Source organism: Bufo gargarizans, chromosome 11 (assembly GCF_014858855.1).
Source record: "Bufo gargarizans isolate SCDJY-AF-19 chromosome 11, ASM1485885v1, whole genome shotgun sequence".
NCBI classification, from domain to species: domain Eukaryota; kingdom Metazoa; phylum Chordata; class Amphibia; order Anura; family Bufonidae; genus Bufo; species Bufo gargarizans.
The window spans coordinates 20,366,648-20,438,736 of record NC_058090.1 but is presented as its reverse complement, the minus strand read 5'-3'; positions in this window follow the sequence as shown (position 1 = coordinate 20,438,736).

Genomic DNA, 72,089 nt, shown 5'->3' with positions numbered 1-72,089 from the left:
CATAATACATTTAAATCCACTGATATTGAGAAAACAATTTTTGAGTCTGTTTATAAATCGCTATTGTAATTATGTAACACAAAACAAACAGAAGAAAAGACAATACATGGCGGGAGTCTGGGGCTGAACGTCACGAAACACAAGATACATTGTATCCGTAGTGACTGAAAACTGTGCGTTCTTACACTTAAAGGGGTTGTTTCTACAGACCCCCCAATGTGGCCGGAACTGTGGTGGTGGTCAGGGGCGTAGCTAAAAGCTCATGGGCCCTGGGCAAGAGTTCAGCTTGGGCCCCCGTCCCTCAGTGCTTGTTGGCAAGGGGCAGGGGAGCACGTAGCCTTCCTGCTGCCTGAGGCAAACATTGAAAAGGCGCCCCCTCATGCCAAATTCTTGACCTAATCCCTTCCCTCCAGCCAGAGGTGTAAATTGACCCGCATGCACTTTCTATAATACTGGTGTCTTCTTATGTGGCACAAGGGTCTTTGGGCCCCCTCAGGCTCCTGGGCCCGGTAGCGACTGCTACCTCTGCACCCCCTATAGCTATGCCCCTGGTGGTGGTCATACCTACCTGATCCCTGCCGCTGGGTTTCGGCTCCATCACTGCCCCACCAGCTCTGTAGGTCCTGGGTCACCCTGCATTGGGGACGTGTCACCCATGCATCACGTGACCCACGTTAATATGGATGTTGTTGCATGGAGACCCAGGACCTGAGGAGTCAACGGGCGACGGGACACAGATGGAGTCAGAACCCTGCAGCAGGGATCAGTAAGTATGGTGAACACAGAGCGTCCAGCCACACCCGGGGAGGGGGTGGGGGGTCTGTAGAAAAGGTCGCCAGGGGTGAACATCCTCTTTAAAGGGGCCAAATATTGGGCAGAGCGAGTCCCTAGGACTGGTGATGTCATCACAGCAGAAGGTTGATGACATCACAGTTTGGTGAGCGCAGGTCCAGTAGCAATAAGAACCAAGAAACGTCTGCTACTGACCAAGTTATATTCTTGGTTACATTGGTCTGCAGTGCATTGTGGGATCTCAAGGTTGCCTCTAACTGCAGCTTTGGATGTGACTGGAGCATAACGGAGCATGATGTAAGTCAGGATCCGTACAAGGTAAGCAAAGCGACATTTCTCGCAGCTCGGCTTCTACGACAATGTCAATGGGCCACGGAGAGCAGCGCTATGACTGCACCATATAATAATTCCCCCGAGGGGCAGGGAATATTCGTCGGGGTAGATTTAGAAGGGAATCTGCATAACCCATCATCCAGCCTGTGGGCGAAGCTCATCAAATAGCGTTGAGAAGCGGCCCAGTCGTGTAAAGCGAGGCTTACGAGGTGAGATGTGGAGCATCTGTGCAGTTAGGCGGCATTAGTTAATCAGAACAATAATCCCGGGACGCGCGGCTGCTTATTACATCTGGCAATACCGCCATCGCTGCCTCCATCTTCTCGCTCCGCAGAGACTTAGACGCTATTAATTTCCAATAAATGCTGCTCCAAAAGGTTGAATCCGTCATCTCCTTTATTAGCGTCGCCATCAACAAGAAAATATGTAGAACAGCTGCAAAAATGCCGGCCGCAAAACAGACCAGGTCGCCATGAAAACAAGAGCGAAGCAGCCACGGAAAAGAGGGGGAATGGAGGCAATGACGTGGAGCTCATTACAACTGCTTACCAAGTTCTAGAAATGAAAAACCTCCGCTTATTTATTTCTTCTTTTGCGATGAGAAGAGAAGGAGCCGATGCCGCGCTGAGTCCTGACAACTGTCCTCTGCTGACGCGATATTGAGGGACACCGTAAGTGTCGGACATATAAAGTGCGCAGGGACGGAATCTTTGGATGGCGTGGAAACAAGGCAGAGATAGGTACAGAAATTCTTAGCAGAAAACAAAATCTACCGTACACTATATACTGTATATACACTATACCCTCCACAAGGGGGCGCTCACCGTTACATAGCAGATGATCATAGGGGGCGCAGTCTAATGGTTGCTGATCACTCAACATGGATGGCGGCATATAAATCGTCACGGTTACAGGGCACAGTATGCTTGTAGGTTGCAGTCACTCACACTTAGTGGTTTCACATCTGTAGTCCAGAGGCACAAGAAGCTTATTGATTCTCCACTGTTCGCAGTCCACATTTACAGTAGGACTAGTCCCAAGCAGGAACTGCCTGATCCAGGGGTGATGTTCAACTTCTCCAGGTCCCAAGCACCTTAGCTTTCACTTTGCACTGAGTTCCCTGTGCCATTAACCCTGCGGCCCCTTGTCTCAGCGACCCAGCTTCTCTCCAGGCTCTATGTCAGTGGCGTCAGAGCTACGGCAAACGTTTTCCAGCTGATATACTTTCTGCCTGCTCTACTATGGTTAGAGCAGCTGCTGCAGCAGGTCTGTCCTAGTCTGCATCCCCTAGCGGGAGATGAAAGCTCGCCATGTGGCTTGTGCCACGCTCTGCCATAACGTGGCACTTTTACAGTCCTCCAGTGAAACCCTACATGCCTAATCATATCATTTTAAAGAGAATACTAAATAAAACCCGATGCTGATAAATATTTTTGTTTATCTGTCTTTATTTTAATGATTACAGATTTTTAAAAATTCTATATCCTGAATAAGATTATTGGGCGGCCATCTTGCCTGAGCTGTTAATTAATAGCCTTCAAAGATATGTTTTACAACAATCCTTCAAAGGACAGAGGGGCTTCTGCTTAAACCTCTTTCTATGACCCGTGGGCCATTTCTTCCACGGCCTCATTTGCTAAAAGTTGTTCCTTTAGACTAGGGAAGAGTCCTGACCAAGTGTTCACCTCCAGTAGAAGAGGAGATGATCCCAACTAAGACTGGGCCCCTCTTGTCCTGGGTCCCATAGCAGTCGCCTGGTCTGCCGCTGTGGTAGTTCCGCCCTTGCTGTTACATCTGCAGAGGTCATTGTGCAGGCAGGGGAGGAGGCGAGTTGTGACATCATCTACTGATTACTATAGGACAGTTTTGGGGTGTGCTCTGTCCTGTGCAGCGGCCATTGTGCAAGCAGTGGAGGAGGTGAGTTGTGACATCACCTATTGATTTCTGCAGTAGAGTTTTTGGGTGTGCTCTGTTACAGAGGTCATTGTGCAGGGGAGGAGGTGAGTTATGACATCAACTAATTCCTATAGGAGAGTCTTGGGGTGTGCTCTGTTACTTCTACACAAGTCATTGTGCGGGGAGGAGGTGGGTTGTGACATCAACTGATTACTTTAGGACAGTTTTGTGCTCTGTTGGGTGTGCTCTGTTACATTTACAATGGTCATTTTGCAGGGGGGGGGGGGGGGTCGAGCTGTGATATTACCAAGTGACTAACTTCTTGTCATGATAGGTAGGAAAGCGGGGAAATAACCAAGCATGGGAAAACAAACACAACAAACGACTAGGCCCAAAAGCTAGGGAGAAAAGGGTCACCTCCTAGCGATCCCTAAAAGCTTTCCCTAAACTGCTGTACACATGTGCATACCCTAAGGGGGGATATGCACATGCCCTCGTGTCTAAAACCTAAATACCCTGGGCAAGCCCTAAGCAGCAGGGAAAAGGGAAGAGGCAACCTGCTTCTTCAAACCAGGAGGAAGCAAGTGTCTCCCTAGAGGCCTAGATAAAACACACAAAGGGAAAGGAAGGAGAGGACTTATCTGGAGCAGAGTTGGAGCAGACAATCCACCACAAATCAAGAGCTCCCAGGAAAGAACTATAACCCGCACAGGCCACTGGGGGAAGGAGGGATAAATAGCCTCACAAACAATGAAACCCAGTACACCTGAGGAAAGGTGGTTCCAGCTCAAACCCAAATCAAAACAAACAGAGAAGTCAGACGTGTGCCGCCAGTCTGACAGACCTCCGCACATTCACAGGGCAAGGCGTGACACTTCTATGGGAGAGCGGTGCGGTCACGCTCTGTGCATTGTGCAGAGAAGGGGAGTAAAAAAAGCAGTGGTATCACTTGTGGATGGCAGATCTGGTGTTATCTATACATAGGTGTTACCTGTCATTGTAATCCTGCCTGTGATGATAATGAGATGACTGCTGAGAAGTGATATTTACAGAATAGGACAAACAGATCTGTTTATTATGAGGTTCACCGGTCAGAGTGAAAAATAGAAGAAATTAGTATTAACCCCAAAAAATTTAAATCTCCCAAAAATTCGTAAAAATGCACTGAACATGATTTGGACTGAACCAGTAGGTCATTTCCTGAAGACACTGTCTCTTTAAGCTCATCTATGCGAGTCTGACAGGATCTCCATATATAGGGCTCTCGGGAGACGTGTGATCTTCGTTACAGCTCAGTTCATCTTCTTAGAATTAAATACATTGTTACTAATTCTAAGATCTGGAAGGCGATGATGTCATCCCCAGTCACATGACCTCCCCCGCTCGCTGCAGATGTTCCGCCCTCTGCATTGATTCAATCAGTGGTCTAATAATAAGTAACACCAGGTGCGTTATTACTATCCCCATCAGTAACGTATTAGCGTCTGCGCAGCGAGGGGGCCGCGGACGATCGGACCTCATATCTCTTACCATTGGCCTAATCCCTAGAAATGGAGCTCGTCTCTGGACATTTAATTAGGTGCAGTCATGGAAATGCCGCTCGACGTTAGACTTTCGAGATCATTAGTGATATAAATGAGAAGTCGTAAAGTTAAACACGAGTCAATTGCTTTCCACGTACATTAATGATGCTTCCTGGTGCCGATGGGGCCCAGAGCGCGGCGCAGATCTGTAAGAGGAGGAAGGTGGGCTCACGGGCAGGCGATTGCCCCTTATTTAGACTCCACCAAAGTCATCCTTCCATCAGCCTCGTAGACCTGTGGGCGCGGGCTCGTCCGACTGTGGCATAGCCAAACAGGGGCAGCTGCTCTGGGAACCACACCTAGATACTGCCCTGCTCTATACTTGCCCCCTGGTGGCTCAGGCCCCATACAAAGGTACTGAGTACTACTGTATCTAGTATAGGGCGCTATTATGTAGACCACGGTCATTTCGGCACAGTAGGGTAGCATTATACAGAGCAGCACCTCTCAGGGTGCGAGGCACCGGCTATTGTCTGGCGAGGCACGAGTCTCCACCGGGATCATGGGCAGAGGGCTGCTTATAGTGGGCATGCTTAGATCCAGGGTCTGTGTCCCAAATTGCCCTTCATTTGTTTAAAAAAGAGGAGAAAATGTATTTCTTTAAATGATATTTCTTAATTTATTCCATTTCCTGTGACGACCTTTATAATACGTGTTATTCTTGACATGTGCTTGAGAAAGAGGGATGTCTGCCCTCGAAACGCGTCGCACTTTATTCTCTCTTTGGATACGGTTACATTGCTTTTAAGAAATATTATCCTTTTGGCAGCACTTAGTTTTACCTCTAATTATTTTTACCTCATTATTACTGTTTCTGGACACCAATGAGGGCAATATACCCGTGGGGAACACAACGGAGGGCTGCTGGACGTTTGATGCTTCATGAGAGGTATTTTGTGCTGTGGTATTTGGCACCGCTAGGGGGTATTTGGTTGGCACTGTTGGGGGTAATATGCTGTGGCTCCGGTATCACCGTGGATTGGCTGGTGAGTCTGGAGTACAAGGAGTGTGAGAAGTTCTGATACAGATCAAGGCAGCTCTCCTGAAATATCCAGAAAAAGGGGAGATCCTACGGGGACCCCCACACTGAGTATCCGAGGGTCTGTCTTGACTAAATGCAACCCATACCTAAAAGAGAAGGAAAGGGTGAAGCAGTGTGAGATCTGGGGACATACATTGTGAGGGACACGTTGGCGTTCTCCTCGGTCTGATGGTTTGTAGCTCTTAGTGCTGCTAAATGCTGTAACATCAGACAATACCGTCATAAAAGACTCCACATAGGAAGAATCTATGAAAACGGCTGCAGACAAAAGCGAGAGCTTCTTCTGGCAAACAGCAATCTCTTTCATTTGCTTTTCCATTTTCCTGCTCTGGAAACATAAAAGTGCAGATCTGAAGGCAGGCGAGCGCTCCAGGAATTGTATGTGCTATACATGTCATAATGGTGCACTATATACCGGGGGAGGGGGGTCTGCACACAGCGGGCACTGGAACGGGTCTGTAGACCAGGGGGAAGGGTCTGTAAACTGTAGGGAGTCTGGGGTGTGCTCTCATAGTTCAGGGAGTCATGGAGAATCAGTATTTATTATTGGGTCTGTATTTTTAGTGGGTCTGGCCAGAGTTGTGTATAAGGCTCCATTCACACGTCCGCAATGTGTTTTGCGGATACACGGAGCCACGTATCCGCAAAACACGGAAATCGGCAATGTGCGTTCCGCATTTTGCAGACCGCACATTGCCGGCACTAATAGAATATGCCTGTTCTTGTCCGCAATTGCGGACAAGAATAGGACATGTTCTATTTTTTTCCGGAAACGGAAGCAGGGATGCGGAAGTGCGGATCCGCAAATGTGGATGCGGACAGCACATTCCGGACCCATTGAAAATGAATGGGTCTGCACCCGTTCTGTAAAATTGCGGAACGGATGCGGATCCATTTTGCGGACGTGTGAATGGACCCTAAAGGGCATCTGTGGCTGGGAAGCTGCAGCATCTTATTCATGTGTCAGACTCCTGGTCAGCTAAGGAGATTTGGTCTGGACGGAAAGTGAGTGTGCAGAGATGTTCCAGTTAGTGCACATGGGAGCAGAACTGTTCCTGATGGAGCACATATGATCAGAGTGCAAAGAGGCAGAGTGCAGAGAGGAAGAAAGGTAGAGAGGCAGAGAAGCAGAGAGGCAGAAAGGCAGAGAGGCAGAAAGGCAGAGAGCGAGGGGCCATGTACAGAGCAGCAGAGAGGCAGAGTGCAGAGAGGCAGAAAGGTAGAGAGACAGAGAGGCAGAAAGGCAGAGAGCGAGGGGCCATGTGCAGAGCAGCAGAGAGGCAGAGTGCAGAGAGGCATTGAGGCAGAGAGCAGAGAGGCAGAGAGCGGAGAGACCATGTGCAGAGCAGCATAGAGGCAGAGTGCAGAGGCAGAGGGCAGGGAAGCAGAAGGGCAGAGAGGCAGAAAGGCAGAGTGCAGAGAGGCAGAGAGTGGAGAGGCCATGTGGAGAGCAGCAGAGAGGCAGAGAGGCAGAAAGGCAGAGAGACAGAGAGGCAGAGAGCAGAGAGGCCATGTGCAGAGCAGCAGAGAGGCAGAGTGCAAAGAGGCAGAGAGGCAGTGAGGCAGAGTGCAGAGAAGCAGAAAGGAAGATGGCAGAGAGGCAGAGTGCAGAGAGGCAGAGAGCAGAGAGGCAGAGTGCAGAGAGCGGAGAGACCATGTGCAGAGCAGCATAGAGGCAGAGAGTAGAGAGGCCATGTGCAGAGCAGCAGAGAGGCAGAGTGCAGAGAGGCAGAGTGCAGAGAGGCAGAGTGCAGAGAGGCCATGTGCAGAGCAGCAGAGAGGCAGAGTGCAGAGAGGCCATGTGCAGAGAGGCAGAGAGGCAGAGTGCAGACAGGCAGAGTGCAGAGAGGCCATGTGCAGAGCAGCAGAGAGGCAGAGTGCAGAGAGGCCATGTGCAGAGAGGCAGAGTGCAGAGAGGCAGAGTGCAGACAGGCAGAGTGCAAAGAGGCCATGTGCAGAGAGGCAGAGGGCAGGGAGGCAGAGTGCAGGGAGGCAGAGGGCAGAGAGGCCATGTGCAGAGAGGCAGAGTGCAGAGAGGCAGAGGGCAGGGAGACACATGCAGAGAAGCCTCTAAATGCGAAGTCTGATTAGCCTTACTACATCAACACACGCCTCTGCTAAAATACACTGTACTGCTGGCATTCCTGCTTCTCTACGTTGCAATTCTTAGACTATGACCTCCCACAGGATAAGCACACCCCTCTCCTAAAACACTCTGTGCTGCTGAGGGCTCTGGTCCATCCACTATGTAACCCTGGACTTGGCATCTTCCACAAGATCAGCACACTCCTTTCTTGAAATACTCTGTGCTGTGGGGGTTCCTGCTATGTGACTGTCTGTCTGTAAACTCCCAAAAAGTCAGCACATTCCTCTCCTGAAATACTTTGTGCTGCTGGTATGAGCTGATATGTGATTTTGAAATCTGCAAGCTATACATAGAAAAGTGCTGTGTGGAGTCACGTCTGGGTAGCTGGACCTGGAGACGAGCGCTCGCTGGTTAGTTATGAGTCTCAGAGGATAAAACACTTTGCAGAAAAAGATTTAACGCAAATGGAAAAGACAGGAAATTTGGGCCCAGCTCTTATCTGAGGTCATTTAACTGTCCAGATAGAGGCTGGGGCTCCGAAATGCGTCGTTCCGGCCAGGACTGCAAATTTTATCATTATAAGAAAATGGCTTTGCTGAAATAGTGGAAAGGGGAGCAGAAGGAAGAGTTCTGAGCATTAATGGATCGGCCATTGTATGCATTGTGCAGGTGAGGGCGGGCGCGGGGGCAGGGCTCGTCATTAGGTTCTAACGTTTGACTTGTGTTATAATAAGATGTTCTGCCGGGGAGCTACAAAAACGAGCATTTCTGCAAAGCTTCATTTAATCAGCTCATACACACATTAAGGCTCATAGACTTGGACGGCGTCCTCATGAATAAAAGGCACACAGGCCAAATGGGAGAGTTTAGAATATACCAGATAGAGAGATGATGGCTGGAAAACATAACCCGAATTAGAAAGTGCTGGAAGGGACCTGAGGGGGAAGGAGGAATAATAAATGTATTAAACTGGAGGAGGAAGAATTAGCACACAGCCAAATCTGTAAAAACTGCCTGGCCAGAAGCAACGAAGATCCAGGAACCGCAGGATGGGTTAGTCAAAAACTAAACAGAAGGTTCTAGATCTTGGTCCAAAGTAGATTTACTTCACTAGGTCCCCTCTTAGACTTCTGCTCAGGTCACCAGCCATCTGCAGCTGCAGGCCATTGCACTAGTTGGTTTTACCCTGAGAACATGTCATCAATATCTAGAAGACGGAAAACCCCTTTAAGTTGCCCAAGTCTAGTGAGACTGACCAGGTATCTATAATGGGCTTGAGGGTGAGCTGAAGGTCCTGGGGGTAAAAATGATTTAGGCATGCCTGATCCTTTGATAAGCCACTGCCAGAGGTGCCTGGGGAGGTTAAAGGAGCCTTGTGGGGGAAGGGAAGTCTTGAGGGGATAGAGCAGTCTCGAGGGGGACAGAGGAGGCTGGAGAGGGTAAAGGAGTCTGGAGAAGGACAGGGGAGCCTGAAGGGGCACAAGAGAGCTTGGAGTGGGACATGGGAGCCTGGAGGGAGATGGGACCCTGGAGGGGGACAGAGAAGTCTTATGGGGGACAGGGAAGCCTGGAGAGGGACATGGGAGCCTGGAGGGGGATAGAGAAGTCTCGAGGGGGACAAGAGAGCTTGGAGAGGGACATGGAAGCCTAGAGGGGGACAGGAGAGCCTGGAGGGGGACAGAGGAATCTCAAGGGGGACAAGAGAGCTTGGAGTGGGACAGGAGCCTGGAGGGAGATGGGACCCTGGAGGGGGACAGAGAAGTCTTATTGGAGACAGGGAAGCCTGAAGAGGGGCATGGGAGCCTGTAGGGGTACAGGGGAGCCTAGAGGGGGATAGAGAAGTCTTGAGGGGGACAAGAGAGCTTTGAGTGGGACAGGGGACCCTAGAGAGGGACAGGGAAGCTTGGAGAGGGACAGGGAAGCCTAAAGAGGGACAGTCAAGCCTGGGGAGTGACAGGAGAACCTAGAGGGGGATAGAGCACTCTTGAGGGGGACAGGAGAGCTTTGAGTGGAACAGGGGAGACTGGAGAGGGACATGGGAGCCTGGAGAGAGACAGGGGAGACTGGAGAGGGACATGGGAGCCTGGAGAGGGACTGGGGAGCCTGGAGAGGGACTGGGGAGCCTGGAGAGGGACAGGGGAGCCTGGAGAGGGACAGGGGAGCCTGGAGAGGGACTATGGAGCCCGGAGAGGGACAGGGGAGCCCGGAGAGGGACAGGGGAGCCTGGAGAGGGACAGGGGAGACTGGAGAGGGACAGGGGAGCCTGGAGAGGGACTGGGGAGCCTGGAGAGGGACTGGGGAGCCTGGAGAGGGACTGGGGAGCCTGGAGAGGGACTGGGGAGCCTGGAGAGGGACAGGGGAGCCTGGAGAGGGACAGGGGAGCCTGGAGAGGGACTGTGGAGCCCGGAGAGGGACTGTGGAGCCTGGAGAGGGACTGTGGAGCCTGGAGAGGGACAGGGGAGCCTGGAGAGGGACAGGGGAGCCTGGAGAGGGACAGGGGAGCCTGGAGAGGGACTCAGGAGCTTGGAGGGGGGCAGGGGAGCCTGGAGAGGGACAGGGGAGCCTGGAGAGGGACTCGGGAGCCTGGAGAGGGACTCGAAGCCTGGAGAGGGACAGAGGAGCATGGAGAGGAACAGGGGAGCCTGGAGAGGGACTGTGGAACCTGGAGAGGAACTGGGGAGCCTGGAGGGAGCACAGGAGTCCAAAAACAAAGGGGAATATCCAAAATAGACAATTTTTACAGAATTTTTGAAAAATTCCACAAACTATAACAAGATCCTTACTTTTTCCTGAGTGAATATGAAATCTGTGGTATATTCAAGTTGAATGACACAATGCTCCTGGCCACAACCTTAAGGAGTTAAGCACTCTGAAAATTCAAGAATGACTCCATCAATTAGAAATTCTGAAGGTCTGAGGGTCCTTTCATTGTCCGGGCCTGGCAGCCGCTCCCTCTATTCTTCTCCAGGAGAGATGCACCGCACTCTGGTCTTATTATCAGTGCGGCAGCAACATGGCGACGGCGGATATTTTATTCATAGCGCATAATAAATAATTCTAGTAATAACATTTGCTCATTTTCTATTCATTTACAGCAACAAATAAAAAGCGGCCGGTTATGAATGGATGAGATCCTGCCGGAGGGAGGTCACGGAAAGTCCACGGAAAGTTTCCCTGAAGAACTTTACATGTAACACGGGAACAAAAGGACGGCGCTGCTACATTGTAACGCGTGGTGCGCAAATAATAAGATGTCAGGAAGAAAAATCCTAGCGCCCTAGATGGTTCTGGAGCCCCAAAATCATACAATATAAGGGCTCATGCACAGGAGCGTAAATCGCTCAGTGCCCGGGCTGCGGATCATAAATGGCGGGCCCACAATATGCAGGCACTGGCCGTGTGCACTCTGCTTGCGGATGCGGACTCATTGACTTGAATGGCTCTGCAATCTGCAACATACGGCCAAAAATAGAACATGTTCTATCTTTTTGTGGTGCAGAGGCACAGACCCAAAAACCCATTGAAGCGCTTGGTGGTGCTTCCGTGGACTTCCGATCTGTGCTTCCGCTCCACAAAAGATAGATGAAGTCCTATCTTCGCTCATATTTTGCGGATTGCGGACCCATTCAGGTCAATGAGTCCACAGCACGGAGTGCCGTTTATGATCCGCGGGCACTGAGCCATTACAGTGAAATTCTGGTTACTGATCATCTATGAAGGTAACGGGGAGGGGCGGCTCTGGGGGCACAAAGAGCGCAATCATTACATAAGGAAAAGTTCAGCAAATTCCTAATACACTTGGAATTTCAATTCCTCCCTATTTACATGATCTCTGCTTGCTGACAGTGAATGAGAGCTTGTTTGTTTTTCCTGACAGAGATGAAAAATCCATAAAGAGATAATATTTCTCACAGCTGAACAGTTGTTACAATGTAACTGAGTGCAGAAACCATGCAAATAATTGGGGGAGTAGTGCATTATGGGGGGAGTGGCACTGATTTTTTCTTGGTGAGCCCATCGAGTTGTAGGCTTGTTTCATACATTCTTTTTAGTGTTTTTTTTTTTTTAAGATTTATTTTAATAAATAAAGTCTATAGTGAATTGTGTAATTTTTGCATGCCAATGTTTACAATTCTGACCTAATGCAGCATCTGTATGCGCTGTGCGAGGTGCAAAAGACCTGAACAAAAGTTTAGACAAAACAACAAAGATACAAAAAATTTATCAAAAACACTACAAGGAAAAAAACTGTAAAACTCATGGTGTTTTTTTACCACCAAAAACAACTTCATGTGTGAAGGAAGGCTCATGCTGCACCTCTGATACAACTAGAGAAAATGGCGCATCTGGCCGCCATGTTTTCATGATTTCCTCTTCCCTCCTGACACATCATTACACGTGTTGTAGATTATCCGGAGGTAGTGAGTTTAATAGCAATGGCAGCTACTGACCCCTCTAGGGCCTCTTTCACACGGGCGAGAATTCCATGCGGGTGCAATGCGTTCACCTCACTGATGAATCCGGACCCATTCACTTCAATGGGGCTGTGCAGATGAGCGGTGATTTTCACGCATCACTTGCGTTGCGTGAAAATCGCAGCACGTTCTATATTCTGAGTTTTTCACGCATAGAAATGAATGGGTCTGCGTGAAAATCGCAAACATCCACAAGCAAGCAAGTTCGGATGCATCGCGATTTTCACGCATGGTTGCTAGGAGATGATGTAAGCAAATTGATTAAAGTCAATTTACTGTATTATTTTCCCTTCTAACCTGGTTATAAAAGGAAAATAATAGCATTCCTACTACAGAACGCTAAAATGTCCATTGAGGGGTTAAAAATAAATAAACAAATAAACTCACCTCATCCACTTGTTCGCGCAGTCGGCATCGTCTTCTTTCAGGACCTGCAAAAGGACCTTTGATGACGTCATCGCGCTCACCACGTGGTGACGTCAGCGCAGGTCCTGCTGAATGGAGATAGAAGGACCACGCGGTGAGCGCGATGACGTCATCAAAGGTCCTTTTGCAGGTCCTGAAAGAAGAAGAAAGAAGACAAGTCAGGCTTCGCGAACAAGTGGATGAAGTGAGTTCATTCTTTTTTTTTTTAACCCCTCCATCACTAATTTACTTTGCATTCTGTATTAAGAATGTTATTATTTTCCTTTATAATCAGGTTAGAAGGGAAATTAATAAAATCTACACAACACCGAACCAAAACTTCAGTGAAGAAGTCCGGGTTCAGGTCTGGGTACCACATTCAGTTTTTTCTCACGCGCGTGCAAAACGCATTGCACCCGCGCGGAAAAAACTGAAGCAATCGCAGACAAAACTGACTGAACTTGGTGCGAGTTTCACTGAACGCATCCGGACCTAATCCGTGTTGTTTGTGGGAACGGGGCCCAACTGCGGCTGGCGCTGATATGGGGGCACTCTAGCTGCTCCCTACATCACATCTGATGTTTTTTAGGTCAATGCTTCTTCCCCGTGGCTGTTAGAAGTCAGTGCCCCCTCCTCGCGGCGGTGATGCTGACACTCCACAGCACACAACGCAGCCACAACCGCACGGATCCTGCGTCCGCGCCGCTGTTTGCTGGGAGATGCCTGCTAGAACCATTAACCCCAGTCTAAAGGCTCAGCTCCCGTCTGTTCATTAAACCTTCTGCACATTTCTGGAATGTCAGAGCTCAGGACCCCGCATTAGGATTTAGAAGGTGGGTGCAGCAGAGCCGAGGCGCTCAGACGTTTATATCCGTATTAAATTCCACAATGTAACTGAAATCTGGTGATTATTTCCTGGTTAGCCCCGCAGGAAGGATGACCTGTCTATGGCACCCGGGGGTCGCTCTCCAGGATAAAGGGTCCAAACCCCAGGATCTGTGTGTATGAAGCAGATGAGCGAGGGGGATCCAGAGCAGATATAAATACTCTGATGTCAGGGGTACCCCACCCTCAACGCGTTTAGACCTCTGGACCCCACTAGGCCCCAACTATCTAATGCCTTAAAGCCCACCTGCCAGCAGGTTTGTCCCTATGACACCGGCTGACCTGTTGCATGTGCACTTGGCACCTGGAGGCATCTGCGTTGGTCCCATGTCCATATGTGCCCGCACTGCTGAGAAAATGAATATATGCAAATGAGCCTCTAGGAGCAACGGGGGCGTTACCATTACACCTAGAGGCTCCGCCCTTTCTGCAACTGCTGTGGAGGTGGCGGAAGTATAGGACGCCTTCACACGCGATTGCTAAAATCTGCAGCGTGTGAAGCGGACTGGTGAATGCAGCTCTGGATGTGACCGGTGTATAGGAATGGTAAGGGACGGTCACTCAGTATTTTGTAGAGATTTATCCTGCAAAATATTGTTCAGAAGTGAAGCCGGGCATTAACTTTTCATTGATTTCACATCAGACATGTCTGGCTTGTGTTTTGTTGCAGCCTCTAGAGGCTTCGCCATGGATTTATAATGAGAAGCTTGCAGCCTAGATCTCCTACAAAACGCAGGCAACCTAGAAATTAAGTCAATTAACCTACTAATGAAGCTGCACACAAAGCAGGGAGAATGTTTGGATTAACATTTGCATTTGTTTTGCATAAATTGCTGGAAAAATTGCAAATTTATAATTGGGATCTTCCTGGAAAAAAAATAAAAATTGGCAATTAAAAAATGATACAAAAGCTTCTAAAACAAAATGAGCAACATCTTCCTGAAATGTATCTGAATGTATCCGTCCTGCCCTGACGGCAGCGCCCCCTCCTCACGGACCACCCCAATTCCTGCAGCCGTCAATCCCGTCTCCTCGAACGCGCGGCCTCCTTCTCTCTGTTCTTGCTTCAGGTCTCTAATTTATTGATGCATGAATGCATTAAACACACAGACGTCCTTCGGTGGGACGGCAAATGTCCCAGGCCAAGGGCGACCGAGCTTTCCGTGACATTCGTGATGGGGTGGCTCATCCAGCACTGTGAATCTTGGCGATTCAGGAGCCTGGGAAAGCTGGGTACAGTCTTCTGATGGGTACGCCCAGTCCTTCATCGGTGTCCAGGACGAGCGCCCGGAACGCCAGCTGAGGGCGACATTTTAAGAGTTTCTTTGTGTCGCACTTCCTCCCACACAGAGATGGCGGTGAGGGATACGACGGAGGTGGCAGAGAGTGCGCTGCCGATGCAAGGACGTATGTGCGTTCTCAACAATAATGGGGAATAAAGTACCGGCAAATGCATTAGGGCGAGAGCCAGCTGCGCTGAGAACACGGAGAAAGGACAAATGATAGTAGCGCAATTCTGACTTGTCACATCCAATATTTTTAGACTTCCCAGCGGCGGCGCTTGACGCTCTTTTATTCCTGTAAGTGTGTTATTTCTCTACATTTTTCCACGTTTAAGGGCTTGCATTGTTATCACTGACGCATGTCGTCTCCTAACGAGAGCCGAGCGCGCGGAAAAGAATGAAAGGTCAAATGACACAAATCCTGCTAAAACGTAAACTATGCAGCAAATTCCTGTTCTGTAGATACTAAGGGGCTCAATTATCACTTAAAGGGGTTGACTCATCACAGACAATGGGGGCATATCACTAGGATATGCCCCCATTGTCTTATATTAAGAAAAGAGCCCCAAAAGTGTTGGAGAGTGCACTGTGCATGCGCACCACCCTCCATTCATTTTCTATGGGGCTGCCGAAAATAGCCAAGCACTGGCTTCACTGTTTCTATTGGGCCCATAGCAGTGAGTCGGAGCGGTGGCCGGTCATATGCAGTGTGCTATGGGGAGAGCGCTACGTGGTGGCCGGACTGGAGTCCTCTAGCCACCAATTTTCGGGGCTCCCTTCCCGATATACAGTACAGACCAAAAGTTTGGCCGCACCTTCTCATTCAAAGAGTTTTCTTTATTTTCATGACTATGACAATTGTAGATTCGCACTGAAGGCATCAAAACTATGAATTATCACATGTGGAATTATATACATAACAAAAAAGTGTGAAACTACTGAAAATCTGTCATATTCTAGGTTCTTCAAAGTAGCCACCTTTTGCTTTGATTACTGCTTTGCACACTCTTGGCATTCTCTTGATGAGCTTCAAGAGGTAGTCACCTGAAATGGTCTTCCAACAGTCTTGAAGGAGTTCCCAGAGATGCTCAGCACTTGTTGGCACTTTTGCCTTCACTCTGCGGTCCAGCTCACCCCAAACCATCTCGATTGGGTTCAGGTCCGGTGACTGTGGAGGCCAGGTCATCTGGCGCAGCACCCCATCACTCTCCTTCATGGTCAAATAGCCCTTACGCAGCCTGGAGGTGTTTGGGGTCATTGTCCTGTTGAAAAATAAATGATGGTCCAACTAAACGCAAACCGGATGGAATAGCATGCCGCTGCAAGATGCTGTGGTAGCCATGCTGGTTCAGTATGCCTTCATTTTTTAATAAATCCCCAACAGTGTCACCAGCAAAGCCCCCCCACACCATCACACCTCCTCCTCCATGCTTCACGGTGGGAACCAGGCATGTAGAGTCCATCCGGTCACCTTTTCTGCGTCGCACAAAGACACGGTGGTTGGAACCAAAGATCTCAAATTTGGACTCATCAGACCAAAGCACAGATTTCCACTGGTCTAATGTCCATTCCTTGTGTTCTTTAGCCCAAACAAGTCTCTTCTGCTTGTTGCCTGTCCTTAGCGGTGGTTTCCTAGCAGATCTTCTACCATGAAGGCCTGATTCACACAGTCTCCTCTTAGCAGTTGTTCTAGAGATGTGTCTGCTGCTAGAACTCTGGGTGGCATTGACCTGGTCTCTAATCTGAGCTGCTGTTAACCTGCGATTTCTGAGGCTGGTGACTCGGATGAACTTCTCCTCCGCAGCAGAGGTGACTCTTGGTCTTCCTTTCCTGGGGCGGTCCGCATGTGAGCCAGTTTCTTTGTAGCGCTTGATGGTCTTTGTGACTGCACTTGGGGACACTTTCAACGTTTTCCCAATTTTTCGGACTGACTGACCTTCATTTCTTAAAGTAATGATGGCCACTCGTTTTTCTTTACTTAGCTGCTTTTTTCTTGCCATAATACAAATTCTAACAGTCTATTCAGTAGGACTATCAGCTGTGTATCCACCCGACTTCTCCACAACGCAACTGATGGTCCCAACCCCATTTATAAGGCAAGAAACCCCACTTATTACACCTGACAGGGCACACCTGTGAAGTGAAAACCATTTCAGGTGACTACCTCTGGAAGCTCATCAAGAGAATGCCAAGAGTGTGCAAAGCAGTAATCAAAGCAAAAGGTGGCTACTTTGAAGAACCTAGAATATGACATATTTTCAGTTGTTTCACACTTTTTTGTTATGTATATAATTCCACATGTGATAATTCATAGTTTTGATGCCTTCAGTGTGAATCTACAATGTTCATAGTCATGAAAATAAAGAAAACTCTTTGAATAAGAAGGTGCGTCCAAACTTTTGGTCTGTACTGTAGGTGCGGGTCCCAGCCTTAGCAAGAGAAAAATATGCCCCAATTGTCCCTGATGAGGCAACACCTTTTGTTGTTTTTGTGTCAGTTTTAAGTCTGGTTTTGCTTTGTGTTGCGGCACCACATTCATGAACTGGTGCACCTTAGGCCTCATGCGCACAACAGTTGTTTTTCTCGGCCTCCGTTCCGGGTTTTTTGCGGATAGGATGGGGACCCTTTCATTTCAATGGGTCAGCAAAAAAATGCTGATAGTTCATCCGTTTGTGTTCCGCGTCCATTGTCCGTGTTTCCCTCCAGTAAAAAAAATAGTGCATGTCCTACTTTTTTCCCATTTGCGGACAAGGAGAGGCATTTATTACAAGGGATCTGTGGGAAAAAAACGATCCTCCCCAAAAAAACGATGCTGCATCAGTTTTTTTTGACGGACGCACAATTTACGGACGCAAAAAACAACTGGCGTGTGCATGAGGCCTTAATAATATATGTGTAATGTGGTAAACGTAGACCAGGGGTTTGCCTGGCGTGAGATGCAAAATTTTTGCGACATGTGGAAAAGACGCACAAAGTAAACGTGCCAAAATCCTGGAGTTTTCATCTAGAATTGCAGAATTTACGTAGAGACCTAAAAGTCGCAAAAATACCACCTGTCACTTTTTTTTAGACCAGAAAGCAGAAATTGTACCATGGTTCATCAATGAGCCATTAAGAGCGCAGCACGGGGGGAGGGGCGACAATTTTTGCGGATGAGGCTCAACTTTGCATTTAGAAAGACATCAGTACACTTGGAGATTTCTGTGGTTGTCCTGCAGTCGCGAAACGGTTACATCGCAAGTACGGGAAGACATCGCAAGCACAAGCCCAGGGTCGTGTGTGCTTTCATCCTAGTGCAAAAAAAGAGAACGGGTCCCTCACGTACCCCCATCCACAAAACCAAAAGGGTCAAAAACCAGTGGTCCTGGTGTCTTCCAAGCCTCAACATCTGAGAGTCTCCACCAAAAACTGTGGCTGGTGCTTGCAGAAGACTAAGGCCTCATGCACACGACCGTATGTATATTGCGGAACCTTACAGTTGGCCCTTCATAGAACAGTACTATCCTTGTCCGCAATAGGACATGTTCTATTTTTTTGCAGAACGGAAATACGGACATACACACGGAATGCACACAGAGTAACTTCCGTATTTTTTGCGGACTCATTGAAGTGAATGGTTCTGCAAAAAAAAAAACTGAACTAACACAGAAAGAAAATACGTTCAAAAACCTAGAGGAGCACCCAAATCCCACCGCACCCCAAAACGCTGTTCTAGGACAGAAGCCTAGCCGGAAGGCCCAGACTAACAGAGGCAGGCGGTGTGAAGGATGCAAGGCACATGTAACTGCCTCCTACTCATCACGTGGCACACTACCTGACCTGACGGCATTAAGTGGCACTGGGCTCCTACAGGTCGTCAGGTCTAACCTTGTACATAATGTAAATTTCCATCCTCGTGGCCTCCTCTAAACAAAAAATAATCATCATCATAACTAACATTAAGAAAACACCAAGTATACGGATAAAAACCTTTTCAGCCTAATCCAATCTGTGCTTAATTTGTTGCAAGTTGAATATTTTTCTATTTTCCTGAATATTTTCTTGCTATTTTTTTTTTTATGGTATATTTGTATACTTTTGTTTTTCTTGTGCATTTTTTTATTTTTAACTTTTTGCATTTTCATGTACATTTCTAATTGCCTTGTATATGTTCACATTCCTATTTTCCTTTATATTTGGTGTTTTTTGTTATGTATTTTCTTGTATATTATGCATTTCTTTGTTTACTTTGTGTTCTTTTAGATACTTTGGTATTCTGGAGCGGACCACTTCAGCATTACACGTGTACTAGACGTGGCCGAGCCGATAGTATGTGGAGTGGTGTGCCGTGATGGAGCCTTCCTGGGGTAACTGAGGACACGCACCCCGCCATGTCAGCCGCTGAGATGTCTGCCTAATGCTTATTACCCGCTGTCCCAATGATTCATCCTGTAAATGAGAAGGAATAAATTAAGATTTCAGACAAAATTCTAATCAATCGTCATCCTGCACTGGAAAGCGACCCGAGATGGGAACCTCTGAGGGCTGAAGATGGATGGATGTCTGCCGTGATGTATGAAACGGGTCCCGGATTCATAAAGTGTTATATTAACAAACAGCATCTGGGCAATACATGAGGATTTGTCATCCAAGCAGATCAGCATATTACGACCATCACTCAATGTCACAGGAGTTTTGTTACAATGTGTCATCCTGTAAACAGCTATAATAACAAGAGAGTATAATACAGGATGTAACTCAGGATCAGTGCAGGATAAGTAATGTATGTGCACAGTGACTGCACCAGCAGAATAGTGAGTGCAGCTCTGGGGTATAATACAGGATGTAACTCAGGATCAGTACAGGATAAGTAATGTATGTACACAGTGACTGCACCAGCAGAATAGTGAGTGCAGCTCTGGAGTATAATACAGGATATAACTCAGGATCAGTACAGGATAAGTAATGTATGTACACAGTGACTGCACCAGCAGAATAGTGAGTGCAGCTCTGGAGTATAATACAGGATGTAACTCAGGATCAGTACAGGATAAGTAATGTATGTGCACAGTGACTGCACCAGCAGAATAGTGAGTGCAGCTCTGGAGTATAATACAGGATGTAACTCAGGATCAGTACAGGATAAGTAATGTATGTACACAGTGACTCCACCAGCAGAATAGTGAGTGCAGCTCTGGAGTATAATACAGGATGTAACTCAGGATCAGTACAGGATAAGTAATGTATGTACACAGTGACTGCACCAGCAGAATAGTGAGTGCAGCTCTGGAGTATAATACAGGATGTAACTCAGGATCAGTACAGGATAAGTAATGTATGTGCACAGTGACTGCACCAGCAGAATAGTGAGTGCAGCTCTGGAGTATAATACAGGATGTAACTCAGGATCAGTACAGGATAAGTAATGTATGTGCACAGTGACTGCACCAGCAGAATAGTGAGTGCAGCTCTGGAGTATAATACAGGATGTAACTGAGGATCAGTACAGGATAAGTAATGTATGTACACAGTGACTGCACCAGCAGAATAGTGAGTGCAGCTCTGGAGTATAATACAGGATGTAACTCAGGATCAGTACAGGATAAGTGATGTATGTACACAGTGACTGCTCCAGCAGAATAGTGAGTGCAGCTCTGGAGAATAATACAGGATGTAACTCCGGATCAGTACAGGATAAGTAATGTATGTACACAGTGACTGCACCAGCAGAATAGTGAGTGCCGCTCTGGAGTATAATACAGGATGTAACTCAGGATCAGTACAGGATAAGTAATGTATGTACACAGTGACTGCACCAGCAGAATAGTGAGTGCAGCTCTGGAGAATAATACAGGATGTAACTCAGGGTCAGTACAGGATAAGTAATGTATGTACACAGTGACTGCACCAGCAGAATAGTGAGTGCAGCTCTGGACCAGCTGTTCCTGAGCTGCGATTACCTGTAGGTGTGGTCGCCTGTGGCTGTGTGTAGCTGCTGCTGCTGCTGCTGCTCCTGAGCGTTTGGAGGAAAATCTATCCACCTGAGGCCGGCTCTCTCCTCCCCAGGGGGAGAGTGGGTTCTCAGGCATGAGCGAGGGAAGCAAGCCCCAGGCTCCTGTTCCCAGCGGCAGGCCTTCAGGGGACAGGAGAAGCCAGCGTTTGGCCTGCATGGAGGACTCAGGGGTAAGAAGATCTGGCAGGAGTCGCAGTAATGTGGCTTCTGTCTCCCCTGAGTCTGAGGGTAGTAGGAAGAGCCGCAAGGCTGGATCCGCTAAGGAGGACCCGAATGCCAGCATGGGTGAGAGTGGCCCTTCCGGGGCCCAGCAAAAGCCGAGTGTTCACGGAGGTGAAGCAGATCTTGAGGAGGAAGGCTGGGGCGTACTGAGGGCCCGGGAGTCCATTTCCACCTACGGATCCCGGGTCATGAGCCACCTCCGTGAGTACGAAGACGCGACTAAGACCCTGAGGAGGCTCCGGGAGGAGCTGCGCGGCTTGAGGTCTTGTGTTGGAGTGGCCCCAAAGAGGAAGAAGCAGGGGCTGGAGAGCCAAATAAAGCAGCTACAAGCTGACATTGGCGAGATTGAGCAAAGGCGGACTGTACTCCGAGATAAAAGCGGCCCGTTTAAGGAAAAACTCCTAAACGAGGAACGTTTTCGGAAGATGGCGGAGGAGAAGGGGCAGATGGGGCAGCAGCCTGACAGCCAGGTGGAGAAGCAACCAGTCGTGCAGGAGGAGGATGATGATGATGACCAGCAAGATCCACCTGGCAGCCTGCAGGAGCAGATTCCGTACAGTGGGCCCCCTGCACGCCAAATAGCAAGGTCACCCAGCTGCGGCTCGGGGGATGAGTATGAGACCTGCGGCCCGGGAGGGGCCCTAGTGGAGGAGATCCAGCTCCTGGAGTCCCCAGTGCGTTTCCAGGACTTATGCTTTGGTGATGAGTTGCCACCGGAGACGCCTGGGGAAGGAAAGAAAAAGGCTAAGAAGACCAAGCTCCAGGAGCAGGTAAGATATGTATACAACCCCCTCCCTGGGACCCCCGGGTCGACCGCAGGGCCGGCTCACTGTATTAGCCCCTCTTCTCAGCCCAGCCCGTGTCCTGCAGTGGACTCGGTGCAGGAGAGAGGGGAGAGCGAGGTATCCGATATGGTGGTGAGCTCCGTCTCTGTTTGCAGTAACGGGGATGGAGCTGGTGCGACACCGGCTGAAAAGCCGGACAGGAAGGTTACTGCGGAGGATGAGAGAAAAATCTCTGGCGCTGGAGTTTGCTCCCTGATGGGAGGAGGGGGTGGCTCCACGCCACAGATGGCTGCAGGAGCTCCGATGGCTCCAACCGCTGATGACGCTGTTCCCTCGGGCCAGCAGAGGCATGAAGGAGCTGTCGGAGCTATGACGGTTACGCCTCCCAATGAAGGTCAAGAACTGAGGCCAAAGCCTTTGTTTTGTATTGGCGCTGCTGGTCCAGATGAGCGGCGCCATGAAAGAACAGATCAGCAGCGTTTGGATCAGCGGCGCCCGGTAATGGATCAGTGGCGTCCAAAAGTTGTAAATGGTAGTACTGAGGAAGCGGAGGGCAATGATAAAAGTGGGGTTGGGGCTGTGGTCTGTCTTTTGGGGGCAGCTCCGACCCCAGGGCCCAGTGATGCTGAGGTACCAATAATTACACCAAAACACACCGGTTCAGCCAGTATGAGTGAGGGAGCAGGTGGGGGGCAGAAAATTATTTTTAATAAAAATATGTCTGGGGGTTTGGATGGTGGAGTGAATGGTGTTAGGAGGGAAGGAAGGGAGGTCGCAGAATCTGTTGTAAGTAAGGCTGGTTTGGGGATGGAAGATATGGAAGTGGGTGGTGGAGGGTCTTTGGTAAGCGGGGAGGGTGTGGAACCTGGTCCGGTTGCCCCCCCGGCTGTGGCAGCCCCTGTGCGCAGTTTTGCTACTGTCACGGCCGGGGTGAGTAGGGGACCCTCCTTGTCCTCTGGCTCTGGGGACGGCGTTTTGCAGCGGCGTCTTCTGGAGGCTCTAAAGAGAGGGGAGAGCACAATCAATGTAGAGGGGAGGGAGGTTGATCTATCCTTTTGGATAGATGGGCATGGCCTCTCAGCCTTCCGAGAGCAAAGGAGCGGGGAGACCACGTGGTCCCTCCCGACAGCTGGGCAGGGTGCTCTCCGTAGGAATGTGGTCCGTCTGAGGTGGAGGGGCAGTGATACATGTCCTTCAAGATCAGAAGTTGTTGAGCTCCTTCTAAAGATGGGCTTCAAGGCGACAGACATCTACGCCTTGATACATCCCTATGGGACCCCTGAGTTCGATGTCAGCTTTGTTCGGCCGGAGGGACTTGAGCTCTTCTGGTCGAACTATGAGATGGCAAAGGACGAGCCCAGCTGGCGAGATTTTGCCGTCCAGGCAGTGTCTCGTCAGAACAATGTGAAGAGGGTGACCGTTCTAACCCGTAACGAGTCACTCTCGTGTATTGACATCATGACGTGGCTCGGCCGATATGGGGAGGTGGTGGAGGTTCCCAAGAAGAACAGGGATGAACATGGCATCTGGTCTGGGGCCTGGACGTTCATGGTAAAACTTAGGCTTTTAGGAAACACAGTTACTCACATACCATCTGCCACCTTCCTTGGAAGGGATCGCATCCAGATTTTCTACCAGGGTCAGCCGAAGCTCTGTCACAGATGCGGCAGCCCCACGCACTTCAGTGCTAACTGCACTGTACAGAAGTGCGCGCTGTGTGGGGAGATTGGCCACCTCGCTGCATCATGTGCAGAGATTAGGTGTCACCTGTGTGGTGACTTAGGTCACCCATTCAGTCGCTGCCCTCATTCCTTTGCCAATGCGGTCAATGCCCCGGCGGGAGGAAGCCGTGAGGCCAATTCTACTGGGGCAGGGGCTGGCAGAAGTGAAGGAACAGAGGGGCCAGGGAAGAAAAGTAAGCAAAAGACGCCTGCCCAACTGAGGCGTCAGGAAAATCGCCGAAGGGAGAGGGAGATGGGTGAATCCCGGGAACCTCAGGCAACTGGGGAAGCTGGGATGACCCCTGATCTCACCCCTGAGACTGCTGCTACTGCTGAGGCCCAAAGGGACAGTGAGCTGGATGAGGAAATTAGGAGGATCCAGGAAGAGGAAGGTGCCATCTCCTCATTATCCCCCCATGACGGGGGAAGTGGGGGATGGCAAAAGCAGGGTAATAAACGTACAGGGAAAAAGGGAGATTTAAGATCTTCTCCCACCCGCCAGATGCCAAAGGAAGGTACAACCAACCCCCCTCTGATTAGTCTCTCAAACCGGTTCCAAGCCATTGGTGACACCTCCCCCTCCTCAGGGGAGGGAGCCGGTGGGGAGGTTTCGGGAGTCGCGGTGACACCTGGGCCTGCGGGGGACGCCGAGCCTCCTTCTACTGGGGAAAACATGTCCTCAGGGGTGGGGGCTGGCTTGGAGTCAGAGCACAAGGGCAGAGGTGAAATGGACACATCTGTTTGTTTGAAGAGGGGTAAGCCATCATCTGATGAAAAAGTTGGTGGGGGCAGTGGGAAAAGAAAGCCATCTAATTCAATCACCCATGATGGCGGCACTCACTCCGTTGACGCTGGCGTCCATTAATGTCGCCAGCATTAAGTCAGATACGGCTAGATTTGCGGCCTTTGATTTTTTCAGCCGGGTTGAAGCTGACATTTTGTTTTTGCAGGAGACCAGGCTGCCAGATTTGGCATCTGTATTTAAAGCTAAAAGGGAGTGGCGACGCGGATCCTCCTACTGGTCTCTTGCGGCGGAGCCGTATAGCGGGGTGGCAGTCCTTTTTACTGCACCGGTAGAATGCCGACGGGTTATTGAATTAGAAATGGGGAGGTGCCTGATCCTGGATGTCCTCATGAGGGGACAAGAACTTCGTCTAATTAACATCTATGGTCCCCAGTCCAAGTGGGACCGTAAGTGTCTCTTCATGAGGATCAAGCCCTATCTTTTTACAAGTCGGCAGGTGGTCTTTGGAGGGGACTTCAATACTGTCACGAGGCCCCAGGATAGGGGAGGTTCCAGGGACAAGCTGACTTACGACAGCATTGCGCTTAATAAAATAGCTAGTGAGGCTCGTCTGGTGGATGTCCACATCCGGCACACCCCAGGCCACCCGGGGTTCACCTATCATAGGGCTAGTTGTAGGTCTAGAATAGACAGGTTTTATTTAAAGGAGGAAGCCGTCTCTTCAGCCGTGTCCGCTGTGGAGGTGGAGTTCTCCGACCACTGTATGATTTTGTTTTCTCTGAATGTTGCAGAGACCCCCCGAATGGGAAGGGGCTACTGGAGGCTCAATTCGTCTCTCTTGGAAGAAGCGGAGATAAGACAGTCCTTTGAGGATTTCGTTCAGAGCCAGGTACCATTGCTGGATCTCTGCGGCAGTAAGTCTGAGTGGTGGGAGATCTTCAAGGAAAGGGTGGGGAGATTCTTCCGCCAGCTCTCGAGCCTCAGGAGTCTGAGTAAGTATCGCCTGTATCAGGGCCTGAGGAGGAAACTCGAACGTCTTGTCTCGACTGGGGGTAGCCGTGAGGAGATCTCCAGAGTGAAGTCTTTGCTTATGAGGTGTCAGTACGATAGGCACACATCTTTGGTTTTTGAGAGGGATTACGGGAAATACCGCTCGCCCGACCCTTACAAAAACTGCAGGATGTCAGTGAGTAGTAAGATTGTGTCAGGACTGATTGATAGTACGGGTTCTCTGAGAAGGTCCAGATCAGGGATCCTGGAGGTTGTCAGATCCTTTTACTCACATCTCATGGCAGGGAGGGATCTTGATCGTGATAAGATATCGGCTTTCCTGACTGAAACTGTCCCTGAACCAGGGGTAGACCCCTCTCTTGACGGTTTGACGGAAATGATCAGTGAAGAGGAAGTCAGTCTGGTGATTGAGGGGCTTGCTCCCAAAAAATCACCTGGTCCGGATGGCTTAACATCTGAGTTTTACAAGACCTTTAAGGACACCTTAGTTCCCCTCTTGACTGAGGTATTAAATGTGTCTCTCCTCGGGTACTCTACCAAAGTCAATGAGGAGGTCGGCCCTGATCATCCTGTCAAAGGGTAAAGATCCTTTCCACATTGAGAATTGGCGTCCCATAGCGCTCCTCGGTGTGGACAGAAAGATTTTGGCAAAGGTGCTATTTAATCGGCTGGTGAAGTTTGCACCCCAGCTCCTTTCTGGGGCCCAGCATTGCTCTGTTCCCGGCCACAGTACTTTTAGTGCTGTGCTCAGTGTCCGGGAGGCCGTGGAGCAGGGCAGGGCAGGTCACTGGAAGGGGTACATGCTGTCCTTGGATCAGGCAAAAGCATTTGATCGTGTTAACCACGAGTACCTCTGGTCTGTCCTTCTGAGATATGGCCTGCCCGGGGGGTTTGTTGATTGGCTTAAGACCTTGTATGCAGGGGCAGAGAGTTTCCCGCTTGTGAATGGTTGGATTGGGCGTCCTTTTGGGGTGGGATCTGGGGTTCGCCAGGGTTGTCCTCTGAGCCCGCTTTTGTACGTGTTCGCGATCGATCCCTTCCTTAGAGGGGTTGATCGTGGGCCGTTGGCGGGCATCGGGATGGACCGGGCGGCTCCGGAGACTACACTGAGGGTGGTGGCGTATGCTGATGACGTAACTATCTTTGTGTCTTCGAGAGGGGAGGCAGAGTGGGTACTGTCTGAGGTAGAGCGCTACTCAGAGTCATCTGGGTCCAAGATCAACCGAGATAAGTGTGAGAGTCTCTGGCTGGGAGGTGGAGAGCCTGGTTTTGATCTCCCGGACACCCTTCCAGAGCCCCAGGAATCTACAAAAGTCCTCGGCATTGAATTTGGCCAGGGGGATTACCCCCATCAAAACTGGGATAGCAGGCTTAAGATTGCCGCTCAGAAGGTGGACCAGTGGAAGGGTTGGTCTTTAACCCTCAGGGAAAGGGTGAACATTATCAAAACCTACCTGATCCCTTTGCTGTTATATCTGGGCAGTGTGTGCGTCTTGCCGGAACCTTTCTGGACTCGGGTCTACAGTCTGTTCTTCCAGATGTTATGGGGAAACAGACTGAACCTTGTCAAGAGGGAGGTTACTTACCGTACGAGGAGACTAGGAGGGTTGGGTATGGTCAACCCTGTGGTGTTCCTGGTGAACACCTTTATTAAGATTAATCTCTCGAACCTCTGGCAAGAGAGGGCTCCTCTGTGGGTAGCCTCCTGTCGGGGATGGTTTCGGCCTTTCTTCCAGGAATGGGAGACAGGGGGGCAAGTGAAGGATCTCCGCACACCACATGGGCATCTCCTGGCTTATGCTGCCCTGGTTCTGAAGGTATTACGTCGGTGGGGTCTGGGGATGTGGGAAATCAGGACTCAGTCAAGGAGACTCCTTGACCAGAGGGTTCTGTTGACCCATTTCCAGAAACCTCTGGCCCTCAGGGACTGCCCAGGTCGGGATCTGAGGGTTGGGTTACGGCTTTTAAATTCCAATAGGATCCCCTTGAAGTTCTTTGACTTGACTTGGCGCTGCTTCCATGGGAAACTGTGTGTGAGGGACAATCTGAAGTGTAGGAGCTCTGAGGACAGGGGGTGTCCCCGTGAGGAGTGCGGTGGTGTGCTGGAAAGCATGGACCACTTCCTGCTTCATTGTCCCTTTAACACAGAAGTTTACACCAGGGTGGGGACCTCCATTGGCTGGCCTAGGCTGGTCACTCTCTCCTATGCGGAATGGGCCTATGGAGCATTCAGACACCTGGGTGGTAGGGACCTTTGCACTTTATTCCTAGTCAGCTCAGTGGTCAGGTACTACACGTGGCATGCACGGTGTTTAGTTTCGACGCAACGCAAAATCCTCCCCGAGGATGAGGTGGTTAGGAACATTCTCGGAGACCTGGTGAAGGTGCGCTCTCTGGAGTACGAGAGGTTGGGGGCGGGTAGAGCCTCTCTCCTCTGGAGGGGTTTTGCCTTTAGGGTACCCTAGCCTGTTGTCTCCCCTCCCGGTGGTGGGCTGAAGCTGACACTGTAGATTTTTGTTTTGTTTTGGTGGCTGTATGAGGACATAGGGCTTGCAGGCGCCAAACTTGGGCTTTAATGGGTTGTGTGTGGCTGAAAAGCCTCACGGTGGGTGGTGCGGTTAAGGTCTACTATGTAATGTACTATGTAATGTAATTTATATGTCTTTATGTCTATATATATTTGTATATTTGTATAGGTTGAGTTGTCGGGTGTAGTGTTAGGTTGGGTGGTGGGTAAATGGGGGGAGGGTTCCATGGAACATTGGGGACTTTGGGACATATAAGAAAATCCTGGGCTGGTTCATGGACGTCTATTATCATGTACTGGGGGCATGGGATGCGGGACCAGCTCAGGGACCCAAAAAAAAATAAAATAAAAAAAAATATATACAGACGTGGACAAAATTGTTGGTACCCTTTGGTCAATGAAAGAAAAAGTCACAATGGTCACAGAAATAACTTTAATCTGACAAAAGTAATAATAAATTAAAATTCTATAAATGTTAACCAATGAAAGTCAGACATTGTTTTTCAACCATGCTTCAACAGAATTATGTAAAAAAATAAACTCATGAAACAGGCATGGACAAAAATGATGGTACCCCTAGAAAACACAGAACATAATGTGACCAAAGGGACATGTTAATTCAAGGTGTGTCCACTAATTAGCATCACAGGTGTCTACAACCTTGTAATCAGCCATTGGGCCTATATATATGGCTCCAGGTAATCACTGTGTTGTTTGGTGATATGGTGTGTACCACACTCGACATGGACCAGAGGAAGCAAAGGAAAGAGCTGTCTCAAGAGATCAGAAAGAAAATTATAGACAAGCATGTTAAAGGTAAAGGCTATAAGACCATCTCCAAGCAACTAGATGTTCCTGTGAGTACAGTTGCACATATTATTCATAAGTTTAAGATCCATGGGACTGTAGCCAACCTCCCTGGACGTGGCCGCAGGAGGAAAATTGATGACAAATCTAAGAGACGGATAATCCGAATGGTAACAAAAGAGCCTAGAAAGACTTCTAAAGAGATTCAAGGTGAACTTCATGCTCAAGGAACATCAGTGTCAGATCGCACCATCCGTCGTTGTTTGACCCAAAGTGGACTACATGGGAGACGACCAAGGAGGACACCATTGTTGAAAACGAATCATAAAAAAGCAAGACTGGAATATGCCAAACTACATGTTGACAAGCCACAAAGCTTCTGGGAGAATGTCCTGTGGACAGATGAGACAAAAATCGAAGTTTTTGCCAAGGCACATCAGCTGTATGTTCACAGACGAAAAAATGAAGCATATCAAGAAAAGAACACTGTCCCTACTGTGAAACATGGAGGAGGCTCTGTTATGTTCTGGGGCTGCTTTGCTGCGTCTGGCACAGGGTGTCTTGAATCTGTGCAGGGTACAATGAAATCTCAAGACTATCAAGGAATTCTAGAGAGAAATGTACTAGCCAGTGTCAGAAAGCTTGGTCTCAGTCGCAGGTCATGGGTCTTGCAACAGGACAATGACCCAAAACACACCGCTAAAAACACCCAAGAATGGCTAAGAGGAAAAAATTGGACTATTCTAAAGTGGCCTTCTATGAGCCCTGACCTCAATCCTATTGAGCATCTTTGGAAGGAGCTGAAACATGCAGTCTGGAAAAGGCACCCTTCAAACCGGACACAACTGGAGCAGTTTGCTCATGAGGAGTGGGCCAAAATACCTGCTGAGAGGTGCAGATGTCTCATTGACAGTTACAGGAAGCGTTTGATTGCAGTGATTGCCTCAAAAGGTTGCGCAACAAAATATTAAGTTAGGGGTACCATCATTTTTGTCCATGCCTGTTTCATGAGTTTATTTTTTTACATAATTCTGTTGAAGCATGGTTGAAAAACAATGTCTGACTTTCATTGGTTAACATTTATAGAATTTTAATTTATTATTACTTTTGTCAGATTAAAGTTATTTCTGTGACCATTGTGACTTTTTCTTTCATTGACCAAAGGGTACCAACAATTTTGTCCACGTCTGTATATATAATATAAAAAAAAATAAAAAATTGTGTGTTGCATTGGGGTGGTGGTGGGTGGGCTTTTTGTAAGTTTAACTTCTGTATTTGTTAAGTGTAGGTAGGTGCAACCGGATCAGGAAGGTTAGTACATGTACATAGATATTGTAAATATTGTACATAGCTGGTGTTCTGTGGCGAGTGGGCTGGACCGGTGCTGTCTGCGCCGCGCTGAGGAGCATCATGTCCTGTATGGTTGGTTTGGTCTCTGTTTTATATATTTATTTATCTGTTTGTTTTAAAATTTTAATAAAAGAAATACAGGATGTAACTCAGGATCAGTACAGGATAAGTAATGTATGTACACAGTGACTGCACCAGCAGAATAGTGAGTGCAGCTCTGGAGTATAATACAGGACGTCACTCAGGATCAGTACAGGATAAGTAATGTATGTACACAGTGACTGCACCAGCAGAATAGTGAGTGCAGCTCTGGAGTATAATACAGGATGTAACTCAGGATCAGTACAGGATAAGTAATGTATGTGCACAGTGACTGCACCAGCAGAATAGTGAGTGCAGCTCTGGAGTATAATGCAGGATGTAACTCAGGATCAGTACAGGATAAGTAATGTATGTGCACAGTGACTGCACCAGCAGAATAGTGAGTGCAGCTCTGGAGTATAATACAGGATGTAACTCAGGATCAGTACACGATAAGTAATGTATGTACACAGTGACTGCACCAGCAGAATAGTGAGTACAGCTCTGGAGTATAATCCACACTGAGGAGCGTTATGTCCTGTGTTTTTGGTTTGGGGTTTTGTGTTATGTTTTGGTGTGATTTCTGTATTTATTTGTTATGTTTTAAAAATTTTAATAAAAGAAATACAGGATGCTCTTTGTGTAAATGAAAGAGTTTCTGTCACGTCCCCTCATCTGTCTTTTTAGTAGAATAATCATATTCCACCTGAAATGACAATGCCGAAGCTTATATTATAGGACTTCATGCTCTGTGCCTCTTTTCTATTATTCCTGCAAGCAGTTTAGGTATAAGCAGAGTCAGTCGGTGCTGCCGGTGTCAGACTGTGTAATAAGGAATAATAGAGGACTGGCCCAACATGCACTTATAAGAAGAGACTAGTTGTCACATGGGGCGTGGGAGTAGATACTATTACAGACACTCCTCTGTAATTCTATATATACAGGTATATGCTATAACCTGTGGACGAGAGCTTTGAAATCGCCATATATCTTGTGTCGCGGACCTGATCCCCTGCTGCACATTTTCTATGGGGCAGAGATGGGAATAATAACCTGGAATAAGAGTGAAACAATGAGCGGCGGGGAGCAGGAGACAATGCAGCAATGTACGTTCTGTAAAGTGCTCGCTGTAGGTTCTGTACAATTACAGCAGATCCTGGCACCGGAGACATGCAGACTTTATATACGCCCCATACTGCGCTCGGCTCTGCTCAGCGGCTCCTCCGCACTTAGGCCTCCATTTCCTTCTGAAGTTTTCCAGAGCCGCAGAGACATCTGCACCAGGCACTTGAGCTCTTTGTGTTCGCTAATTGTTCCCTATGACTATTGTTATATGTCCTCCGCTTTTATGGCTTTGTTACTGGTTAATCGCAGTTAATGCCTCTTTCTGGCCGTTTCGCTGTCCTCGGCAGCATGAAGTCATGTCTCTCGCAGTCGCTAATCCCAGCAAAGTGAGCCAGGCACTCGGGTTACTCTGTAGACCAGTGAGGTAGGTGGGAGGCTGGCATCCGACATAGGGATGCAGAGCTATTGCCGGTGCCTCAGTCATACGAGGATATGAGACGCGGTGGATGTGTCCTTAGGCCTCATGCACATCAACGTATTTTGTTTCCGTGTCTGTTCTGCTTTTTTTGCGGATAGGATGCAGACCCATTTATTTCAATGGGTCCTCAAAAAATACGGACAGCACACCGTGTGCTCTCCGCATCCGTATGTCCGTTCCGTGTCCCCGAAAAAAAAGATAGAACATGTCCTATTCTTCTCCGCTTTGCAGACAAGGATAGTCATTGTTACAATGGATCCGCAAATCCGTATTTTTTTGCGGACTGTAAAACACATACGGTAGCCTTACTTCAGTCCTGACCTGAAGAGCTTGCAATCTAATGTATCAGCGGAGATTTCATTGACAGATCTGATGTCAGCTGCTCAGCCCATAAACCCAAAATTCACAGCAGCCGTCAGTGGATTGGAAACTGATTTTCTCCCTTGACGGCTCCGGGTCATGTTTCCTGTTTGCCTGGAAAGTGTCTTGTGGTCCATGCAAGTCAGCCATTTATGGGTTAATAGGGGCATAATCTTAAAAATGTTGCATTCCTTGGGGAAGGGGTATCTACAAAAAGAGGTTTACATAACTAATATTTCTCACAGCTGAGGGTCTGTTACAGTTGTATCCAGTCTAGGAAATCCTCTGTGAGTACAACAGCCTGCGGTGCAGACTGATACATTGTAACAAACTATCAGGTCCGGGGAGAGATCTATCCTGCTGATCTGTGCCTCTCGCCAATGGTAAATGGGGCCTGTTACAGATTTTGCACTGGGACTCCGCTCTAGACCGGACATAACTGCAACAAGCCTGAGTTTTTTAGGGTGAATTCACACGCAGCAGATTTACAGCAAACAGTTCTGCAGCTATCTCATTTATCTGAATGGGTCTTGCATAAATCCACAATAGTCGTCACCAATAGTACCCGATTCAGGTGAATAGTCAGTCCTATGCAACCAGCAGATGCTGAGCGACTGCCTCTAACTGCAGACAGTGCCCGGGGGTCGCTGAGCTCCACACAGATCCTCATTGCAGATCCATTCTCTGCCGCTGCTCTGTCTGTCTTCAATATATTTCTATGAATGAACCAGGAAGCTCAGGCTGAAACAAGATAAAGGACCCGCCCAGAGGGCTGCAATGCAGGGATTTGTGACTATAAATGATGAGAAGCGTCCAGGATATAAGAAACCCTGTGATCGGGCCCCTGTGACTGTGATCTATGGGCCCTCGGGGATCTGGAAGCCCAGGGGCCACATTATGCTCCATTTACTGAATATAATTGTTCTTTACTTTTACAGTTTCAGATCTTACATCTTGTTATTAATTTTCTAGTCAACGTTTGTGTTTCGATTCCTCAACATTTTCGACATCTCTGCTTTCTGTCAGAGAATGTAAACAATGTTTAATGCAAGGGATTAAACACCGGTCCTGACATTACATCTCACAGCTGATGGCCTGTTACTATTGTATCCAGTTGAGACAAATCATGGACTCCATGATACATTTCACCCTCACTGATACATTGTAACAGACTATCAGGACGGGAGAGAGGTAGATGCTTGCTGATGTGTTTAGCCTGGATGCAGTTGTAACAAAGCTTCAGCTCTGAGATGCATTAGGTCAGAATAGGTTTTAAGCCTTTGGATGTCATAAAGGTTTTTATTTTTATTCATTGAAAACAAGCAGAGATCTTCAAAATAGTGAGAAATTGAAACACAAGTAAGGGGGAAACTAACTCTCCTTAGGGACAGAGCACCTTAAAAAATAAAAATTATGCAAAATCCATCAATAATTAATCTTAATTTCCATATATGGTATCAATGGATCGGGCAGGTACCGGACTACAGAATGTTCTGGATTATCAGAACTCTCTTGTGGCCATCACTGGTACCACAGCAGAACCTGCTGTCATCAGGGGACATAGTGTTTCAACAAGATAACGCCAAACCATGACCACTACATAATGACGGAATATTACCACCATGCTGGATTATAAGACACTGTACAAAGACCACTATTACCCATAATACCTCTACACCAGGCCCCTAACCACACCGCTGTGCCACAACCATCACCGCCATACAGTGACTCGAGACTATAAGGCTAGCTCTACACGAAGACAATAAGTCGCGCTACACATAAGGCACAACTACACTGCGACATTGATGTCGCACCAATCTCGCGTGACAATTTGTATTATGATAGTCTATGGTGTCGCACTGCGACATGCAACATGGTACAACTGCGACGCGACAGTCGCAGAAAAATCCATTTCAAATGTCTCAGTGCGACCCCATAGACTATCATTATTAAAATTGCCGCGCGACATTGGTGCAACAAATGTCGTCGTGTAGCCCTGGCCTAAAGGTTCTAGAAGAGAAGGTGACGCAGCGAGATGGATTCAAATAAACACAGAACCTTTACTGGAATATAAATCCTTCTGATATTGTGGGACGCGCTCCGATAATAATGAAGCTGCTGATATATCAGTCACATCGTAGCCATTGCCCGTTTAGAAGGTCTTGTCCCCATAATTGACTCAGAGAGGTCCACGCATTAGGGGCTTATTTACATTACAATGTTTCTCTATGTTTAACATACACAGTGGGAAAGCTCCGAGCAGTTATGTTACTGGAGGCTCCCGGGCAGCGAGGCGCAGTCAGCAGGACAGGTGGGGGGTGGACTCTGGACAGCCTGCAGGTTTCTTGCCCTTTTCCTCTGCTGCTGTCAGGGCACCTCCACCATCAAATGGTCCAGCCATGCCACCCCCCAAGTATCTCCACCACAAAGTGCTCCAGCCAGGGCTCCCTGGGACCCACCACCACCACCAAGTGCTCCAGCCAGGGCTCCCCGGGAACCAGCACCATCATGTGCTCCAGCCAGGGCTCCCCGGGAACCACCAAGTGCTCCAGCCAGGGCTCCCCGGGAACCAGCACCATCATGTGCTCTAGCCAGGTCTCCCGGGAACCAGAACCATCATGTGCTCCAGCCAGGGCTCCCCGGGAACCACCCCCATCATGTGCTCTAGCCAGGGCTCCCCGGGAACCACCACCACCATGTGCTCCAGCCAGGGCTCCCCGGGAACCACCACCATCATCATGTGCTCCAGCCAGGGCTCCCCAGGAACCACCACCATTATGTGCTCCAGCCAGGGCTCCCCGGGAACCACCACCATCATGTGCTCCAGCCAGGGCTCCCCAGGAACCAGCACCATCATGTGCTCCAGCCAGGGCTCCCCGGGAACCACCACCATCATGTGCTCCACCCAGGGCTCCCTGGGAACCACGACCATCATGTGCTCTAGCCAGGGCTCCCCGGGAACCACCACCATCATGTGCTCCAGCCAGGGCTCCCCGGGAACCACCACCATCATGTTCTACAGTCAGGGCTCCCCGGGAACCACCACCACCAAGTGCTCCGGCCAGCCCACCCCCCCAAGCACCTCCACTACCATGTGCACCAACCATGGCTCCCCAGGCACCTCCACTATCGAATGCTCCAGCCAGGGCTCCCCGGGAACCACCAAGTGCTCCAGCCAGGGCTCCCCGGGAACCACCACCATCATGTGCTCCAGCCAGGGCTCCCCGGGAACCACCACCATCATGTGCTCCAGCCAGGGCTCCCCAGGAACCAGCACCATCATGTTCTCCAGCCAGGGCTCCCCGGGAACCACCACCATCATGTGCTCCACCCAGGGCTCCCTGGGAACCACCACCATCATGTGCTCTAGCCAGGGCTCCCCAGGAACCACCACCATCATGTGCTCCAGCCAGGGCTCCCTGGGAACCACCACCATCATGTGCTCCAGCCAGGGCTCCCCGGGAACCAGCACCATCATCATGTGCTCCAGCCAGGGCTCCCTGGGAACCACCACCATCATGTTCTACAGTCAGGGCTCCCCGGGAACCACCACCACCACCAAGTGCTCCAGCCAGCCCCCCCCCCCCCCCCCCAAGCACCTCCACTACCATGTGCACCAATCATGGCTCCCCGGGAACCACCATCATGTGCTACTGCCAGGGCTCCCGGGAACCACCACCATCATGTTCTCCAGCCAGCCTACCCCCCCAAGCACCTCCACTACCATATGCACCAACCATGGCTCCCCAGGCACCTCACCATCAAATGCTCCATTGTTTAGGGGTGTTTAGATCTGTGTTTGATGCCAAGAGAGAGGGGGGCTGTATAGGCAACGTATCCAACTCTAGGCCTACACATTGGGATACGGTGCAGCCTTCCACTACAGGTATACGTTGGAATTCATCCCGACATTTATCTCCAATGGAAGACTCCAAACATGATGTGAACAGGCCCTAGGCAGTACCTAACACTGGAACGTAGCATTCAAGCAGCTAAGGGCTGTGATTGGCCACAGTCGTCATAGGACCCAACTGTCACCGCCAGACATCTGAGAAGCTCTGACAGACGTTCTTCAGAACCTCCTGCTTGAGGTTCTTTTGTTTTGCTTTCGTTTTTTCATCTCGTTTCCCTCTCTCAGCTGTCATCTAGTTGCACTGATTGCATCCCTTTAAATCCCCTCCCATACTGCATCACTTTGCGGTTTATACAACTTCATGGAGTGTGTACATGCTGGATGCTACAACTCATGCTTCTACAGATAAGTCTGTTCATTTATTTGTGTTTTCCTGTTTGCTTGATCCTAGGTGACCCTGACTCCCTCCGTATTAAGTGTAGGGAGCCGGTGGTCGTGTCCCCTCACTATTATAGGGTGTTCAGGTGTCATACAGTCGAGGCACGAGGGCATGCAATTTTCTATAATAGAGATCTTTGCATGGGCTGAGAAGACAGGGAGAGTTTCAGGGCTTAAATAGGGGTCACCCTTTTGTTCCTTAGTTTCGGATCAAGCCAGTTGGATCCTTATTTGTAACTTCTTGTTTTCTGTTAAACCATCCATGACACCAACTGGTTCTGCAGCTATCAGAAGTGGTGGGACCGTGGACAAGGAAGTCTTTGGGCCAGATTTATCATTAGCTCAGGTCAGAATAATGGAGTGAAAAAGTCCCAAAAAAAGTCCCAAACGCTAAAACTGTGCACAAATTTGCGACTTTTTCTGCTCTGCACTATGCTCGCCAGTTTTCTGAAAGTGGGCGTGTTTTCTTATGTAAATGAATATCTAGACAGATTTACTATTGGGACTATTTAAAAAGTCACAAGAAAGTCGCAATTTCACTCCAGTGAGGACCATGCTTATCTTATGAGACTTTTTAATAGAACATGCAACTTTTTCATAAAAACTTGTGACTTTTGTAAAGCTGCTTACTGACGGATAAACTGCTACCGTCAAACCACATTTATTACAGTCTTAAAGGGCCGATCATAAATCTGACTTGGCTAAAACTGACTTTAGCCATATGTGAAAGTGAAGTGAGCTGTCAGAGTCATGATAAATCTGGCCCTTTATGTTTTTCACATTCTGGGGGACAGGTCTGGACCAAGGCTGGACGACGCCTTTAAAACAGGCAACTTCCTTACAATTTTTTTTTGAGATTTTGCTCTGTTTTTGCTATCTGTAAGACCACGCCCCGGGTCACATCTCCTCACTTTGAAAGCATGAAAACACATAAAAACAGACATCCATCTGCAAATTTAGATCCCACCTCCTGCACATGCGCTGACTGTGCAAGTGCAGAGGAAGCGGGCAGTGCAGTCAGACACCTCCTGCCACGTGTCCCTCCATCTGTGGCCATATTATACATACCCACCCTGTATACAGCCAGTAACTTACCTCCTCACTTATACACACACCACAGCATTTACAGGCAGATTGATGAGAGCCACCTCGCCTCCATGCTGGTTTTGTGCGGGGTTGGTCCGTGGAGTTTCCTGCTGTCCTTCTGCCTCCTTCATGGACAGGACTTCTGCCTAGTCAGAGGAGCCCAGGGAAAGAAGCTCCACAATCTGCATAGCAGAGCCAGCCAAGTGGCGCCCCCTTCATGCAGGAGGGTGAACAGCACTCACAGCCCATCTGCAAAATTGAGGCAGACACACGGGATACCGTGCGGTAATTCCTCCGCTACCTCAGACCTTGTTCACATTTATGTTTTTCACAGATGTGGGCTATCCGAATTTTCAGTACATCCATTGATATCAATGTGTTTGTTCACATATTAGCGATTTTCCACTGACCGCGGGTCATGTGCTACTTGGACCAAAACAAACTCATTGAAATCTATGAGGCCTCATGCACACGACCGTTGTTTGGGACCGGATCCGAGCCGCCGTTTTGGCGGCTCGGATGCGGACCCATTCACTTCATTCACTCCGCGTGCTGTCTGCATACGTGGCTCTGTTCCGCGGCCCCGTTACCCGTTAAAAAAAATATAACATGTACTATTCTTGTCCTTGGCCTTAGACCGACCCTGTACTGTATGTATGCCGACACTAAGATGCACCGCTCTGCCATAGGTCTCAGCCAGGGTTCCCACAATGATTCAGCGCCTCAGATCTCAGGGGCCCCCTTGTCCCCCATATTGCCGGCCCTGCACATTGCTGTGGAGCCGGTGAAGGGCGATGAATGTCAGCACGGCGCGGGGCGAGCGCACCATCATTGTTTACATTTCAATGCGCAGATATTTTAATATGGCAGATATTATTCCTCCTGGGTGATGAAAGCAGAAGATAAATTGGCGTCCTTGCTCCATCTCCACCGCCATGTCCCCAGGTAGTCATAAAATCCACCGACTGCAATTCTTCCTGCTCTCACCTGTCCGTGTCCTAGAGGCACCGGGTCCGGTCACTGGCAGAAAATCCAGCGTCCCCATCATGAGAAATCCTGACAAAGTCCCTTCCAGGACATCCTGTGGATCAGATGGGACGAGTCACAGGGCGTGCGATATTTATACCGGCCAGGTGCCAGCGGCGTCCTCTGAGGAAGTCCATGAGCTGCCACCACTCTCCAGCAGACTGAAGGACATCAATCACAGCTGTGTCTCCTCTACCCAGAGACAGTCCCGGCGTGTGCCTCCTGCTCCAGACCCTGGAGCCCAGTCATTTAGAGCCACAGGGGCCCACACATTGATGGAAGAGTGTACATACTACAGAGCCCATACAGCTGAGGGAGCCAGCTGATCCCCCTCTTCCTCTGAAGTGAGAAGCCCTGCAGAGGATGTCCCTGTTTGGAGCCCCATGATGATCTCTGCTGTGTGTGTCATACCCGCTCGGCAGCTGTATTTTCTGCACTATTCCTGTGTGCTGACATCATTACATGTTATCTCTGTACTGTGACATCACTGTGTGTATTATCTCTGCACTGTGACATCACTGTGTTTATTATCCCTGTACTGTGACATCACTGTGTTTATTATCCCTGTACTGTGACATCACTGTGTGTATTATCCCTGTACTGTGACATCACTGTGTTTATTATCCCTGTACTGTGACATCACTGTGTGTATTATCTCTGTACTGTGACATCACTGTGTTTATTATCCCTGTACTGTGACATCACTGTGTTTATTATCCCTGTACTGTGACATCACTGTGTGTATTATCACTGTACTGTGACATCACTGTGTTTATTATCCCTGTACTGTGACATCACTGTGTTTATTATCCCTGTACTGTGACATCATTACATGTTATCTCTGTACTGTGACATCACTGTGTGTATTATCTCTGCACTGTGACATCACTGTGTTTATTATCCCTGTACTGTGACATCACTGTGTTTATTATCTCTGCACTGTGACATCACTGTGTTTATTATCCCTGTACTGTGACATCACTGTGTTTATTATCCCTGTACTGTGACATCACTGTGTGTATTGTCCCTGTACTGTGACATCACTGTGTTTATTGTCCCTGTACTGTGACATCACTGTGTTTATTATCCCTGTACTGTGACATCACTGTGTGTATTGTCCCTGTACTGTGACATCACTGTGTTTATTGTCCCTGTACTGTGACATCACTGTGTTTATTATCCCTGTTCTGTGACATCACTGTGTTTATTATCCCTGTACTGTGACATCACTGTGTGTATTATCCCTGTACTGTAACATCACTGTGTGTATTATCCCTGTACTGTGACATCGCTGTGTTTATTATCTCTGTACTGTGACATCACTGTGTTTATTATCTCTGTACTGTGACATCACTGTGTGTATTATCCCTGTACTGTGACATCACTGTGTTTATTATCTCTGTACTGTGACATCGCTGTGTTTATTATCCCTGTACTGTGACATCACTGTGTGTATTATCCCTGTACTGTGACATCACTGTGTGTATTATCCCTGTACTGTGACATCACTGTGTGTATTATCTCTGTACTGTGACATCACTGTGTGTATTATCCCTGTACTGTGACATCACTGTGTCTATTATCCCTGTACTGTGACATCACTGTGTGTATTATCCCTGTACTGTGACATCACTGTGTGTATTATCCCTGCACTGTGACATCACTGTGTGTATTATCCCTGTACTGTGACATCACTGTGTTTATTATCTCTGTACTGTGACATCACTGTGTTTATATCCCTGTACTGTGACATCACTGTGTGTATTTTCCCTATACTGTGACATCACTGTGTATATTATCCCTGTACTGTGACATCACTGTGTGTATTATCTCTGTACTGTGACATCACTGTGTTTATTATCCCTGTACTGTGACATCACTGTGGGTATTATCTCTGTACTGTGACATCACTGTGTTTATTATCCCTGTACTGTGACATCACTGTGCGTATTATCCCTGTACTGTGACATCACTGTGTTTATTATCCCTGTACTGTGACATCACTGTGTGTATTATCCCTGTACTGTGACATCACTGTGTTTATTATCCCTGTACTGTGACATCACTGTGTTTATTATCTCTGTACTGTGACATCACTGTGTGTATTATCCCTGTACTGTGACATCACTGTGTTTATTATCCCTGTACTGTGACATCACTGTGTTTATTATCCCTGTACTGTGACATCACTGTGTGTATTATCCCTGTACTGTAACATCACTGTGTGTATTATCCCTGTACTGTGACATCGCTGTGTGTATTATGCCTGTACTGTGACATCACTGTGTTTATTATCCCTGTACTGTGACATCACTGTGTGTATTATCCCTGTACTGTAACATCACTGTGTGTATTATCCCTGTACTGTGACATCACTGGGTATATTATCCCTGTACTGTGACATCACTGTGTCTATTATCTCTGTACTGTGACATCACTGTGTTTATTATCTCTGTACTGTGACATCACTGTGTGTATTATCCCTGTACTGTGACATCACTGTGTGTATTATCCCTGTACTGTGACATCGCTGTGTGTATTATGCCTGTACTGTGACATCACTGTGTTTATTATCTCTGTACTGTGACATTACTGTGTGTATTATCTCTGTACTGTGACATCACTGTGTTTATTATCCCTGTACTGTGACATCACTGCGTTTATTATCCCTGTACTGTGACATCACTGTGTTTATTATCCCTGTACTGTGACATCACTGTGTTTATTATCCCTGTACTGTGACATCACTGTGTTTATTATCCCTGTACTGTGACATCACTGTGTTTATTATCCCTGTGTTGTGACATCACTGTGTGTATTATCCCTGTACTGTGACATCACTGTGTTTATTATCCCTGTACTGTGACATAACTGTGTTTATTATCCCTGTGTTGTGACAGCACTGTGTTTATTATCTCTGTTCTGTGACATCACTGGGTATATTATCCCTGTATTGTGACATCACTGTGTCTATTATCTCTGTACTGTGACATCTCCGCGGTGGGCAGGATGCAGACAGCTCTTGTCTATGGTGGACCATCATCTCCGCGGCGAGCAGGATGCAGACAGCTCGTGTCTATGGTGGACCATCATCTCCGCGGCGAGCAGGATGCAGACAGCTCGTGCCTATGGTGGACCATCATCTCTGCGGTGGGCAGGATGCAGACAGCTCGTGTCTATGGTGGACCATCATCTCCGCGGTGAGCAGGATGCAGACAGCTCGTGTCTATGGAGGACATCATCTCCGTGGTGAGCAGGATGCAGACAGCTCGTGTCTATGGTGGACCATCATCTCCGCGGCGAGCAGGATGCAGACAGCTCGTGTCTATGGTGGACCATCATCTCCGCAGTGAGCAGGATGCAGACAGCTCGTGTCTATGGTGGACCATCATCTCCGCGGTGAGCAGGATGCAGACAGCTCGTGTCTATGGTGGACATTATGTCCGCGGTGAGCAGGATGCAGACAGCTCGTGTCTATGGTGGACATTATGTCCGCGGTGAGCAGGATGCAGACAGCTCGTGTCTATGGTGGACCATCATCTTCGCGGTAAGCAGGATGCAGACAGCTTGTGTCCGTGGACCATCATCTCCTGGTGAATCCTTTCAGTGCAGCTCTCTGTAAATGGTCAGGGTTGTGGATGTTCTGCCGGTTACATCTCAGCTACAGAACATTCGGTGCATTTCCATCCATCACACTGCAGACAGCGAGAGAACAGCAAGCTCAGCAGAGCTGTCAATGTAAGGAGCCGCGGAGCGTCCAGTAACGACGTGTCAGGTTGTGGCAGGTAATTGTCACATCCACTCACGGGGAAATGATGTTCCAATCTGGCAGCTGTGGCAGAAAGAAGTCCACTGCACGCCAGACACTGCGATCTTCTCATGTATGGAGGTTCACAAGGAGAAAACGAGAAAGAGCTGCCGGAAAGTTCTCCTGTGTGGAGTCGAGAACCAGTCACCAGGCAAAGCTGTGGGAGCCATCAGCATCCGAAACGGGGCATGTTGCTCTTGGGCCTCTCTGCTCAATTTAGGACCGTGTGGATTAGACCAGGATGTAGCTATAGGAGGGGGTGTGTGCAGAGGTAGCAGTCGCTACCGGGCCCAGGAGCCTGAGGGGCCCAAAGACCCTTGTGGTTCATAAGAAAACACTACTATTATAGAAAGTGCATGCTGGTCAAGTTACAGTTCTGGCGGGAGGGAAGGGGTTAAGTCAAGAATTTGGCGTGGGGGGGGGGGGGGCATTTAAATATTTGCCTCAGGCAGCATGAAGGCTATTTGCACCCCTGCCCCTTACCGCAAAGCAATGAGAGAAGGGGGGACCCAGCTGAACTCTTGCACCAGGGCCCATAAGCCTTTAGTTACGCCCCTGGATGAGACTACCACTAGAGCAACAGAAGCAGATGAGAGATGATGGGAGTCCTTATCTATTCAGAATTTCCACCCCCTACCTCTGGAGCTCAAGAAGCGGCCCAAGTGGCTCTAAGTGACCCTTAGTCACCCCATAATAGACTCTGTATATCTATTTCATATCTACAATGGTGCTTATATGTTTGTGAATCCTTTAGAATATTTTTTATTTCTACATAAATTTGACCAAACAGTGTATCATATTTTTACACCAGTCCTAAAAGTAGATAAAAAAATCAAATCAAACAAATGAGTCCCAAATATTTGACTTGCTCATTTATTTTTTGAGGAAAATACTCTAATAACAAGTCTGTGAGCGACAAAAATATGTGAACCTCTAGTATTAGCAGAAATTGTGAAAGTGCTTTCAATCAATGGGATGACGACCAAGTGCAAGGGGGCGACCTGCTTCATGTAAAGAACAGGATCCATCAAAGACTGATTTTCACAACACTTCTATGGAGGTGTTGTCACAACCAGACAGCTGAGAAGCTCTGACAGAGGCCTTTCAGAACCTCCTCTTTGAGTTTCTGTGTTGTGGTATTCAGCTCCTCCTCTCATTAGCGTCTCTCAGCTGTCATGTGTTGGACTAATTGTTTCCCTTTAAATTCCTCCCCAGAATGCTTTTCTGGGCGGCTTATATTTCTTCCTGGAGTATGTGTGCTTGCCCATCTGGTTCTCCTCTCCTCCACAAAGTTAAGTGTTACACTGTTATCTGTTATTTTCTGTTTGCTGGATCCCAGGTGACCCTGACTCCCTCCGTATCTTGTGTAGGGAGTCGGTGGTCGTGTCCCCTCACTATTGTAGGGTGCTCAGGGCTTTATAGTCAAGGTTCGTGGATATGCATACCTCCACCATTCGGATCTATGCATAGGCTGAGCAGCCAGGGAAAGTGCCAGGTCTTCTACAGGGGTCTCCCTTTCGTTCCTTAGCTTTTGGATCCAGCGAGACATTTATACATGTTGTTTTGCCTTGTTTCCTGTACACATTCCGAGACATTATAAGCCGCCAAAACCGTCTTAAGCATGGATCCGGTTTCACTTTTGGCTGAACGCTTCCAGGGTCTTTCATTGGAGGTAGCTGACCTCCGTAAGACTTTTTCTCAGCTTCAAGTGACCGGTTCAGCTGGCGTTCATGGAGCTTGTTCTGAGCCTAAGATTTCGCTCCCGGATACGTTCTCCGGGGGTAGTGAGAATTTTGTGCGTTTTAGAGAGGCTTGCAAACTCCATTTTCGCCTTCTTCCCCATTCTTCTGGTGATGAGGAACGGAGGGTGGGGATCATTATATCGCTGCTCAGGGGTAACGCTCAGTCCTGGGCCTTTTCGCTGCCGGAGGGGGCACGGCCTCTGCGTTCAGTGGATGAATTCTTTTTAGCCCTGGGTCAGATATATGATGATCCGGATCGTATTGCTCTGGCAGGGTCTAGACTACGTCTGTTATGCCAGGGTAAACAATCCGCAGAGATATACTGCTCAGAATTTCGGAGTTGGGCAGCTGATACTGGTTGGAATGATGCTGCACTCCGAAGTCAATTTTGCCATGGTCTTTCAGAGGGATTGAAAGATGCATTTGCCTTTCATGAAAGGCCTATTTCTTTGGACTCTGCTATGTCTCAGGCCGTTCGTATTGACAGGCGTCTTAGAGAGAGAGGAGAGATCTCTCCTTCCTGTCATACTCGGTCTCAGGACTGTGCAGCGGTCTCACTCTGTGCGCAGGGGTCTCAGTCGCTGTCAGCCCCTTCTGAGCAGGAGCCCATGCAGCTGGGGTTGATTGCTTCTGACAATAGAAGATTCAGCTCGCATGGGAGGGTTTGTTTTTGTTGTGGAGGTATTAATCATTTGGCAAATATTTGTCCCTCTAGGAGATTCAGGCAGTTCTCTGGGAGTAATAAAGAAACAAAGAGGAAAAAATCTTTGAAAAATGTTCCGTCTGTTACTATTGGCAGGGTTGAGGCGGAGATTGAAGATTTTCCGTTTGCTTGTAGTTCCCGTTTTGTCCTGCCGGCTAGGGTGGCGCTAGAGAGCAAGAACATTTTTTGTGAGATTTTTGTGGATAGTGGAGCAGCGGTCAATCTCATTGATAATCACTTTGCGATAACTCATGGTTTCCAGGTGTGCGCTTTGAGAAAGGATATTCCTGTATTTGCTATCGATTCCGCTCCACTTTCTCAGAAATCATTAAAGGGCATAGTTCACAATATCCGTTTAATTGTGAGTGATGCTCATGTTGAGGATGTGTCATGTTTCGTCCTTAGCGGTTTGCCGACTCCTCTAGTGTTGGGGCTACCCTGGCTCACTAAACATAACCCCACCATTGATTGGCAAGCGAAGCAAATAAATGGTTGGAGTGACTTTTGCAGAGAGAATTGCCTCATGACATCTGTTTCTGAGGTTGCTACTAAGACTGTACCATCTTTTCTCTCTGAATTTTCGGATGTCTTCTCTGAGAGTGGAGTTCAGGATTTGCCCCCGCACAGGGAGTACGATTGCCCTATTAATCTCATCCCAGACGCCAAGCTGCCTAAATCTCGTTTATACAATCTTTCCCAACCTGAGAGGATCGCTATGCGTGCTTATATCTCTGAGAGTCTGAGAAAGGGACACATACGACCCTCGAAGTCACCTGTTGCCACTGGTTTTTTCTTTGTTAAGAAAAAAGATGGTTCTTTAAGACCTTGTCTGGATTTCAGGGAGCTGAACAATATCACAATTCGTGACCCTTCCGCTTCCTCTGATCCCGGACCTATTTAACCAGGTTGTTGGGGCTAAAGTCTTTTCCAAATTAGATTTAAGAGGGGCATACAACCTGGTCAGGGTCAGAGAAGGAGACGAATGGAAGACGGCCTTCAATACCCCTGAGAGCCATTTTGAAAACTTGGTTATGCCTTTTGGTTTGATGAATGCCCCAGCCGTTTTCCAGCATTTCGTGAACAGCATTTTTTATCATTTGATGGGAAAATTTGTATTGGTGTATTTGGATGACATTTTGATTTTTTCTCCCGATTTCAAAACTCATAAGGAACACTTACGTCAGGTCTTGCTCATCCTGCGGGAGAATAAATTATATGCGAAACTGGAAAAATGTGTGTTTGCGGTTCCAGAAATTCAATTTCTGGGGTTTCTTCTCTCCACGTCTGGTTTTCGCATGGACCCAGAGAAGGTCCGCGCTGTGCTTGAGTGGGAGCTTCCTGAGAATCAAAAGGCGCTGATGCGTTTTTTGGGCTTTGCCAATTATTACAGGAAGTTCATCTTGAATTATTCTTCTATTGTTAAACCACTCACTGATATGACCAGAAAGGGGGTAGATTTTTCTTCTTGGTCAGTAGAGGCGCGTAAGGCTTTTTCTGATATCAAGGAGAGTTTTGCTTCCGCTCCCATCTTGGTGCAACCTGATGTTTCGTTACCCTTCATAGTTGAGGTTGATGCTTCTGAGGTGGGTGTGGGGGCGGTCTTGTCTCAGGGTTCCTCTCCTGCCAATTGGCGACCGTGTGCCTTTTTCTCAAGAAAGCTCTCCTCCGCAGAGAGAAATTACGATGTGGGAGATAGGGAATTGTTGGCCATCAAGTTGGCTTTTGAGGAATGGCGCCATTGGCTAGAGGGAGCCAGACACCCTATTACCGTATTTACTGACCATAAAAATCTGGCCTACTTGGAGTCAGCCAAGCGTCTGAACCCGAGACAGGCCAGATGGTCGTTGTTCTTTTCTAGGTTTAATTTTGTTGTCACGTTCCGCCCTGGAGTTAAGAATGTGAAGGCAGATGCCCTGTCACGTTGTTTTCCGGGAGGCGGGAATTTTGAAGACCCGGGTCCCATTTTGGCTGAGGGTGTGGTGGTCTCTGCTCTTTTTCCTGAATTGGAGGCAGAGGTGCAGGCAGCCCAGTCAGAGGCTCCTGATCTTTGTCCTCCTGGGAGGTTGTTTGTGCCTCTCGCTTTAAGACACAAGATTTTTAAAGAACACCACGATACGGTCCTTGCTGGGCACCCGGGGGTAAGAGCCACACTGGATCTCATCGCTCGGAGATTCTGGTGGCCTGCGCTTCGTAAGTCGGTTGAGGGTTTTGTGGCAGCCTGCGAGACTTGCGCTCGTGCCAAAGTCCCTCATTCACGGCCATCAGGTCCTCTCCTTCCCTTACCCATTCCTTCCCGTCCTTGGACACATCTGTCCATGGACTTTATCACGGACCTGCCTCGTTCCTCGGGGAAGACTGTGATTCTGGTGGTGGTGGACCGTTTTAGCAAAATGGTGCATTTCATCCCTTTTCCTGGAGTGCCCAATGCTAAGACGCTGGCGCAGGCATTTGTTGATCACATTGTCAAATTGCACGGTATTCCTTCAGACATAGTCTCTGATAGGGGCACGCAGTTTGTTTCCAGATTCTGGAAGGCTTTCTGTTCTCGCTTGGGGGTTCGGTTGTCATTCTCTTCTGCTTTCCACCCGCAGTCGAATGGCCAGACAGAGCGCGTCAATCAGAATCTGGAGACATATCTGCGCTGTTTTGTGGCGGAGAATCAAGAGGATTGGTGTTCTTTTTTGTCCCTTGCTGAGTTTGCTTTAAATAACCGTCGTCAGGAGTCCTCTGATAAGTCACCATTTTTTGGTGCATATGGGTTTCATCCACAGTTTGGGACTTTCTCGGGAGAGGGGTCTTCTGGTTTACCTGATGAGGACAGATTCTCCTCGTCTTTGTCATCTATTTGGCAAAAGATTCAAGATAATCTAAAGAGCATGAGTGAGAGATATAAGCGTGTGGCTGATAAGAGACGTGTGCTTGGTCCGGACCTGAATGTTGGTGATCTGGTGTGGTTGTCTACCAAGAATATCAAATTGAAGGTTCCCTCCTGGAAGTTGGGTCCTAGGTTTATTGGGCCTTACAAAATCCTGTCTGTCATCAATCCTGTTGCATACCGTCTTGATCTTCCTCAGACTTGGAAGATCCATAATGTTTTTCATAAGTCCTTATTGAAACCTTATGTTCAACCCATTGTACCCTCGCCTTTGCCTCCTCCTCCGATTATGGTTGATGGGAATCTTGAATTTCAGGTCTCTAGGATTGTGGATTCTCGTCTTGTCCGCGGTTCTCTTCAGTACCTTGTTCACTGGGAGGGGTATGGTCCTGAGGAGAGGATGTGGGTCTCAGTGACGGACATTAAAGCCTCTCGTCTCATCAAGGCTTTCCATAGGTCCCATCCTGAGAAGGTGGGTTCTGAGTGTCCGGAGTCCACTCGTAGAGGGAGGGGTACTGTCACAACCAGACAGCTGAGAAGCTCTGACAGAGGCCTTTCAGAACCTCCTCCTTGAGTTCTGTGTTGTGGTATTCAGCTCCTCCTCTCATTAGCGTCTCTCAGCTGTTATGTGTTGGACTAATTGTTTCCCTTTAAATTCTTCCCCAGAATGCTTTTCTGGGCGGCTTATATTTCTTCCTGGAGTATGTGTGCTTGCCCATCTGGTTCTCCTCTCCTCCACAAAGTTAAGTGTTACACTGTTATCTGTTATTTTCTGTTTGCTGGATCCCAGGTGACCCTGACTCCCTCCGTGTCTGGTGTAGGGAGCCGGTGGTCGTGTCCCCTCACTATTGTAGGGTGCTCAGGGCTTTATAGTCAAGGTTCGTGGATATGCATACCTCCACCATTCGGATCTATGCATAGGCTGAGCAGCCAGGGAAAGTGCCAGGTCTTCTACAGGGGTCTCCCTTTCGTTCCTTAGCTTTTGGATCCAGCGAGACATTTATGCATGTTGTTTTGCCTTGTTACCTGTACACATTCCGTGACAGGTGTATCATGGTAGAACCAAAGGAGATTTCTGAGGACCTCAGAAGAAGAGCTGTTGATGCTCATCAGAGTGAAAAAGGTTAGAAAACCATCTCTAAAGAGTTTGGACTCCAACAATCCACTCAGTCAGATTGTATACAAATGGAGGAAAACGTGCTGTAGTTTTAAGTCAAATTTATGCAGAAATATAGAAACTTTTGAAGGGTTTACAAACTTTTTACTATCTATCTATCTCTATCTATCTCTTATCTATCTATCTCATATCTATCTATCTATCTATCTATCTCTTATCTATCTACCTATCTATCTATCTATCTCATATCTATCTACCTATCTATCTATCTATCTCATATCTATATATCTATCTATCTAATATCTTTCTATCTCATATCTATGTATCTATCTATCTATCCATTCATCCTCATTATATCTTGCTTGTCGTATTCCAGTTTAGTTTGACAACCAGTAAACAAACGTTTAACATAATATTTTCAGCAGCAGAGGAAGATGAAGGAGTTTTGCTTCTTAAGACTGACATATGGAAATCTTGTTATAGTTTATTACACTAAGTGATATGTTAAGATTTATAGAGCTTTCTACCCCCAGATCCTCGAGTCTATAAACTCATGCCGTCTCTATAAAATATACATAATCTCCATGAGCCGCAGACTGTAACATGTTGTACTCGGGTAATTATCACAGCGGGCGCCCAATCACCGCAAACCTTTCATGAGCGCACAGTATAGAAAGCGACTGGGAGGGGGCAGCACTTTACTTTTCTGGCAGCCATGATGGTTGGAGGACGTGTATGTAGGAGGCATTATACAATATATTACATTGTATCAGAGCTCTGCACCTACACTTTATCCTTTCTCAGGAGATTGCAATAATGGGGATTTACACCCAAAAATGACTCGGACAAAGAAGCCTGAGGTGCTGATTATTCCTGAGATGAAAGTTCCTTTTCATTAACAGAAACTGGAAGGACTTCATTAATCTGTCACCTTTTTCTTATTTCCATAGAGACTCCTGCATTCACCACTGGGGGGAGCTCAGGAGTTCACTGCATACAGATTTATTATTAGGTTCAATGGGAACTGTACAAATCTGGGGATTCAATAAGAGGCACTTAGATCCGAGCTTAGAATTCTGGATCTAAAAAGGATGGTTGAGATAAGATGTAATAACCATAATGTTTAACGCCAGCTTTTTTAATGTTTCTTGTGAATTCTTAGGTTTTCTGTTCTATCACCACCAGTTCACGTGAAGCCACCGCATGTATCCTGCTACCAGTAATGAAGTCCCGGGCAGCGCTCACTGCCCCGTATAGGATGCTGTCATTTATCATCGGTCATCATCAGACCGCGTGTAATGTCAGGCCCGGACCCCCGCACATCAGAGGAGAATCTCATCATCTCATCCCATACATCGCAGCAGCATCGTTCTGTTGTCATTTTTCCTTATATAAAGCGGCCGAAGGATAAAAGATCTGATGTTTGACTTTGACAAATGTCGCCGTCTCGGAACAGACAGAAAACTGCGGCTATTTCAGTGTGATGTTGATGAATGATCCTGCCCTGTAATGGACACAACGAGGGCTGGGACTTCTGGGATTAGAAGCCCAATTTCAAATCTAATATTGTGTTGGAGGGTTTGCCATGGAGACACGAGCAAAAATAAATAAATAGAAAATACATAAAAAGAATAAATATAAAAAAAAATAGAAATATGCTAAAAAAATTATACATAAAGGTTGAAAAAATAAATAGAAAAATATATATAAGAAAAAAAATTTAAAAATAAAAGTATATAAAAAGATACATAAAAGAGTAAAAAAAAAAGAAAACCAATAAAGAAAATACATCTAAGTAAAAAAAATAGAAATATAAAAACATCAAAATAAAAAAGAGTTACAAAAATAAAAAAGTTAAATAAAGAAAAATAAATGAATAGAAAGTAAATCTAAGAGAAAAATTTAAAACATAAAACATAATAAATAAAAACTTAAGAGTTAAAAATAAATATAAAATGAAAACAAAATGAAAACAAAATGAAAACAAAATAAAAAGAAAATAAATATAAGAAAAAATATAAACATTAAAGCTAAATAAAAGATAAAAATTAAAAGGCATTAACTTTTTGTATATTTTAATAAAGCAACATGCAATATACATTATAACATGGCCCCTAAACATCGCCTCTCGCCCCTAAAAACTAGAAATCAAAACGGCATCTGGATATTTGGGGTCATCATCGGCCTCTGGAGCTCGTGTGACCAGGAAACTTCCTAAACTGTAAAGCAGAGTATTCTATCACCCATCAGTAATAATTGAGGGCTGCAGAGTTCCCCTTAAAAGGGTTCTGCAGTTTGTTTAAACTGATGATCAATCCTCTGGATAGATCATCAGCATCTAATCGGCGGGGGTCCGACCCCGCGGCCTTCTCACTGTTTACTGCAGGCCCAGTGACGTCACGACTAGTATAACTGGCCTGGGTGAGGCTAAGCTCCATTCAAGTGAACAGAGGATAGCCCGCCCAGGCCAGTGATACTAGTCGTGACATCACTGGGCCGGTGGTAAACAGTGAGAAGGCCGCGGTGCTCCTGGAGCGTCGCTGCCTTCTCAATCTGCTGATTGGCGGGGGTCCCGGGTGTCGGACCCCCGCCGATTAGATGCTGATGATCTTCAAAGCCTTTTTAGGTCTGTCTTGTACATCACATACATTATATGTGATGACGCGCAACTGATTCTGCAAAATGATCACCCAGAAGACTGAGGAACACAGAGGGGCACCTACGGGTGCTCATTCATCCCCCACACATAATGCTTGCTTGCTGGTTCTGTACTGCTGCTTTGTTTAGGAGTCTGGACCTGATACATTGTAGCAACATCTCAGCTGTGCAGTATTAAGTCATGATGTTATAACATTTGTTAATGTAAATAAAGCAGGTTTTCGTTCATTCACAGCAAGCAGAGATCTTGAGAATGATTACTCTTTATATACATTAGAAGTGGCTCCAGGCTCAGTTATTTCTTTCACCCTGAAGGGGTAACACTGAATTTTCAGGACGCTTGGCTGGGTACTGGCTGGATGACATAAAAGGGTGCCTTGAAAAAGGCATTCGATCAGCTGGGAGTAGTAGTTGTAGTAGTAGGAGCACTAGAACATCTGGAGAGCCACAGGTTGGAGATCCCTTGTGACTTTTCCACCCTGTCCTCCAGAGATGACTCCATCTGCCTCAGCAGTGACACCTGCAGGACAAAGAGCTGCACTACACTCCTAATAAATAAATGAAGCGGAGAAGCGCCTCCGGGATTTATGTGACGCTCGCAGATTTCTACTTAACGTTACCCATTGTTCTGCAGGGAATGTTACGTCCTTAAAAAGCGGAGCAGATTGTAATGAAATCTCCAGATTTACAAGCAAATTAAAAAGGAGACACAGATGGTGGGAATTTTATGGTGATATAAACTTCAACGGCTCAAATTCAAAGTCAACAAACCGCAGAGGATCCGAATCCAACCTGGAGCTACAGCCGAGGAGCCCCTAAATCACACCGACACCCGGGAGGGGGAATAATGGGACAAAAGTAATAAATATGTGAACCCCTCATCTGCCCAATACACTGTGGAGCAGTGCGCATATAAACATCTCTACAGATGTAGCAGAGCTGTCATTGTCACTGTGTTATCTGTGGTGTTACATAGGACTGCAGGTGACATCTACTACATTATCTGTACTCAGAGAGTTATCACTGTGTTATCTGTGGTGTTACATAGGACTGCAGGTGACATCTACTACATTATCTGTACTCAGAGAGTTATCACTGTGTTATCTGTGGTGTTACATAGGACTGCAGGGGACATCTACTACATCATCTGTACTCAGAGAGTTATTACTGTGTTATCTGTGCTGTTACATAGGACTGCAGGGGACATCTACTACATTATCTGTACTCAGAGAGTTATCACTGTGTTATCTGTGGTGTTACATAGGACTGCAGGAGATATCTACTACATTATATGTACTCAGAGAGTTATCACTGTGTTATCTGTGCTGTTACATAGGACTGCAGGGGATATGTACTACATTATCTGTACTCAGAGAGTTATCACTGTGTTATCTGTGCTGTTACATAGGACTGCAGGGGACATGTACTGCATTATCTGTACTCAGAGAGTTAGCACTGTGTTATCTGTGGAGTTACATAGGACTGCAGGGGACATGTACTACATTATCTGTACTCAGAGAGTTATCACTGTGTTATCTGTGGAGTTACATAGGACTGCAGGTGACATCTACTACATTATCTGTACTCAGAGAGTTATCACTGTTATCTGTGGTGTTACATAGGACTGCAGGTGACATCTACTACATTATCTGTACCCAGAGAGTTATCACTGTGTTATCTGTGGTGTTACATAGGACTGCAGGTGACATCTACTACATTATCTGTACCCAGAGAGTTATCACTGTGTTATCTGTGGTGTTACATAGGACTGCAGGTGACATCTACTACATTATCTGTACTCAGAGAGTTATCACTGTGTTATCTGTGGTGTTACATAGGACTGCAGGGGACATCTACTACATTATCTGTACTCAGAGAGTTATCACTGTGTTATCTGTGGTGTTACATAGGACTGCAGGGGACATGTACTACATTATCTGTACTCAGAGAGTTATCACTGTGTTATCTGTGGAGTTACATAGGACTGCAGGGGACATCTACTACATTATCTGTATTCAGAGGGTTATCACTGTGTTATCTGTGGTGTTACATAGGACTGCAGGTGACATGTACTACATTATCTGTACTCAGAGAGTTATCACTGTGTTATCTGTGGAGTTACATAGGACTGCAGGTGACATCTACTACATTATCTGTACTCATAGTGTTATCACTGTGTTATCTGTGGTGTTACATAGGACTGCAGGTGACATGTACTACATTATCTGTACTCAGAGAGTTATCACTGTGTTATCTGTGGAGTTACATAGGACTGCAGGTGACATCTACTACATCATCTGTACTTAAAACTTTCCAGAAATCCTCCGATGTTGGTGTCGATGTCTCTTCCTCAGTTTCTGGGCTCAGACTCTCGTGGTTGGGGTTGGCATTCTCCAATTATCCTGATGTAAGCAGTATTACGGATCTGTGCCGCTCGCCATACAGCGAAGGGTCGCGGTTTTGTTGGATGATGGTAAATGAGTTTTACAGACACGATTTTAATTCTTTCATAAGATTGTCTTGGGCATGAATATGAGAAATCAGAGAGAGATTAAAGATTTCTCTGAGGATCTTCAGCTACAAAGATGACAACTATCACAAAACGGTGAATTAAAGAGACACTCCAGCCTGATGCCGAGACGTGGCTCGTGTCAGCCATCTGCCGCCATTACACTGTGCCTGCCGGATACCCGTTACAATGGGGGGAGTCATATATCTGAACTGTCCTTTATTGGATACATTTGTGACTGATACATTGTGTCTGAGATATTAGATTTTGATACATTTTTACTGGACACCTCTATGGTAAAGCACCACCTGCTCTGGTCAGGGGGAAACAGTCATCACCTCCGTCATGTGAATGGAGCCCATGAAAATGTGTCTGACCTCATCACATGACCAGGACGATGGTGCGCACCCATCACATGACCAGGACGATGGTGCGCACCCATCACATGACCAGGACGATGGTGCGCACCCATCACATGACCAGGACGATGGTGCGCACCCATCACATGACCAGGACGATGGTGCGCACCCATCACATGACCAGGACGATGGTGCGCACCCATCACATGACCAGGACGATGGTGCGCACCCATCACATGACCAGGACGATGGTGCGCACCCATCACATGACCAGGGTGATGGCAAATAATGGCCACGGGGAGAGAAAGGCGCTCATAGGGTGAGTATGTCAAATAAACAGTGTCCTCCAAACACTGGCGGGTTAATTATGCTCACCTGTTCAGTTTGCACCAATATTGGGCGCAACCACAATGAAGGCCAACCGGAGAAGTTACGGGTGACTGGTTGGTGCTGCCGGTTCTGTCCGAAATCTCCTTAGGCGGGGGCCAGATTGCCAACAGGGTGAACAATTGTTCTGGAGCTCCACTGGACCATAAGAGTCAAGTGAGCGTTTGGACACAAGGAGCAAAATCACAACCAGATGTAGAATGTCATAATGTATATTGGGAGCCAACGCATTTCGGGGTTCTACTGACCCCTTTATCAAGACTAAAAAAAGTATAAAATAGAGTATTGTGCAAATAAAAAATTATAATAAAATAGATGCAGTAATCTAATCATTAGAAAAGGTACTCACATATGATTGAGATAAAGGTGATGCATAATAAATATGACAAAAATTAGGGAGTAAAAAAATAATATTAAATATATATATATATAGATGGTAACATTACTTGCGATCCGAATATAGGTAGACAGAACCTACAAGAATAAATGAATGAATAAATAAATAAATAAATAAATAAATTGATGCATAATTCAAAAAGCTTGAAGATCAGAATATAAATAAATAATTAAATAGATTGATGCTTGATTCAAAAAAGCTTGAGGATAAAATTATAAATAGTTACAAGCAATGGATGTGCACGTCATATAAATACGTGTGCTAGCTCAATATAGTAGTGAAAAAATGGGGGACTTGGTAGATTGAAGAAATGTGTGTGCGCATACCCCTATATGAATGAGGTGAATGGTTATTTATATTCTGATCTTCAAGCTTTTTGAATTATGCATCAATTTATTTATTTATTTATTCATTTAAGTACTGTCTACCTAGATTCGGATCGAAAAATAATGAAAAAGAGGAGCGTCAAAAGGAGGGGGTTAACGGGAAAAGGAATTAGGGAGATTGGAGAAATAGGCGGGTGGGGAGAGGTGGGTGGGGAGAGGAGGGTGGGGGATTTTTAGGCGGGGAGGAAGTCAAAGTCAAAGTGAAAGCCGAAGAGTCAAAGAATAAAGTGATGGGGCTTTTTTATTTGCACAATACTCTATTTTATACTTTTTTTTATACTTGATAAAGGGGTCCTTAGAACCCCGAAACGCGTTGTCTCCCAATAAACCTTATGACATTCTACATCCGGTTGTGATTTTGCACCTTGTGTCCACAAACTCACTTGACTCTTATGGTCCAGTGGAGCTCCAGTACAAATGACCAGGGTGATGGCAGCTCAAGGAATCCATGTCATTCCCCATGCAGAGCCCCCGTGCTGATGAATGTGACTTCGGCATTTCTGGGAAGAAACCTGCGACCGCCGTCACACATCGCAAAGTCCTCAGGAATAATGTGTCAGCGGCCGGAGAGATGGAGCAGAACGCTGTTCACAAAACCCCGACACCTGATCAATCGCTCCAGTCTGAGAGACCTTATCACATTATAACTCACAAAGTGGCCAAAACAGTGGCCATTAATCTGCTTGATGTTCCCGCTCCTGGAGTGCGCCGCCTAACTGCCCAGAAAGAATAAATGACGCCATCTGAGGGGACCCAGCGGCCGGCCGCACACTGACCTGTCATGCAGCCAGATGGCATGTGGGGGCGACATGAAGGCAGGTTAAAGGGTATCCACTAGGGGTCGCTGTAGATCCTGGGCAACTTGTCGTATACATTAGGGGGCACCCTAGATACTGTACAATGTAATGCATCCACTAGGGGGCAACCAAAATCCTGAACAAGATACATCCACAAGGGGGCACCCTAAATCCTGGACAATGTAATGCATCCACTAGGGGGCACCCTAAATCCAGGACAATGCAATGCATCCACGAGGGGGCAGCATAAATCCTGGACAATGTAATGCATCCACTAGGGGGCAGCATAAATCCTGGACAATGTAATGCATCCACGAGGGGGCAGCATAAATCCTGGACAATGTAATGCATCCACTAGGGGGCAGCATAAATCCTGGACAATGTAATGCATCCACTAGGGGGCACCCTAAATCCAGGACAATGTAATGCATCCACGAGGGGGCAGCATAAATCCTGGACAATGTAATGCATCCACTAGGGGGCACCCTAAATCCTGGACAATGTAATGCATCCACTAGGGGGCAGCATAAATCCTGGACAATGTAATGCATCCACTAGGGGGCACCCTAAATCCTGGACAATGTAATGCATCCACTAGGGGGCACCCTAAATCCTGGACAATGTAATGCATCCACTAGGGGGCAGCATAAATCCTGGACAATGTAATGCATCCACTAGGGGGCAGCATAAATCCTGGACAATGTAATGCATCCACTAGGGGGCAGCATAAATCCTGGACAATGTAATGCATCCACTAGGGGGCAGCATAAATCCTGGACAATGTGATGCATCCACTAGGGGGCACCCTAAATCCAGGACAATGTAATGCATCCACTAGGGGGCAGCATAAATCCTGGACAATGTAATGCATCCACTAGGGGGCAGCACAAATCCTGAACAATGTAATGCATCCACTAGGGGGCAGCATAAATCCTGGACAATGTAATGCATCCACTAGGGGGCAGCATAAATCCTGGACAATGTAATGCATCCACTAGGGGGCACCCTAAATCCAGGACAATGTAATGCATCCACTAGGGGGCAGCATAAATCCTGAACAATGTAATGCATCCACGAGGGGGCAGCATAAATCCTGGACAATGTAATGCATCCACTAGGGGGCAGCATAAATCCTGGACAATGTAATGCATCCACTAGGGGGCAGCATAAATCCTGGACAATGTAATGCATCCACCAGGGGGCAGCATAAATCCTGAACAATGTAATGCATCCACTAGGGGGCACCCTAAATCCTGGACAATGTGATGCATCCACTTATAACTGTTGTTAAACTGTATCAGTAACACGTGGCTGGTGCATCCAATATTTCTGCCTCCATGGGGTGCATTACGTCACCTCAGCGCTCCTGATAATGTGATGCTGCGCATATATTTGTGTACTGACCATGGAGGAACCGAAGTGACATCAGTGCTCCTGGGATGATTACATCACTGAAAAAGAAATACTCAGGGTATCACTGCACCTCACAGGCAGCCTGGAAGTGGCCTTCACTTAGAACAGGCCCATCCCCCGAAGATTCTCACAGCTCACCTATTGGGAGGAAGCCCCCAGAACATGCAAACTCCAGCAGACGTGGTCCGTGGTGGGATCCCTTTATCCCCTGACCCGTCCCACCACGCAAAAGTGTAACAAAGAGGAGGAGCCTGCAGCGCTCGCCTGCTCTTCACATAATGGTAGATCCTTCCATCAGACGTCCTCCAGGTATACAGATGAGTCTCCAGCCTCTAGATGTAAACCATGATTGTTCCCATTTACTGACAGCAAGCAGAGATCTTGAAAATGATCTGCAAAAATATGTCTATTACTTTTCATTACACATTGACTAATCTAAAGTTACAGAGGACTGGACACCGGCCTCTTAACTAAATCTGGTCATGGTCTGACGCCGCTTATCATACTATCTGACTAAAGGAGGGGAGATAAGCGGCTGCCCGACGCGTCCGGACACAAATCTGTCAGCCACATCCTTGTATCACAATACGATGAGTTCATTGTGACGAAGACGATCGAATTACAATAATATGATATTCCTGTGTTTTCCTCATTGTCTCTGCTGATCAAAGTCTCCTAATTAAGAAAGATTAATCCGTAGAAAGTGCGAGGTGACGCCGGGAAACGCTGATCATCGTTCCAGATCTGTTGGGCTCCTGTGACCCGGGCCGGATTACTGATTATAAGAAGTGAGAGATTGTGAGGACGCCTCGCTGCTCCCGGAGAAAAGAGAATTACACCAAATGTGTCAGACATTGGGGGTGCGCCGCTCCTCAGCTGGAATTAGCAGGACGTGTCTAGACAGTGCTAGGGGGTTCATAAGAAAGGAAGACAGCCTTTCCATCCCATCACAAGGAGAAGCTGTAGTTATATGACATCCTCTCCTTCCAATCACAAGAAAGAGCAGTTGTCATGTGACATCCTCTCCTTCCAATCACAAGGAGGAGCTGTAGTCATGTGACATCCTCTCCTTCCAATCACAAGGAAGATCAGTTGTCATGTGACATCCTCTCCTTCTAATCACCAGGAAGAGCAGTCGTCATGTGACTGCACTCATTCCAATCATCGGGAAGAGCAGCCCATGACAGCCGCTCTTTACAATCACAGGAAAAGCCCATGACAGCCGCTCCTTACAGTTACAGGGAGCAGCCCATGACAGCCACTCCTTACAGTTACAGGGAGCAGCCCATGACAGCCGTTCCTTACAGTAACAGGGAGCAGCCCATGACAGCCGCTCCTTACAGTAACAGGGAGCAGCCCATGACAGCCGCTCCTTACAGTTACAGGGAGCAGCCCATGACAGCCACTCCTTACAGTTACAGGGAGCAGCCCATGACAGTCGCTCCTTACAGTCACAGGGAGCAGCCCATGACAGCCACTCCTTACAGTCACAGGGAGCAGCCCATGACAGTCGCTCCTTACAGTCACAGGGAGCAGCCCATGACAGCCACTCCTTACAGTCACAGGGAGCAGCCAATGACAGCCTCTCCTTACAGTTACAGGGAGCAGCCCATGGCAGCCGCTCCTTACAGTTACAGGGAGCAGCCCATGACAGCCGCTCCTTACAGTGACAGAGAGCAGGCCATGACAGCCACTCCTTACAATCACAGGGAGAAGCCCATGGCAGCCGCTCCTTACAGTTACAGGGAGCAGCCCTTAACAGCCGCTCCTTACAGTCACAGGGAGCAGCCAATGACAGCCTCTCCTTACAGTTACAGGGAGCAGCCCATGGCAGCCGCTCCTTACAGTTACAGGGAGCAGCCCATGACAGCCGCTCCTTACAGTTACAGGGAGCAGCCCATGACAGCAGTTCCTTACAGTTACAGGGAGCAGCCCATGGCAGCCACTCCTTACAGTTACAGGGAGCAGCCCATGACAGCCGCTCCTTACAGTTACAGGGAGCAGCCCATGGCAGCCACTCCTTACAGTTACAGGGAGCAGCCCATGACAGCAGTTCCTTACAGTCACAGGGAGCAGCCCATGACAGCAGTTCTTTACAGTCACAGGGAGCAGCCCATGACAGCAGTTCCTTACAGTTACAGGGAGCAGCCAATGACAGCAGCTTCTTACAGTCACTAGGAGCAGCCCATGACACCCCTTCCTTACAGTTACAGGGAGCAGCCCATGGCAGCCGCTCCTTACAGTTACAGGGAGCAGCCCATGGCAGCCGCTCCTTACAGTTACAGGAAGCAGCCCATGACAGCCACTCCTTACAGTTACAAGGAGCAGCCCATGACAGCCGCTCCTTACAGTTACAGGGAGCAGCCCATGACAGCCGCTCCTTACAGTTACAGGGAGCAGCCCTTGACAGCCGCTCCTTACAGTTACAGGGAGCAGCCCTTGACAGACGCTCCTTACAGTTACAGGGAGCAGCCCATGACAACAGTTTCTTACAGTTACAGGGAGCAGCCATGACAGCCGCTCCTTACAGTTACAGGGAGCAGCCCATGACAGCCGCTCCTTACAGTTACAGGGAGCAGCCCTTGACAGCCGCTCCTTACAGTTACAGGGAGCAGCCCTTGACAGCCGCTCCTTACAGTTACAGGGAGCAGCCCATGACAACAGTTTCTTACAGTTACAGGGAGCAGCCATGACAACAGTTCCTTACAGTTACAGGGAGCAGCCCATGGCAGCCGCTTCTTACAGTTACAGGGAGCAGCCCATGACAGCCGCTTCTTACAGTTACAGGGAGCAGCCCATGACAGCCGCTCCTTACAGTTACAGGGAGCAGCCCATGACAACAGTTTCTTACAGTTACAGGGAGCAGCCATGACAACAGTTCCTTACAGTTACAGGGAGCAGCCCATGGCAGCCGCTTCTTACAGTTACAGGGAGCAGCCCATGACAGCCGCTTCTTACAGTTACAGGGAGCAGCCCATGACAGCCGCTCCTTACAGTCACAGGGAGCAGCCCTTGACAGCCACTCCTTACAGTTACAGGGAGCAGCCCTTGACAGCCGCTCCTTACAATCACAGGGAGAAGCCCATGACAGCCGCTTCTTATAGTTACAGGGAGAAGCCCTTAACAGCCGCTCCTTACAGTCACAGGAGCAGCCCATGGCAGCCGTTCCTTACAGTTACAGGGAGCAGCCCATGGCAGCCGTTCCTTACAGTTACAGGGAGCAGCCTATGGCAGCCGCTCCTTACAGTTACAGGGAGCAGCCCATGGCAGCCGCTCCTTACAGTCACAGGGAGCAGCCCTTGACAGCCACTCCTTACAGTTACAGGGAGAAGCCCATGACAGCCGCTCCTTACAATCACAGGGAGAAGCCCATGACAGCCGCTTCTTATAGTTACAGGGAGAAGCCCTTAACAGCCGCTCCTTACAGTCACAGGGAGCAGCCCATGACAGCAGTTCCTTACAGTCACAGGGAGCAGCCCATGACAGCCGCTCTTTACAATCACAGGGAGCAGCCCATGACAGCCGCTCCTTACAGTCACAGGGAGCAGCCCATGGCAGCCGTTCCTTACAGTTACAGGGAGCAGCCCATGGCAGCCGCTCCTTACAGTCACAGGGAGCAGCCCATGGCAGCCACTCCTTACAGTTACAGGGAGAAGCCCATGACAGCCGCTCCTTACAATCACAGGGAGAAGCCCATGACAGCCGCTTCTTATAGTTACAGGGAGAAGCCCTTAACAGCCGCTCCTTACAGTCACAGGGAGCAGCCCATGACAGCCGCTCTTTACAATCACAGGGAGAAGCCCATGGCAGCCGTTCCTTCCAGTTACAGGGAGCAGCCCATGGCAGCCGCTCCTTACAGTCACAGGGAGCAGCCCATGACAGCCGCTCCTTATGGCTGTAAAGGAAGGACCGGCACTCGCACTGGTTTCTTTATGCAGAATTTAATTTCAGTCACTTATTCAGTCAACTATGACTGAATAAGTGACTGAAATTAAATTCTGCATAAAGAAACCAGTGCGAGTGCCGGTCCTTCCTTTACAGCTGTAACATTGGGATGCCTGCCCGTTGACACGTGCACCGCCGAGCAACTTTACAGAGCAGTGCCGGCCATTTCACTTTACATAGCCGCTCCTTATGGTCACAGTAAACAGAAATAGTCATAAAAGGATAATTTATGCAGTCACATGGACAGTACATAGAAGTCAATGGGTTAAATTTACAAACACATGTTCCATGTTCGCACAGTTCACATCTGCAGATTTGTTACTTTGTTTTTTTAATGCTCATTTTTCTGCAATGCTACAAACAGAGCAAAAACAACTCAACAGCGCACAGAGCGGAGCACAAAGTGAAAAAGAGAGGCGATCGGTCTTACACATCTGCATATGATCCGTGTCTTCATGTGCAAGTGTGAATAAGCGCAGATATTATAGTATAGATATATAGATTTATCTTCACCCTTGTGCAATGTGATGTAGAATACCGCATCTTCCCTGAGGTTAAATGTTGCTCCTCCAATTTCATCCAAAATCTTAAACATCCCAAAGAGGCCTCATTTCTAAGCGCTGGGTGTGCCGGGGGTTCACTTACTTATATCTCAGTGTGATGGACGCTCTGGTGTGACCAGGCTCCATATGTGCACCAGCTTCTCCATCTGCAGAGTTGGGGCCCATTAGTCAGATTTTATAAATGATTATTGCGTTATTCAGATTCTGGCATCCCCTCATCCTTTCCATTTGTTTAGCCTGGAAGTGACCCCGGAGAGGACGTCTTCTGGGAGCTCCATGCAGGATAATTGTGCTCATTATCATTAGTCTTGGGATCTACTTGGCAAGTGTCTGAGGAACAATATGTTCTACGCGCCGCAGTCCCATCGCCTCTCACATGATTTACAGCCGGGAATCGCAGAAACGTCCCCTAACTGCAACCACAAAGCATCAACTCCGCCTTGTCTGTGTTCTCACGGATCTGTGCATCTGCATGGACCTGAAAATCCACTGCAGAGGATGTCATGAGGTCATACAGGCCATTTTATGACATATCTGAAAAGGTGGCCACTAGGTGGCAGTGCCCTGGACTCCTGCAGTTGTATTAGATGAGAAGTTAAAGGGGTTTCCAGGATTAGAAAGACATGGCTGCTATATTCCACAGACAGCGCCACACCGCTCCATGGGTGGTGTCTGTATTGCAATTTGACTCCATTGAAGTGTAAGGGAGTGACCTGCAATACCGCGCACAGCCTGTGGACAGGCGTGGTGCTGTTTTTAGAAGAAAGCAGCCATCTTTAATTGAATCCTGGACATGCTCTTTAATATGAAAACAAGCTATGGTGCAATGTAGGGCGGAACATGACAAAAGGAGCCTACTTATACCATGTGCTGCCCCCTCAGGCGCTGACAGGCATTACACAGCAAATCACAGGGAGGTTTTGCATTTACTATTTCTTTAAGATGCTCACATAGCTGAGGATTGGCTGCAATGTGTCGATTCGGACAGAGATTTGTAGGCATATTTTGGTACATTGACACATTGTAATAAACTCTGTGTGAGCAGGATAAGGTCAGGACAGATGTTCAGCCTCTAAATGCAAACAATCTGAATAAGTGAATACTATCATTCACTGACAGCAAGCAGAGAGTCACTGGATGACCTTTCCATCTATCGGGACTCATCCTCACTTCGGTGCTTGTCTGGCCTGAGGGATGTGATCAGTCTCTGTGTTTCACTGAAACGCAATAATCAGATTCCGGCGCAGTTTCCGTCCTCAGGGTCTGAAGCGATTGGTGTTTGTTCTAATTAATTTTATCAAATCAAGTCACTGGGACGATGATACGAGGCTGATTCCACTTCATTTCCATTCAACTGTTCCTGGAAATCACCACAATACAGGCCATCCTTCCATCGCTCTTCAGGAGGGGGTTTCTCCAGGTAATTATATATCTGTGGGCAGAGGCATAGCGAGGGGGGGGGGGGGGCAGGCGGGGCATGTGCCCAGGGCGCAGAGGCTGGGGTGGGGAGGTGGCGCACCCACCTGGCAGTTCTTTTTACTGTCGGGCAGTTCGTTTTCATAGTGAAGCAGGGAGCCCTCCACTCCCTGCTTCACAGTTCCGCTGAGATCCGGACCGGGATGGCTCAGTCTTAAAGGACCAGCCTCTGGACCTCACATGGATCCGGAGATCTCCCTATTCATTGCTCTGCTAGATTTATACCAAGCTGACAGCTCAGGGGCGTGTCTTTTCTGCTGCAGTTCAGGGGGCGTGTCCATGCTCTCCCTATCACAGCTCAGGGGGCGTGTCCTTACTGCCGCAGCTCAGGGGGCATGTCCATGCTCTCCTTATCACAGCTCAGGGGGCGTGCCCATACTGCTGCAGCTCAGGGGGCGTGTTCAAGCTCTCCCTATTACAGCTCAGGAGGCAGTTGAAGGATGAAACTGAGCATGTGCAGCCATCTCAGTGAGAAGGAGAAAGAAATAGGAAAAAACTAACAGCAGGTGGTGCTGTACAGACACATTTCAGTGAATAACTTAGTTGCTTTACAAAATTTTAATTACATGCAATTACAAAAGTATTCAGATCCGGGTGCTGGTTTGAAAACTGTAGAATATACTTTGAGGGACAACCCCTTTAAGTAAGTTTAATGGGGGGGGGGGGGGTCTGAATCCTTGCCCTGCAAGCAGAAAAGCATAGCTACACCTCTGTCTGTGGGTCAGATTGTGCTAAATTCACCCCCATCACTTCCTAGAGTCTCAGATGATTCAATGACAGATTTGGAAACATTGTATCTCCTCGGATTTATCATCACTGTTCAGAATATGCAGCAGAAATAAATCACCAGCAACGACATAATCAGAACATCGCACATGGGGCGTGCCTGCTGCCTCAATATAAAGGGACTCAATCTGAGAAGCAAGTGAACGCACTTGTAATATGACAGATATCGAAGGATACCCCTGTGATATAATGATGACAAGTCACTAGATCCCCAAATAGTCTAATCTGTTCCAAGAAAAGATGGGTGCTAACCACTGAGGAACAAATACATTGCCTACAGATGCTGGCACTTAACTTTTCGAGAGTCCTGCACATGAATATATTGGAGCAGGGATGGTCTAAGTGCAGACAGCGAGGACGGACATCACGGTGGAGCATGCTTTCCTTTTATTTTTAATTACTATTAATAATTGAGAAAGTGTCATGGCAACTGGGGCAAAAAACTGCCGAAGACGGCTTGAAGTGACTCTCACAGATCCCCTGTCGGAAGCATAGAAGAAGCGGCGCTGAGGTCAGGTATATGCAGGTGAAACTCTATTAGAATATCGTGCAAAAGTTCATTTATTTCAGTAATGCAGCTTAAAATTAGAATATTGTGAAAAAGTTCAATATTCTCGGCTCAAAGTGTCCCCCTCTAGTCAGCTAATTAGTCCATACCCCCCGAGCAAAGGGGACCTGAGATTGTGACTTTGGGGTTTCATAAGCTGCAAGCCATAATCATCCAAATTAAAGCAAATAAAGGCTTGAAATCTCTCGCTTTGCCTGTAATGAGTCTATCTCATATATCATATTCACCTTTTAAGTTTCATTATTAAAATAAGTGAACTTTGCACGATATTAACATTTTTCGAGTTTCACCTATATTATGTATCTGGTTTTCCTGATTAGATTCAACATCTTCATGTAAAAAGCATTAAATGTGAGTCCTGCTTCCCACCCACTCATAGAGAAAGCCTGTGAGTCCTAATTCCCCAACCACTCATATAGAAATCCTATGAGGCTTGCTTTTTCCACCCACTCATATAGAAAGCCTGTGAGTCCTGCTTCCCCATACACTCTTAGATAAAGCCTGTGAGTCCTGCTCCCCCCATACACTCTTAGATAAAGCCTGTGAGTCCTGCTTCCCCCCATACACTCTTAGATAAAGCCTGTGAGTCCTGCTTCCCCCATACACTCTTAGATAAAGCCTGTGAGTCCTGCTTCTTCCCCCATACACTCTTAGATAAAGCCTGTGAGTCCTGCTCCCCCCCCCCATACACTCTTAGATAAAGCCTGTGAGTCCTGCTCCCCCCCATACACTCTTAGATAAAGCCTGTGAGTCCTGCTTCCCCCATATACTCTTAGATAAAGCCTGTGAGTCCTGCTTCCCCCATACACTCTTAGATAAAGCCCGTGAGTCCTGCTTCCCCCATACACTCTTAGATAAAGCCTGTGAGTCCTGCTCCCCCCCCATACACTCTTAGATAAAGCCTGTGAGTCCTGCTCCCCCCCATACACTCTTAGATAAAGCCTGTGAGTCCTGCTTCCCCCATATACTCTTAGATAAAGCCTGTGAGTCCTGCTTCCCCCATACACTCTTAGATAAAGCCCGTGAGTCCTGCTTCCCCCATACACTCTTAGATAAAGCCTGTGAGTCCTGCTTCCCCATACACTCTTAGATAAAGCCTGTGAGTCCTGCTTCCCCATACACTCTTAGATAAAGCCTGTGAGTCCTGCTCCCCCCCATACACTCTTAGATAAAGCCTGTGAGTCCTGCTCCCCCCCATACACTCTTAGATAAAGACTGTGAGTCCTGCTTCTTCCCCCATACACTCTTAGATAAAGCCTGTGAGTCCTGCTCCCCCCCATACACTTTTAGATAAAGCCTGTGAGTCCTGCTTCCCCTATACACTCTTAGATAAAGCCTGTGAGTCCTGCTTCCCCCATATACTGTTAGATAAAGCCTGTGAGTCCTGCTTCCCCCATACAGTCTTAGATAAAGCATGTGAGCCCTGCTCTCCCCCATACACTCTTAGATAAAGCCTGTGAGTCCTGCTTCCCCCATACAGTCTTAGATAAAGCCTGTGAGTCCTACTCCCCCCCATACACTCTTAGATAAAGCCTGTGAGTCCTGCTTCCCCCCATACAGTCTTAGATAAAGCCTGTGAGTCCTGCTTCCCCCATACACTCTTAGATAAAGCCTGTGAGTCCTGCTTCCCCATACACTCTTTGATAAATCCTGTGAGTCCTGCTTCCCCCATGCACTCTTAGATAAAGCCTGTGAGTCCTGCTTCCCCCATACACTCTTAGATAAAGCCTGTTAGTCCTGCTTCCCCTATACACTCTTAGATAAAGCCTGTGAGTCCTGCTTCCCCATACACTCTTAGATAAAGCCTGTGAGTCCTGCTTCCCGCATACACTCTTAGATAAAGCCTGTGAGTCCTGCTTCCCCCATACACTCTTAGATAAAGCCTGTGAGTCCTGCTTCTTCCCCCATACACTCTTAGATAAAGCCTGTGAGTCCTGCTCCCCCCCCATACACTCTTAGATAAAGCCTGTGAGTCCTGCTTCCCGCATACACTCTTAGATACAGCCTGTGAGTCCTGCTTACCGCATACACTTTTAGATAAAGCCTGTGAGTCCTGCTTCCCCCATACACTCTTAGATAAAGCCTGTGAGTCCTGCTTCCCCCATACACTCTTAGATAAAGCCTGTGAGTCCTGCTTCCCCATACACTCTTAGATAAAGCCTGTGAGTCCTGCTTCCCCATACACTCTTAGATAAAGCCTGTGAGTCCTGCTTCCCCCATACACTCTTAGAGAAAGCCTGTGAGTCCTGCTTCCCGCATACACTCTTAGATAAAGCCTGTGAGCCCTGCTTCCCCCATACACTCTTAGATAAAGCCTGTGAGTCCTGCTCTCCCCTATACACTCTTACATAAAGCCTGTGAGTCCTGCTTCCCCCATACAGTCTTAGATAAAGCCTGTGAGTCCTACTTCCCCCCATACACTCTCAGATAAAGCCTGTGAGTCCTGCTTCCCCCATACACTCTTAGATAAAGCCTGTGAGTCCTGCTTCCCCCCCATACAGTCTTAGATAAAGCCTGTGAGTCCTGCTTCCCCCATACACTCTTAGATAAAGCCTGTGAGTCCTGCTTCCCCCCATACACTCTTAGATAAAGCCTGTGAGTCCTGCTTCCCCCATACACTCTTAGATAAAGCTTGTGAGTCCTGCTTCCCCCATACACTCTTAGATAAAGCCTGTGAGTCCTGCTTCCCTCATACACTCTTAGATAAAGCCTGTGAGTCCTGCTTCCCCCATACACTCTTAGACAAAGCCTGTGAGTCCTGCTTCCCCCATACACTCTTAGATAAAGCCTGTGAGTCCTGCTTCCCCCATACACTCTTAGATAAAGCCTGTGAGTCCTGCTTCCCCCATACACTCTTAGATAAAGCCTGTGAGTCCTGCTTCCCCCATACACTCTTAGATAAAGCCTGTGAGTCCTGCTTCTTCCCCCATACACTCTTAGATAAAGCCTGTGAGTCCTGCTCCCCCCCCATACACTCTTAGATAAAGCCTGTGAGTCCTGCTTCCCGCATACACTCTTAGATACAGCCTGTGAGTCCTGCTTACCGCATACACTCTTAGATAAAGCCTGTGAGTCCTGCTTCCCCCATACACTCTTAGATAAAGCCTGTGAGTCCTGCTTCCCCCATACACTCTTAGATAAAGCCTGTGAGTCCTGCTTCCCCATACACTCTTAGATAAAGCCTGTGAGTCCTGCTTCCCCATACACTCTTAGATAAAGCCTGTGAGTCCTGCTTCCCCCATACACTCTTAGAGAAAGCCTGTGAGTCCTGCTTCCCGCATACACTCTTAGATAAAGCCTGTGAGCCCTGCTTCCCCCATACACTCTTAGATAAAGCCTGTGAGTCCTGCTCTCCCCTATACACTCTTACATAAAGCCTGTGAGTCCTGCTTCCCCCATACAGTCTTAGATAAAGCCTGTGAGTCCTGCTTCCCCCATACACTCTTAGATAAAGCCTGTGAGTCCTGCTTCCCCCCCATACAGTCTTAGATAAAGCCTGTGAGTCCTGCTTCCCCCATACACTCTTAGATAAAGCCTGTGAGTCCTGCTTCCCCCCATACACTCTTAGATAAAGCCTGTGAGTCCTGCTTCCCCCATACACTCTTAGATAAAGCCTGTGAGTCCTGCTTCCCCCATACACTCTTAGACAAAGCCTGTGAGTCCTGCTTCCCCCATACACTCTTAGATAAAGCCTGTGAGTCCTGCTTCCCCCCCATACACTCTTAGATAAAGCCTGTGAGTCCTGCTTCCCCCCCATACACTCTTAGATAAAGCCTGTGAGTCCTGCTTCCCCCATACACTCTTAGATAAAGCCTGTGAGTCCTGCTTCCCCCATACACTCTTAGATAAAGCCTGTGAGTCCTGCTTCCCCCATACACTCATATAGAAATCCTAAGAGTCCCACATACAGTGATTGACAGATCACCCCATGTGACTTTCTCTACATGTAGACCTGTCAATCTCTCTATGTCAGTCCATGATTTTCCAGTGGCCATATTATCTTGTGCGCTCTGGGCGGAGCTTAGTTGTGACATGACTGTGTGCGTCTGACCAGTGATGCTGTGTAGGGAAGTAAGACATGAGATCGGAGCCGGGCAGCTACTTACTGGTGTGGGAACGTATTTGTCATGGAGATAAGTACGGTTTAAGGCGCTCGTACACACTGGAGGGGACGCATCGTCTTCTTTTGCCGTTGTCCTTTACATCAGGAATGTTCCTCGGATTCATCCGTCTTTCCTTTCTTATTACCCTGATTGATACAAATAATTCCCGTCTTGTTTGGCGCCGGCGACACCTCAGCATTTTCAGGGCTGTGAGAACAACACGACTTGACAGGTATGACATGAATCGCCCTCACGCCGTGTGATGGCCGAGATTATTGTCGCCTTCCTCCACCGTCGAAAGTGAGACTCCTGCCAAAATACTGCGTGTCCCTGTGAAAACTGTATCATTAACCCTCGCAGCTAGTGTCCCACATTCTCCAGTTTCAAAGGCAATTGTCCCCCAGTTACTCCCCAGTAACAACTGGAGTAGTAAACAGCCCAAGTGCGAAGCTGCCCACCATGTACAGGAAAAGGTTGGTATTTTTCCTATGGGACCCATTTCCAGATATACAAATAGGAGCATCCCCTTCAAGTACAAGAGGATTGTCTACAAGGGTCAGCAACACCAGCTACTCCAGCTGTGGTGAAACTACAACTCCCAACATGCTCCATTCACAATTCAAGCAAGTGTGCATGCTGGGAGTGGTAGTTTCACCACAGCTGGAGTGCCGGATGTTGCTGATACACTGTAGCAAATGTATCAACTGTGTATTCATTAGTATTCAGTGCAGAGCTTCCCTGTGCACCACAGGTAGAGGCGACCACCATGCTGGATCTTTACAGGTGATGTAGTCTGGATGGAAGCCAGGGTGGAGCCAGGGGTGCCACCAATGAGCCTCAGGCAGCACCACGTAGGGGCAGGAGGGGGGCAGCAGAAGGGCCATGGGCAATGAGCGCTTTTATTGTGGCAAAGGGGTTAGGTTAAGAAATTGGCAATGGGGAAGGGGCGCCGTTTCAGTTTTTGCCTCAGGCAGCAGAAAGGCTAGGTGCACCCCTAGGTAGAGCTGATGGTCAGACTGGTTTGATGGGTGAGGAAACCAGTGACGTCGTGCTCGGCAGCCCTGGGAGACTGCATATTATAACCCTCCTGGCGCTCACATATTAGCAGAAGCCCATCCAGTAATTGTCATTCACAGAGACTGATTCCAATAATCAGCCATTGAGAAGTTCTTGTCTTGGTTCCTCGAGTCTGGTAATTATCAGAAGGCGCACTGCTAATCTTTTTTTCGGGGTTTGTATCTGCGCCGTCTGCATCCCCGCTCGCCTGATAATTACAATCTTGACACCTCCATAGGCAGAAAAACAATAGCGCCTTATAATAAGACGCAAAACGCAGACAAATTAAAACAATAGCTAAGAAAACGGCCGGCACTTATTGACAAGACGGCGCTTCTATAATCCTCCGATTTACATGATTAGCTTAATTTAAAGCTGACAAGTGAACAGAATTCATTTATGAAGATCAGATTGTGCAACTTAATATTCCTCTCTAATTTATTCCATAACCGAGGGCCACGGGGAGAAGATGAGATTCTGTCAGGCTCACTTTGAATGTTTAGCTTTTCAGTAATTACAGAGACTTGTGAAGCCGCCATGACAATGGAGACTATGCGCGGAAGGAGCGATACGGAGCGGCGGAGAGCCAGAGATTTGTGTCGCCGATAAACAGACAGAATGCTTAATTCTTTTAATTTCTATATCTGAAAATGAACCAATTTATATTCTGGACGTCGCCGAGCGTCGCTTTGCCTCTGCCGTGACTGCGCTCCTGAGTTCATGGCATACTTTTTAGTTTTACAGTTGGAAGCCTTGGATACGGTGCAGCAGGGAACTGAAAACAGAACATGTTCTAAGTCAGGGGTGCACAACCTGCGGGAACAGGTCGGGTCCCTCACTGTCAGTGACAGCCGAGGACCTGAGGAGAAGACAGAAGCAGTTTATTACTACCGGGTGCCACTTCTTCTGCTGCACCCGGTGATCATGTCTCTGGACCAGAGCTGCAGGGCTTAGCAGACCCCGATGAGCTCTGCCTTGTCCGTACAGAGGCTGTTTCCTCCGTGTAGTGCCCTGGCGCAAGGATACTTTGGACTATAGACAAGTATGCAAAGCCGTCAACTCCCTACTTTATTGCAAGTTGAAGGAGTAACTTGCACTGTGCTTTATGTTGTTTTGTGCCCTTCTACTGTTTCATATTGTAAAACTACATTTATATGTTTATTGTAATATAACCTGTTCATTTGCACTGTTATCACACTATTGCTACACTGCACTGTGGAAAGGGTTCATGCACACGGCCATTGCTTTTTTTTGGCGGTCCGCAAATTGCAGATACCGTCCGCGTGCGCTCCGCATTTTGTCCATAATAGAACTTTCCTATTATGGACAAGAATGGGACATGTTCTATATTTTTGCGGATGCAACAGGACGGACATACGAATGCGGGCAGCACAAATTTGTATGCATGAGTCCTAATACTGAGTTTTGGAGGGGAAAAAAACAAACACACTGACCTGCTGACTGTCTGGTTTAGTGCTGTTGTTTATAGCTAAAGACTTGTTTATGTCTGAAAAAACTGCTTAATCATTCCCATAGACTTGCATTGAAGCTCTATACAAGTCTATAATAGACAGAAAGTGTAACAATGTTTCTGTTTAGGCTGAGATTCTCCACTCCACCTCTCCCACTAGACGGTTCAAGTTCAGTTAGAAATTGTATATAAGAAAGGCAGCCAGAGCTGCCTGCAGATAGGGGACAATGTTTGAGACTCTGACAGACTACATGAGTGACCAGAAGAAGATGCTGAGAAAGAGATACTCTGCCACAGACTGTGGGCCTCCAGCCTTTGACCAGGGTACCAGCCTTCTGAGGGATGAGGGACAGCTAGCTCAGACCTTTCCTCAGCACAGAACATTCTTCTGCCCGGGAGGAGACTGGAGAAGCCGCTCAGTGCACTGCCTGTATTGTTTTGCACCTGCAGTAAAGAAGCCCCCTGGTTACTGCAGACCCTGACTCTCTGGACTTATTTCCCATTGGGGTGCACCACGCCTTACCATCCCTTCCGGAGAGCAGCAACACCTGGTTACACCTCGACGGTGTCCGGGGGACCCAGTGTAGTGTTAGGGCCACCCCAAATCCAGCCACTGCACCCCGTAACTGGGGCTCCTTTGGAT